The following is a 72089-nucleotide window of genomic DNA, read 5'->3' as shown; positions in this document are numbered from 1 at the left end:
GAGATTTTGACTATGTTTCCCCATTCATTTATCTTGGTAGCTTTGTTGGAAATCAATTGCGCACAGGTGGGAAGGCTTCTTTCTGAACTCTCAATTCTATTTCAGTGGCGTATTGTGTCAGTACCACACTATCTTTACGGCAGCTTTGTGGTAAATTTTGAATGGAAAGTGTATTGTTTTGGCTATTCTGGGTCCTATGAAAGTCCATAAGAATAGTAGAATTGTCATAGCTATTTTTATAAAGAAGCCACTTGGGATTTGGTAGAGACTTAATTGAAACTGTGGGTCAATTTTGCAGTGTTGTCACTTAATGTTATCTTCCAATCCGTGAATATTGGATATCTTTCCATTTATTTCAATTTTCTTCAATGTCTTTCAACAATATTTTAAGTTCTTAGATTATAATTTTTGCACATTTGTTAAATTCATTCCTAAGTATTTTATTCTCTTGCTGTCTTTGTGAAATGTTTTTATTAATCTCATTTTATTTTTGGATTGCTCTTTGTTACTGTGTAGATAAATAATTGACTTTTGTATGCGATCTTCTTATCTGCAACTCGGCTGGACTTAATTATTAGTTCTTATTTATCAGAATTTTCTGTATACAGGATCATGTTATCTGCAAACAGAGATAGATTCACTTTTTTCCTTTCCAATTTAGATGGTTTTTGTTTTTATTTTCTTGCCCAATTGCCCCTCATCAAAATCAAACTCCCAGTAAAATGTCAAAGAGAAGTGGCAGCAGTGGACATCCTAGCCTTATTCTGGATCATGAGGAAAATGCATTCAGGTTTTAGCATTAAGTTTCATGTTAGATTTGGGGTTTGTGTAGATGCTCTTTTTCAGGCTGAGGTATTTTCTTTCTATTCCCACCTAGTTGAGTGCTTTTATCACAGAAAGGTGTTGGATTTTATAAAATATTTTACCACATCTGTTGAGATTGTCATATGGTTTGGGTTCCTTAATTGTATCAGCATTGCATAGCTGATTCTTGAATATTAAGCTAACCTTGCATTCCTGAGATAAATCCTACTTGGTTATGGAATGTAACTCTTCTCATATATTGCTGGATTTGATTTGCTAGTATTTCCTTGGGAATTTTTGTCTGTATTCATGAAAGATATTTGTCTGTAACATTCTTTTCTTCTACAATCTTTCTCTAGTTTTGTTATCGGAGTACTACTTGCCTCATAGAATGAGCTGGAAAGTCTGTTAATTTTATATGGGTTACATTTAGCCATAAAATCAGACCTATATGAAATTATCTATCTAAAACTTGTTGAAATCACATTTTTGAACCAAGTAAATCATCATTAAAAAAGAATGCTTTCTTGGTAAGTAGAAGGTATATAGTGGTTAAGACATATATTTACTTTTTAAGAGTGAAGGTAGCAACATTTATATACATGTAAAAGGTTTGTTAATTGTTAATTGCAAAGTATTCCTATTAACAACTAAATGTCTGTATACTCATCAGTCTAGATGATTGATATATTAAGCACCTGTCACTACAATTGTGATTTGTCAATATAAATAAATATCCATCAAATTTGCTTCTGGTGTATATTGTGACAATGCTACTGAGGCATTTAAATTTGTGACTGTTATATATCTTTAAAAATTTTTCATATTTTGATATTTCATATTTTGTCTGTCACCTCTTATGTTATCTATTATTGTCCCTCCTTATTGCTTGCATTTTTTCTAAAATTCTCTTCTGTCTAATACAATTGTAGTGGCCTATCTTTTTAAATAAATATTTGTTAATTTTCTCTAAACCTTTGTTTTAATATTTCAGTGTAATTATTCCCAGGTAAAAGCATATCTTCTCAATCCAGTGTTAGAGTATTTAATATTTTAACACATAAGTTTGAAGCATTTACATCTAATATGATTACTCTTTTATCTACATAACTAATATCTGATTAGCTAGCTTTTTATTTACCCAAGATTTTCTGCCTCTGCCTTCGCCACCTCTCTTTCAGCCTTTGTTGTTCAATCCCTCTCCCTAACCTGAACCTTTTTTTCTAATTGTATTAATTTATTTTTCTTGCACAAATTTATTTTTTCCTGCTTTTGACATTAATTACCATATTTTTACACTTTCTGTAGTTATTCATTTTTTTGAAAAAATATTCATTTTTCCTGCTTTTGACATTAGCTACCATATTTCTACACTTTCTGTAGCTAATCAAAAGGACCCAGTTAGTTGACATTTTTTTCCTAAAAAGGTAAAATGTATTTCTAGCCCCTACAAAAAAACCCACACAAATTCCTACATACCACTTTAATTTTGATATTGGTTTTTGTCCTTGCTACAAAATAAAAAGAATAGGTTTTATACTTCTTTTCCTTTGGCTTTCACTAAGTCTTTAATATTTGCTTAATCTTTGTGAGTTGAAAAATGTATTTTTATTAAATGACAACTTATGTGGAATAATATCCAGTGTAGAATTTATTTTCATATTCTGCCTTTTAGCCCTTCTATACATTTTTTCCTTCTGGTGTATCTTGTAATTTAATATGAAAGTTATCTACTCTGAGCTCAATTTTTATTAACTTACCTTTCATGTATGGTCATCAGATATAACATGGAATTCTCAGTTGCATTTTCATTTTAAATAAACAATAAATAGCATTTTAGTATAATTATATTCTCAATATTGCAAGGAAGAGACTCATACCAAAAATAAATTATATGTTGCTTGTCAGCAAAGTATCAAATTTCAAAATGAAATGTGACATTTACATTTATCTATTTTCCCCCACACCTGGCAAACTTACTTTCAGATCTACTTAGAAAATTACTTATTCTTCCTATATTTGTGCTGAATCTACTATACAAGAAACAAAGAAACAAAAATTTGTTTGACTTTTTGCTATATGGTTCATTTTTCAATGAGGTATAATTCTCTATTTAAAAAAATTATTTTTGTCCTCCTACCCACCTGTTTTGCTTTTAGATTCCATTTATTCATCTCAGAGAACACCAAAGCCTACTTATTGTGAAGAATCTTTTAATTCAACTTTTTATCCTTGAGTGTCCCTCTTAGTGTGTCTTTTTTGGCTATTTCTTAGGGCATGGAACGCCCACCAATCAATTAGTTTCTGCTTTTGAGGTAGTTATATCTTGTAGGTAATATGAAAAATCTGACCTCAGTCTTGAATATCACATAGGATGGAGGTTGAGATATGAACTTTCCCCTCATGGCTTTGAATAAAAACCTCATTCTGTGTTAGATCCTAGTATCTGTGGTCAATGGCTTTCTGTATTGGCTCAAATATTCCAGCTAAATGTCTAAACAACACTTTCTTTAACAAATTATTTAGGCAGGAAGCCCAACCCCACTAGACTCAGAAATGGTCTCTTTCCTGGGAATATATCCACATTTAATCCTCAGTTGACTATTTCAATGAACTATCAAGTTTATCCCAAATTAATAATATTGGAGTTCAAATCTCACAGATGTTTTCTTTCTTGACAGCCATTTTTATTTTTTTTTAAAAAGAATATTATATTATACTTTTAATCTTTGGCTTTCATAAGAGTTGGTTTGGCAACTGCTCATGTTGCCCCGGAGAACTAGAAATAAGTGCTTGATTTCAATTAAATTATTTGTTACTTAACAAATAAAACCTATGAGAAGCCATTATTACTATATCCCTTCTGCAGTTGAAAAAGAACATATTTTTGGTAATATTTTCTGGAAGCACTGCCAACTTTATTTTTTTTTTCCAAAGTGTATGGCAGGTATTTCATCTGTTCTTCATTGACCTATATTATTTATATGCTATAAATCATTGACTTTTTCACATATATTGTAAAACTTCTTTGAGATTAATTTTGGTGAAAAGTTTATTCTATAAAATCACTTTATTATAGGTAAATCATATCATTTCATTCTCTGCAATCATACCTCCCCAAGTTTTGCTTTATGAGATTTGGTTTGCTTGGTACTTTAAAGCCTTCCTCAAACTTTGACTTCCTAGGACTTCCAGGTACGATGCAACACCCCAGTGTTTCCTCTGAACAACTAAAACACCACAGACATAATGACAAGAAACAAAGACAGACTCTGAAAGGTCTTGTCTAGGGATTTCAGGACTTGAAGAGTGATAGTATGATAAAGATACTGGGTTTTCTTTTTGCCTTCCGTGTATCCCACATAATGGACTATATAAGCTTCCAATTCTGAATCTCCAATAGGCACTGACAAAAAGAGCTTCAAGAAAATCCTGTTCTCTCCCAGCCAAAGGACCAGGAGAGGATAATCTAACTACAAACAACCACACAAAACTGTTCTATGGAGAATAACCAAACTACTCCAGACGAACACCACAGAAAAAAACCACTACTTCAGTTTCTCTGCAGCCATGTACAGAGACAAGCTTCTCCCAGGTCAGTGATGCTCTGATTCCCTCTGAAGTCAGAGTAGGCAGCTAATCATCTATTTCCCACCCAGCTAAAACAGAGGACAGCATTCCAATTCCAATTCCCTAACCAGTGTCAGCAGAGTCCAATAGCAAGCTGAGCACCCAGGTCTACCCAACGACAATAGTGGTTAAAGAGCCAGATCTAAGTAGAGATGATTGCACTGTGCTTCTTGACTGCTCTCTCCACTACCCTACCCTATTCTGTCAGTGGGCTCCACTGGGGAGTTAAGCATCTACCACCACCCAACCCCCTATCCTCTGAACAGTTGAAATGAATCTAAACGAGTCAGCAATCTGTTATTTCCCTATGCTAAGGTCAGGAGGACCCCAAATTAGCAATAGTATCATCCACAACTGCTCCAAAAAATATGATATGCTCTGATATACATTAAAACAAAACAGGTGTGGGCTCTGTATGCTGGAACGTATAAAACACTGGTGAAAGAAATCAAAGTAGTAATAAAGAAGGATACATCGTGTTAATGGATTGGAAGACTCAATATGTTGTGTTAATCTCCCCCAGCTTGATCTATATATTTGATGCCATTCCTATCAAAATCTTAAAAAGAGTTTTTTTAGATAAAGCAAACTTACACCCTTGGATAGCTAAGACAATTTTGAAAAAGAAGTATATAATGGGAGGAATCTATCAACAATGTTTTAAAGACTTATTACACAGCTGCCGGGCGCGGTGGCTCACGCCTGTAATCCCAGCACTTTGGGAGGCTGAGGCGGGCGGATCACGAGGTCAGGAGATCGAAACCATCCTGGTTAACATGATGAAACCCCGTCTCTATTAAAAATACAAAAAAATTGGCCGGGCGTGATGGAGGGCGCCTGTAGTCCCAGCTACTCGGGAGGCTGAAGCAGGAGAATGGCGTGAACCCGGGAGGAGGAGCTTTCAGGGAGCCGAGATCGTGCCACGGCACTCCAGCCTGAGTGACAGAGCGAGACTCTGTCTCAAAAAAAAAAAAAAAAAAAAAGACTTATTACACAGCCAAAGTAATCATGACAGTGTGGTATTTGCCTAGGGATAGATTCCTAAAAAAATGTAGAAGAGAAAGCCCAGAAATAGAGTCACACTGGTTTGGATATGATGCAATATGTCACAAAGCTGGCAAACACATATCAGTGGAGGAAAAATAGCCTTTTAACAAATGGTGCTAGGGCAGGTGGACATCCATAGGTTAAGGAAAAATAGCCTTAACATAAACCTCACCCTACAGAAATTAATGCAAAATGGCTCATGAACTTCAATGCAATCTGAAATTCTAACACTTTTTAGGAAACTTTAAAAAATAATAAAGAAAATTCAACCCTCTTAGGTGTGGCAAAGAGTTATTGGATTTGATACCAAAAATACAAGCCATGAAAAAAATCTGATAAATTAGATCAAATCAAAACTTAAAACTTCTGCTCTGTGAAATAACTTATGAAGAAACTAAAAAGCCAATCTGCAGATGGAAGAAAGCATTCATGAAATGCATATCCAATTACTACACCTAGGTAAAAATTAATTAGCTAATGAACAAAGGGTACAAAGACATTTCATTAAGAAGGATATAAACATGGGGAATAAATGCACAAAAGTCACTTATTAGCTACATCACTGCATCTATTAAAACATCTAAAATTTTAACAAGCAGTGACAACGCCAAATGCTGGTGAAGATGTAGAAATAACAAGCCACTCATGCGTTGCTTGGTGGCATGTAAAATGGTAGGGTCAGTCCAAAACTGTTTGCCATGCAGCTGTCAGACAACCTTGCAACTGAGTGCAGTTATCCTAGAGAAAATAAAACTTATGCAAAAAAACTGCAATGAAGGTATAAGGCAACTCAACTAAAAACATCCCTTGTGTTCTTCAATTGTGAATGTTCAAACAAGCTGTGGTACATTTATACCATGGGTTGCTACTCAGCAATAAAAATGAAATAGACTATTAGCATGTATAGTTGGAAGAATCCCAGGGAGTTAAACTGAGTGAGGAGTCTTGGCAGGGAAGTTTTCCTCCTGTTTCTGCCACACTATGCAACATAGGGAGATGGAAACAGATCCACTGACAAGTAAAATGACATGAATGTTCATACTCCTTTTGCCGTATTCCTTCACATTTAACATGGACCTGGGTGCTGCAGCTTCTCAACTGGTATCTGGAGCTCCCACAGAGGTATTGTGGTCCAAATATTGTTATTAATTCACTGACTCTGTGAAGGCATGAAGGCCTGACACTTCCTAGTACGCCATCTCGTTGACATCCCTCTCCAGTACATAATACTGAGACCATTCTTTCATTCATCACTTACTATGCTTACTTAAAAAAATAGTTGCATAATATCTAAGAAATGACAGAGTAATCGGAAAGAATTGTGGTGACAGGTAAATAATATATCCGTTTTTTAAAAAAGATTTGATGCTATCCCTGAAATGTCATGCACAGTTATAGATGAGAAAGCAAACCTAACGGATGCTAGAAATAGGATGACTGCTTCACAATCTCTTGTAAGTTATAACTCCTTCATGAATACCCCTCTTTTGTGATAGAATACCTTTTTTCCCGTTTTTAAAACTAAAACACAAACCATTATCATCCGTAAAACAATTATGACTAAGACAAATAAGATATATGACTGACAGATTTCAAGTAAATGTAAATATTATATAAAGATGTTAGAGTTAAGTCTTCAAGTCCGATGTTATCTGATGCTCAAGTTTAAGACTAATAATATTAAGCAATATCTTCATGTTTAAGAGTCACAGATTAGACTTTCAACCCACAATTTAAAAATAAAATGTAATTTTCTATGATAGATTGACCTTAACTGAAAAAATGTATATATCAAAGCTGTTAAGCAACTTTACTTGCTTTCCTTCTAGAAAGCTCTATTATGACAGTACAGTCAAACTTAAGAAAAATATCAATAGAAAGAATACTTAAAATAATTCTAACAGATTATATTAAGAGTACTATAGTAGATAAACAAAGCATCTCAAAAATCAGGAGCCTAATTATAAGGAGTATTTTTATTGGTTACTGTGTTTTAAGTACCTGGAAACAGCTGCAACTTTGTACACAAAGTGAATTTACTTTCCAGGTATATTGGCAATAAACAGGTACAACTGATGAGAATTTTTGTTTCATTTGTTGAACAGTAATACTCAGCAAGATTTAGAAGGTAAAAAAATAAACACAGCAGAAATTTTTTTTACCTTATTTTTTCTCTCTTTCTTGATGCTAATACAAGAGACACTGGTAGGGAGTTTCACTGATATGTTCTGCTTCAGAATTTAGAATTTCAAAAGATTTTGTTACAAGAATAATCAGAAGAATTAGATTCTAACTCTGTAGGCAGCAGGTATCTAGGAAACCCAGTGCTTCGATTTTGTATAAGTGGAATTTACACTACACCTTTAAATTTTTTGGACTTCAATATAATTATTTAATGTGAATTTCAGTTCAAACGAACTATACTATAGCTGTTACATGCAGTTAGAGTTTAGTTTTATAACACACTTGTTCTGGGCATTTGTTTTTATTATTTTTTGCCACCTAATAAGAAATTTTAAAATCATTATTAAAAACTTTAATACACTTTGGGAGGCCGAGGCGGGCGGATCACGAGGTCAGGAGATCGAGACCACGGTGAAACCCCGTCTCTACTAAAAATACAAAAAATTAGCCGGGCGTGGTGGCGGTAGTCCCAGCTACTCGGAGAAGCTGAGGCAGGAGAATGGCGTGAACCTGGGAGGCGGAGCTTGCAGTGAGCCGAGATTGCGCCACTGCACTCCAGCCTGGGTGACAGAGCAAGACTCCGTCTCAAGAAAAAAAAAAAAAAACTTTAACAAATACATGACATTCTTACTGTATCTACAAATTAATTTATCAAATGGCTGTGATAGGTGCCACAAAGATATAATAGATCTTATAAAATGACAAAAACTGAAAATGGCAATTTTGTATGTAAATTTCAGACTTTTTTCTTTAATCAAATCTTTGAAAAATGAAATTGATTATTGAAATAATAAAATATTGTGGTTATATAATTTTAAAAATGCATGTAGCACAGAGGCTGAGAGGGGAGAATGGTATATGTTATTTTAGTGTTTTAATATTGGCCATAGAGAAGTGTAATATCTCTTCAAGGTAGGTTGTGGTAAATTTGAGATGTACACTACAAACCTCAAAGCAAGAACCAAAGTAACAGTAACAGCTAAGAACCCAACAAAGGCCATAATAGGAAATTAAAAAAAATACTTAAATAATAGAAAAGAAGACAGATAAGAGAAAATGGAACAAATAACACATGGAGAAAAGAGAAAGCTACAGCAATGAGCACATTAACTGTAAATGGCTTATATACCACAAGTAAAATGTAAAGCCTATAAGAGAAATAAAAATAGTAAAATCCAGTTATATGTTGTCTGCTGGAAACACACATTTGACATAAAGACACAATTACTAGGGAAGAGATGGAATAAAGCTGTGCACTACTAACCCTAGTGATAAGAAAGGTGGAATGGCTATATTAATATCAGACAAAGTACAGCAAAAAATGGAAAATATCAATTGATGCTCAAGTTGTTCTGGTTAGGAGTACAAACTCTGGAACCAGATTTTCTGAGTTACAATACTGTCACTTCTTTCTATTTTTTCTTTTAACTATAAAATAAATGTCCACATTGCTAACAAGCATATCAACCAGCTTATTACGCTTGCTTCTTTGTTTTTGGTTGTGGTGGGCATTTATTTGTTTATTTTTTAAGACATGGTCTGCCCTTGTCATCCAGGTTGGAGTGCAGTGGCGTGACCTAGACTCACTGAAGCCTCAACCTCCAGGACTCAAGTGATCCTCCTGCCTTAGCCTCCCAAGTAGTTGGGACCACAGGTGCATGCCACCATGTACAGCTAATTTTTGTGTTTTTTGAGGAGATGGGGTTTGACCATCTTCCTGGTCTAAAACTCATGAGCTAAAGTGATCCACCTGCCTCAGCCTTCCAGTGTTGGGATTACAACATGAACTACCACACTGCCAGAATCCTGTCATTTCCTTGAATTGCAAAATTAAAACCTCATAAGCTACAGTTTCCACATCTGTATAATAATGACATCATTAGAATCTTCTTGGGGAGATAGCAGTGTAGAGAAAATAATACATCGGCAGCAGGCAGAAGAGTTTGTGGTACATAGTGAAGTTTGGAAAGGTGTTCCTATTGATATCATTATAATCATGACCACCATCATCATTTCTTAGAAACACAGAATTGACAGGACTCACTGATTAAGAGTATTTGACAGTGAAATATGAAAGAAGAGATTGCCTTGGTCAATTCTTGAGTATCCATCTGGTAGAGCTTGGAAAAGTGGTGGAAGCAGAATTTTGGGGAAAAACATTTAAAATGAACTTAAACACCTTACTTTTGAGCTGTGTGATGTACATAACTGGTGATGAACAGGGTAACCTTTCAAAACACTTTAAAATATATCTGATTGCCAATTTGCAGTATCACAAGAGTAGTAAACATTTACTGTGAAACATTCAGAAAATACAAATTACCAAAAGAATAGAGTTTACCTATTGCTTAGTTTTATCCAGCAATAGAGAGATCAATAATAATAAATCTGACACCAATTCAAAATATGAAACTTTAGGGTACTCAAGTACTAAAAGGTTTTTTTTTAATGTAAAAATTCAAACTCACAGGTAACAGAGTGTCCAAAGTAGAACATTAGAAATTAGAGATTCCTGATGTAACAACAGGTCCAGGTGATGATAATTCAAGGCTGCTGAAATAAGTGAATGAAATCTTGAAGGGATCTTAATGATGAGAACTAATTCTTGCTTCTTGGAGTGATGAGACAAATAGTCCAAAAATTAGAAAAACAAAACAAAACAAAACAACAACAACAAAATAATTTGTTGCTTGCAAATAGGCCCTAGAAGCAATATGAAAGGAAACATTCTTCAAATGAACAGATGAGAAAAATCGCATCTGACCTAATTAATTCAATGTCACAAAAAGAGAGACAATGTGTTATTTAAAGGGATGAGATAGAAAAAACACTCTTGTAAATAGAAGAGTACAATGAAGTACCCATTTCCACCTACGAGGAACAGGCATGTATGAAAATACGGGAATCATGTGCAGATGATATAATTACTTATCTAGAGGCACCATAAAAATGTTTTTTCCCCAAATAATGTCCATTAGGGATAAAATTTTAAGAAAGAAAGGATGTTACTTTTAAAGACAGTTGTTAAATACCTAGTAAGGTATTTAACAAATAGAGTAAGTGAGTAAGAAAAGCAGAAAGAAAGTAAGTTGCAGCTACCAGAACCCACAAAAAGAAAAAACAGGGAAAAAGAAGGAATGGAGGGAGAGAGCACAAATGGAAAGAAAAAGAGTGGGAAGGAGGAAGGAGAGTAGAGAGAGAAATTACAGAAGTAGGCGAGGGGTATAAAGGAAAGCATGGAAAGACAACTGCAGAGACATCAGAGTTTCTGGGCCTCGGGATAGGGGAAAAATACATCCAACATTATAAGAAATATATCCCACTCTCTCCCCAGCAATCCATACATCGAATATGATATTAATGCAGATTGCACCTTTCTGGCTGCCCCAACCACTTCCTTCTCCTTTGGACTCACAGAAGGACCTCTACAGTTTTTATTTCTGGAAAACACTTAAGAAAATATGCACATATAAAAAGGGCCACAGAGTTTAGAAGTGGGTCTTCCAGAGTCTAAAAATTCAAGGTAGAAAGTGAAAGTAAAGTCACTGAACAATGGAATTTAGGCATGTGTTTGTAATTAAGTGAACTTGTTTCTTGTACTCACATAGCCAGTGCCTCACTGCATCTGAATAACAAAGATATGGTAGATTTCTGCCCCTTTGAGATTTCACTTAAATACGAAGCACTTTCTCCTTCTGATGTTTAAGAACATGCTGAAATTTGTAATATATTAGTAACAACCACTGTCCCACCCAAATGCTAAGCAGCTGCTTCTCTTCTCTGAAAATCAGAATCAAGAGAGGGAGTTTCTAGGCTCAAGACTCGGGAAAAGCCACCCCTGATATCCAGAGATTTATGTTAAGATCTCCAGCTGAGACAGGCAGAGGTCAAGGTAGCTGATTTGAGATGGTCGAGGGCTGCTCCTACTTACCTTTCCTATTTGCCACCCTCACAGTTTTGAAACTTGTTCAAAAAGTAAATGCTTTTGTTTACCTCTTCAACAGCACCATTTCTGGTCTCGTTTTCAATACTACATCCTTTGCTTTTCAGGTAAAATTGCTTATTTTCTTGCCTTTTTATGACTAAAGTAGGTTTGCAGTCTGGAGTCAGGTGACTGCACTAGCTGAGCCATCTTCCCCTGAAAACACCAAGGCATTCTTCCTCCCTACACAGTCACACATCTTAGCTCCCCAAAACGCTCAGCCACAATTTGACTTAGATTGTCCTACATTTAAGGTGATATTTTTCTGATTCTCCCATTAACTCCCTCTTTTCTTCACACTCATGGCCCATTTTTTGCTGCTGTCAGTAGCCATTCATCCCCTCCCATCACAGAAGAAGTCTGTACTCCCTTCAGACAGAGCAACAAGAAAATTCCCCAGAAAGCAAACAATTAAACGAATTTTAATTTTGCATTTTTTAAATGAAAATACTGTCAAAATTGATGAACCACATCTGGTAGGAACACCTGTTTTATTTTCACAAAGAGTTTTCTGATCCGCACATTTTTGTTACTTACTGCTAATATGGAAAATTTTGAACTAAATAAACAAAATACACCCCCAAAACTTAAACTATGTTAAACCAAGACAAGCTTCTAACAATGACACCTCTTTCCAGTATGAGAGAACTGCCTCCTACAGTATAAGAAATATCAAAATCATTATTTCTTTATTCCACACATATTCAACACTTACCAAAGCCAAGGCATTTAGAATTTTAATATGCCACCTCTCAACCATGAACATATAAAAATTCTTACTGTAAATGGGGCATGATTATTTTTCAAAGAGAAGAAATATTTTATTCAATTCTAAGATTAATTCACAAGTTTGACTCCTGTTTTATAATGATAACTTTACATTGCAGGACACAAAGATTATTCCTTAAGTAATATTTTTTTAATAGATATTTGGCTCTTGGAACCAAATAATAAAATTTTCTGCTTAGACACACATACAAATTTACTTTACTTAAAACACTTTCTTGTTATTATTACATTTTTAAATCTCCCACTCTCTGGGATCTCCTTATAAGTAGGTCACTTGCTTTTAAAATCTTACATAATTAACATGTCAGATATTTACAGACATATCAAATGAAAGTATTATTTATTCTATGATATAAATAAAAAATGTTTTGAATAGATACATACATGAAAAACTTTTTATTCTGAAATCTAATCAATTTTATTCATATTTGATTTTATTATAATTTTTAAAGGTATGTTTCACATAATATAAAATTATATTATTCAACATTATATTATATTATTAAAACATTTCTATCATCAAACAGGAAACCCCATATCTACTTAACAGTTCTTTCTATTCCTCAGCCCCTGACAGCGATTAACCTACCTTTTATCTATATGGCCGTGTCTTTTTACCATATATGTTTTACACTGCATCGGTTTTCAATCCAACATACCAAGCTGAGAGAGTTTTTAAAATCATTTATTTTTATTTTTTTGCACCGTCCAATTACCAGGCCCTATGCTCCTCCCACCAATCTAGTCAGACTGTGTGTGTCAAGGAGAAAATTATGTTTATTTCAGGGATTGAGGATATTACTTATTTCCTTATTTATTTATTTATTTATTTACTTATTTATTTATTTATTATTTTCTTAAGATGGAGTCTTGCTCTGTTGCCCAGGCTGGAGTGCAGTGGCGCAATCTCAGCTCACTGCACTCTCCGCCTCCTGGGTTCAAGTGATTCTTCTGCCTCAGCCTCCTGAGTACCTGGGACTACAGGCACATGGACCACACCTGGCTAATTTTTGTATTTTTAGTAGAGACAGGGTGTCACCATGTTGGTCAGGCTGGTCTTGAACTCATGACCTCGTGATCCGCCTGTACCGGCCTCCCAAAGTGCTGGGATTGCAGGCGTGAGCCACCATGCCCGGCCCTCCTTATTAATTTAAAAGACTCTGCAGGCATGAAACTTTTGCAGAATAAACTGTGTAAGTAATCATTCTATATTTTATTTTTACCAGACACATTTCTGAGACTGGCAAGTAAACACTCTTGGCCAAATTTTTACGTTTGTTGCTAGGTGACCAAAGTCCTTTTGTGATGCCATTGCTACTCAGGTTGGAAACCACTGTGGTGATCTAGATTACTTTACCTGAGTAGACTACTGAAGCAGCATTTGAAGCTGCAGTCTTGAAACGCATGCAGGCTGGAAAAGTAGCTAAAGAATTACTTATTTGAGATGGCACATGCTTCTGCAGAAACTCAAGATGTTTCTCCTAAAGATGAATCAACTGGTTCAGAAGCCTCCTCTGGGTATCCATTGTGTGAACACATAATCCCTGGGGATTCAGACTTAAGGTCAATGACTGAATAAACGATTTTCAGGTTTTGCCACAAGGATCCTTGATAAAAAGGCCACATTACACTTTATGTCTCTGAGCCAGATAAAGATAATGATTTTCCTTCTCTGACCTTTCCCAGTAAACTTTGGAAAATAGTTGAAAGTGACCAATTCAAGTCTAATTCATGGGATAAGAATGAAACTTGCATAGTGATTAATGAAGAACTCTTCAAGAAAGAAAACTTGGAAATAAAGGCTCCTTACAGAATATTTCAAACTGACAGTATGAAAAGCTTAATTTGACAGCTCAGCCTTTATGGATTTCGTAAAATTCAACAGAATTTTCACAGATCTGCTTCTCTAGCCAACTTTCTGGCAGAAGAAAAAGACATTTCTGTTTTAAGCAAGGTATTCAAAAGATTTCAGTTAGCACTTTGAGTATATATGTAATTTCATTTTATATATCAGTAACTATGTTAATACATGCAGTAAGATCAGATTTTAAAAATTATATCAAATATTAAGGTAAAAATTACTTAATTTTTTTGAAATTATTGAGTGCAGTTTGAGCATTAAACTTTCAGGTTTTAAGAAATGTTGCTAACAACATTCAGTCTTACCAGTGAACTCCAAATAAAGATACCAAAGCCACTTAGTGAAATGTTACTGTTAAATGTACAACATGTTTTCACTTGAGGGCTTCAAAACTTGAGTGTTTTTTTTTTCTCAACAAGTGTGTTCTTAAAATAGTAAACAATGTTCATTCATTATTTGATGATATTAACTTTGTGTGATAAAATAGAAATCTGAGATTGTATGTGTTATGTTTTTTATTGTTACTTGTCTCTTGGTTTAAAATGGCACTGAATTACCTTCTCCTTGGTTTTAGTTAAAGTTGTATTATCATCCAAATTTCAAACGTGGCTGTCCCCAACTTTTAATAAGTACGAAAAGAAGAATTAGGATTAAAAATGCTTCTCTTGTATCTACTTCTCTGAATATTTCAAGAAACACTTTAGAGCAGGGGCTAACACAGATAAACATAATTCTGTCTTAGCTGCTGAAGCTAGTGAAGAAAGTTCATTTTCAACATCTACAAATTTAAATATGACTCTAACAAGGAAATCTTATGTCAGCCAGGGAATTGCTGGTTCACCTGACCCAATTAGAAGTGGTTTCCCTCCTCTTCCATTTCAACCTCAGTTGGACAATCAGAACAAATTACAACAAATCAACATGCTATTTTAAATCAATTGATGAACATTCATATGCACTCTCATAGCACCGACATGTAAGCAAATGGCCACATTGTGAATTTTGTTACAACCACAGCTTCTCAATACTACATCATATCTCCCTCCTTTGGGGCTGATAGTGAAACCATCTACTTTTTCCAACCAGATATCCTGAGGTATTAGCCAATGAGCCTCCTCATTCTAACCTGCTACCAGCAGGCAACCTGTGGTTGTAAATGACTGCGATAGCTGAAACATCAGTTGCCTTTCGTTACAGGCCAGCTCTTCAACCATCTTTACTGGAAAAAATATCACTCTAGTTACAACTGATCTTCCACCAAAAGAGTACCAGATTATGCATGACAACAGAGACTGAAATTTATGTTGATAAGAACATTAAAAATTCCTGCAATTCTCTTACTGAACAATAAAATTACATGTTGACCTTTATGGTTGCTTTTCCTTTATCTCTAAAAATATGGTTAGGAGTAAAATGGGGCTTTGTTTTAGTGGCAGGCTACTGTACCGCATTAAAAAAAATATACGGGCTTTTTTATCATTTGATGGGAAATTTGACATGGCCCTTTGTAAGCTAGTTTATTTCATTATCTAAAGAGGAAGAAATAATAGAGTGTTTTAGTCCATTTGCTGCTGCAACTACACAATACCACTGACTGGGTAATTTGTAAGATGACTTATTTTGCTCATTATTCTGAAGGCTGGAAAGTCCAAGGGGCTGCATCTGGTGAGACCTTCTTTCTATGTTGCAACATGGCAGGAGGGCATCCTACGATAAAGGGCATGTGATAAACAGAAAATCAGGGCCAAACTCACCCTTTGCTCCAAAGCCCACTCGCACAATAACTAACCTGTTCGCCAGATAATGCTGTCAATCTGGCCATGAGGGTGCACACTCATGATTTTGTGGTTTCTAAGTCCACAGTCAACATTGGCTAATTCACATACATATGTTTATATATCAAAACCATGGCAGCAGGCAAGGGAAAAAGAAGGAATTGGAGTTAGAAAAGAGTAATAACTGACTTCTCAAGTAGTCTGGCATAAATCAAATGAGGGCCTAAATTAGGATGGCACAAAAAGAACAGATGTGCACACACACACACACACACACAGAAAATCTAGAGAAACGTTAACACACACTATATGCTTCAGTATTTTCTCACTTTTTCTCAGTTATTTTAAACCATGTCCACAGGATGTTAAGATATATACCACATTTTAGTTCTCAAAACTGTATTTTCAGAAGGTGCTGTGATATACACGGTTAAATGCTGAACATGAAGAATGTTAAAAAGAAAAAAAAATTGGGACAAACATGGTGGCTCACGACTGTAATCCCAGCACTTTATGAGGCCGAAGCAGGTAGATCGCCTGAGGTCAGGAGCTTGAGACCAGCCAGGTCAACATGGTGAAACCGCATCTCTTCTAAAAATACAAAAATTAGCCAAGCATAATGGTGGGCACCTTTAATTCAAGCTAGTCTGGAGACTGAAGCCAGAGAATGGCTTGAACCCAGGAGGCAGAGGTTGCAGTAAGCCAAGACAAAAATTTCCCCCAAAAGCCCAGTTTTTATAGCCAAAGGCTAGGAAAGGAACATTTTACTAAGACAAAGATAATTTTTATAATAACCATCCTACTTTAGCCAAACTACACAGCACAAAACAAAGGAAAATAAAAAACCTAGCCAGGACAACAAAGTCCAAGTCAGAACATCCATTGTACCAGGTAGTAATGAAGCATCCCGATCCCCTGCTGGAGTGGAATTGGAGAAGGCAGAGTAAAGAGCTAGAGTTTTCAACCCCGCCATATAGTAACAAGACACCCTTCCCCTCCTAGACGGGGAGGTACAAGTAAGGCCTAGGGTGAAGCTAGAATCTGGATATTTATTTGTCAGTAATGAGGAGGCCTGCCTTTTGTGTCAAAGAGAAAAAGGGAAATTGGAATTGTGCCCCTACTTGACAAGCAAACCCTTTCCTCTGTTAGGTTGATTTCAGACAAAGCCAGCTACACATGAAAAATAGAATGTCATAATAAGATCCAGAGTCTCCTAGTAGTCTCCCAAATGTGTAACTTGAAAATAAAAATCTCTCATCTTGGCAAGAAATAGAAAGCCCTGCACATCAATGAAATAACATGATAAATATCAACACAGAAATTTCAGTGCTATTGTTACAGGATCACTGAGATGTTGATTTTTCTGGCAGGAAACCTCTGTGGCCATGGCGCCTTTGCATAAGTTCTTGTCCTGCATGCAGGAAGAATGAGGTACACAGAAAAGCAAAGGGTGAAGAAGAAGAAGAGTTCTATTTAGCGTTAAAAGAGCTCAGAGGAGTGGATAGCTCCTCTCTATAGGCACTGTGCTTCTTACCTGCCCTCCCCACTATCCTACGTTATCCTGTCACCAGGCTCCAGTGGGGAGTTAAGCATCTACCACCACCCAACCTCCTAGGCACTGGAGCATTCAGTTCTCAGCAGAAAGGGGGACCTGGAGAGGGTGTCTTCTCTCTGCAGGCAAGTTCTTTAAATGTCTCTGCAGGTCTCTGAAGCTCTCTGCTGCAGCTGCTGCTCTTAGCAGAGAAGGTACTGCTCTCTGCAGCTGGTCCTCCCATTGTCCCCAGCTATCAGCAGGAAAAGTACTCTTTTCTGTAGCAGATTGGCTTTTTAGTCTCTTCATAAGTTCTTTCACAAAGCGAAGTTTTAAATTTAGATTTGATCCAGTTTATCAGTTTTCCTTTTATGTCTTATACCTTTGGTATAAAATGTCATAACTCTTTGCTACACCTAAGAGGCTTGAATTTTCTTTATGATTTTTTTCTAAAATGTTTCATAAAAAGTGTTATAATTTTATATTACATTCAAGTTCGTAAGCATTTTGAGTTAATTTCTGTAGTGTGAGGTTTATGTTAAGGCTTTTTTTCTTTAGCCTATTGATGTTCAGGTGCCCTAGCACCATTTGTTGAAAGGCTATTTTTCCTCCACTGATTTGTGTCTGCCAGCTTTGTGATGTATCAATTGGTAATAGCCATACCAGTGTGGCTCTATATCTGGGCCTTCTCTTTGGATCCATTTTTATATGAATCTATCCCTATGCCAATACCACACTGTCATGATTACTTTAGCTGTGTGTAAGTCCTTGAAATGCTGATGGATTCCTCCCACTCTATACTTCTTTTTCAAAATTGTCTTAGCTATCCAAGGATGTAAGTTTGCTTTGTCTGCAAAAATTCTTGCTGAGATTTTGATAGGAATTGCATCAAATATATAGACCAAGCTAGGGAAAACTAACACAACATATTCAGTCTTCCCATCTATGAACATAGTGTATCTCCCTTTATTTCTGCTTTGATTTCTTTCACCAGTGTTTTGTATGTTTCAGCATACTTTACATATATGTTTCAGCATTACACTTTACTCTTCGTTCTTCACCAGAACTTTTCTTTAAAGGGTAGGTCACAGTAGTGTTCATTAGAGAGGCAATAATTTTGACTTACTAAAACTAGTGTCACTGGTTATCACTTCAACTATCACGCTTTCTTTTTAGGTCTAGTTCTGATTTTCCCCTGCTTCTTCTAAAATTTCTTTTTCATCTTCTGCTTTGACTCGCGGTCTTTGCCTGAAATAACTAGGTGTGTGCTTACTACTCCTTCCTTTATTTGCAGCAGAGATTGCCAGATCCCATATCTGTTTTGTTTTGTTTTAATGTACAACAAAGCATTTCATGTTCTTTGGAGCAGTTGTAGATGGTACTGTTGCTAAACTGGGATACTGCTGAGCTGTGGCGTGGGGAAATAGCAGATTGCTGACTAGTTTAGGTTCACTTCAACTGTTCAGTGCCTAGGAGGTTGGGTGGTGGTAGATGCTTAACTCCCCACTGGAGCCTGGTGACAGGATAACATAGGATAGTGGGGAGGGCAGGTAAGAAGCACAGTGCAATGAACCCTACTTAGATCTGGCTCTTTAAAAACTGTTGTCGTTGGGTTGACCTGGAGGCTTAGCTTGCTACTGGACTCTGCTGACACTGGTTAAGGAATTGGAATGCTGTCCTCTGTTCATGCCAGGTGGGTAATAAAAGATTAGATGCCTACTCTGCCTTTAGAGGGAATCAGAGCATCACTGATCTGGGAGAAGCTTGTCTCTCTACATGGCTCCACAGAAACCGCTGTAGTAGTTTTTTCTGTGGTGTTTGTCTGGAATAGCTTGGTTGTCTGGAATAGCTTGGTTATTCCCATAGAAGGGTTTTGAGCGGTTGTGTGTGGTTAGGTCATCCTCTCCTGTTCCTTTGGCTGGGAGAGAACAGGATTTCCTTGAAGTCTGTGCCTAATTGAGATTCTGTATTGGACGCTTCTACAGTCCATCACCTGGGATACATTGAAGGCAATAAGAAAATCCAGTAAATTTACCATAGTATCACTCTTCAATTCCTAAAGACCCTAGACAAGCTGTCTTCCTCTTTGTACCTTTCAGAGTCTGTCTTTGTTTCTTGTTGTTATGTCTGTGGTGTTTTAGCTGTTCTGAGGAAACACTGGGGTATTGCATTGTAACTGGAAGTCCTAGGAAGGCTTTTAAAGTACCATGCAAACCAAATCCCATAAAGCAAAATGTGGGAAGATATGATTACAGAGAATAAAATAATATGATATATCTACAGTGAAGCGACTTTATAAAATAAAGTCTTCACTAAAATTAAAAAATCTCAAAGAAGTCTTTATAATATATGTGAAAAAGCCAATGATTTTTAGCACATAAATAATATAGGTCAATGAAGACCTGATGAAATATCTGCCATACACTTGGGAGAAAAAGAATGTCAGCACTGCTTCCAGAAAATATAACCAAAAACGTGTTCTTTTTCAACTGCATCAGAGATATAGTAATAACACCTTTCTCATAGGTTTTATTTGTTCAGTAACACATGATTTAATAGAAACCAAGCACTCATTTCTAGGTCTCTGTTGCAAAGTGAACAATTGCAAAAGCAACTCTTATGAAAGCCAGAGATTACGAAAGAAAATTCTTTTTTAAAAAATCAAGCTGGGTATCAAGAAAGAAAACAGCTCTGAGGTTTGGACTCCAATACTATTAATTTGAGATTAAACTTGGCAGTTCATTGAAATAGTTAATTGAGAAGTAAATTTGGATATATTCCCAAGAAAGAGACCATTTCTGTGTCCAATGGGGCTGGGCTACCTGCCTAAATAATTGGTGAAAGAAAGGGTTGTTTAGACATTTAGCTGAAATATTTGTGTCAATATGGAAAGTCATTGCCCATGGATACTAGGATCTAACACAGAATGAAGTTTTCATTCAAAGCCATGAGAAGAAAGATTCATATCACAACCTCTGACCTGTGTGATATTCAAGACTGAGGTTAGATTTTTCATATTACCTATATTATATAACTACCTGAAAAGCAGAAACTGGTATAACATACTAGATTGAACAATTAAGTTCTTAAAAACCTGGAAAGATTAACATAAAACTGCCCCCCCAAGAATAAATTTACATTTAAGAACTTAAGATTGCTTACCACCTCAAAGGCAACATTACTAATTCATGGATGGACATTCCATGCCCTAAGAGATAGCCAAGGAAGACACACTTAAGGGTCACACTCAAGGATAAAAAGTGGAATCAAAAAGGCATCATAATAAGTAGTTTAGGTGTTCTCTGAGACGAATAAATGGGATCTAAAGGCAAAACAGGTGGGTAGGAGGACAAAAATACATTTTTTAAATAGACAATTATACGTCATTGAAAAATGAACCATATACTAAAGGAACTCAATTTTTGTTTGTTTGTTTCTTATATAGTAGATTCAGCACAAATATAGAAAGAATGAGTAATTTCCTAAGTAGATCTGAAAGTAAGTTTGCCAGGTGTAGGGGGAAAATTCAAGAATTTAAATATCACATTTCAATTTGAAATTTGATAATTTGTTGACAAAAAAACAAAGAATTTATTTTGACTATAAACCTGTCCCATGCAATATTTAGAATAGTGCTAAATTACTAGAATATTGAAAATTATATTAAAGGCTATTTGTTGCTTATTTAAAATGATAATGTTACTGGTAATCCTGTATTATATCTGGTGACTATACATAAAAGAGAAGTTAGGAAAGATGAACTCAACACTTTTATATATTCATAAGAAACACTAGAAGACAAAAATGTATAAAAAGGGCAACATGCAAATTATGAAAATAATCTCTACCCAGGATATTATTCCACATAAGTTATCATTTAATAACATTTTTCAACTCACGAAGATTATGCCAATATTAAAGACTTATGAAAAGGCCATGGAAAACAAGTATAAAAGTTTTTTTTTTTTTAGCAAACAGAAAAATAAATCTCAAAATGAAAGAGGTATGCAAGAATTTTTTCTAAGAGGGCTAGAAATATGTTTTAGCTTGTTTAAAAAAAGTCAACTAACTGGGTCCTTCTGATTAACTACAGAAAGTAGAGAAATATGGTGATTAATGTCAAAAGCAGGAAAAGAAATAAATATGAGTAAGAAAAGTAAATCAATAAAATTAGAAAAATAGGTGGCAGGTGGGGAGACAGAGAGAAAAACAAAAGCAGATAGACAGGAGGCAAAGGCAGAGACAAAAAAATCTAGGTTAAATAAAAAACTGTCTAAGCAGGTATAAGTTATGTAGATGAAAGAGTAACCATATTAGATGTAAACTGTTTAAACTTATGTTTAAACATTAGATTAGATTGGTAAAAATTTTCTTCTGCCTAGGAATAATCACACTGAAATATTGAAAATAAAGGTTTAGAGAAAATTAACAAGTATTTATCAAAAAAGTTAGGCCACTCATATTGTATTGGGCAAAAGAGAATTTTAGAAAAAATGCAAGGAATAAAGAGGGACAATTATAGATAAAAGGTGACAGACAAAATATGAAATATCAAAATATGAAAAAAATTTAAAGATAATATAACAGTCACAAATTTAAATGCCTCAGTATCATTGTCTCAATATATGCCTGAGGCAAATTTGATGGACATCCATTTATGTAGATAAATCCCAATTGTAGTGAGAGGTGTTTAATGTATCAGTCATCTAGACTGACGAGTATACAGACATTATTTAGTGGTTAATTAAAATACTTTGCAATGTTTGTGTACTAACTTTTCATCAGCCTTTTAATGTGAAGCCAACTAGTATAGCATGCTTTAATGATTTGACAGCTCTGCTAGTAGAGCAAGAATTAATACAGAGTAGCCCTCATCCTCTTTAAAGTCAAGTCCATCTAATATAACTAGCACCTCGCTTTGCCTTCTCACATGCTCACTAGCCATCGTGCTTACCCTTCCCTTCAAGATCCACTTTCTCATGATACAGTTTTCTAACTGGGCTTACTTGGATGCTAGCAAAATGCAGGCTTACCAGGATATCAAAGCAAAGAAAGAACAGGAACTGCAAGATATCCAGTCTCAGTACAAATAATAACTTAATTTTTACACATAAATATTTGCCACAGTGTTTCAGCCAATGCATTTACAGCTCTGACACATCATCAGACAACTGCTCTGCAGTACAGATGCCTATCCCACCAAACTAACGTAGACATTCAAACACCTCGCTTTATGTCTCAAGCTGCTGGGCTTTTTCGTTAGAGCAAATACCGGCAGTTTCATGTTAGTCATTTTAAAAGGCAACACTTTGACAAAATGATTGTTCATACTTTGGAAAGTTGTGGAAGGTTCATATTTATTGCTAGAGGATTTCTACCAAGACACTCTATGGAATGTGTTATACTCCTTGATAGGTATCTGTGACATGCCAGCATCAAAAGATGAGACCATAAATTCACATATATGCCATCTATCCTAAAGTAAGTATTATCTACATAGAAAATAAAATGAAATCGGTGTGAAGTTCCAATTCTGACAGCTGGCATTTGTTAAACTTTGGCTCAAAGATAATCTGATTCTCATACTGACTTTACAAATTATCTTTTCTTCCCAAGTCCAGGGCCAATTAACTTCCTGAGCCAGTAAGAAAATATTTTTCAATAATGCTAATATTAGCTACAATTCTGCTGACTCGACTACTAAAGAACTTGATTGTGACTCATTGACAAGCCTTCCAGAAACAATTTTATAATCTATTACTAAAGAATCTGGATTCTGACTCATTGAAAATCTTCCAAGTGCAATTTTATAATAGGTCTTATTTCAACAAAATACTGATCCAGTTTTCATTATCCTTGGGAAATACACGTCAGCTCTGTCTTAAGGAGTATTTGTTTTAAATTTCTAAGAATTTATATTATAACCAGAGACCCAAATATCTTTCTCAGAATTTTGTTCCATAAATGTTTTTCTTAATTAAGAAGTGTTACCTTATTAAAATGAGCACCATTTTAAACAATTTTTCAGTGGTCTGGGTAAAGAGTTTCATACTGACTCTCTAAAACCTAATTTCAAACTGACCACAGACTTCTAATCTTTTATTTTTATAGATTTGAAGACATAATTTAAATTAGGGTTGGTATTTCTTTTTGTCTTATCTAAATCTTAGTTTCCTGGAATAATAAAGTTTGATGTTCAGCAAGAAAACTGCTTGAGTTTAAGCCATTTTCAAAAGAAAGTTTACTTCTTCATTATTGTGTTCCAGACATTAAGTGACTATAGGTACCGGGTATTAGTGATCGTAAACTCTGTGTTGTTCATTATGAAATAATCTAACAGGTTAGTAGATTTACTAATATGAAATAATCCTAATAGGTTTCTGTGAACTTCCCAACATAACCACTTGCCAATGTATTTGCTTGTCAGAGTGTTCTTGTACTAGAAAGAATTAACTTTGTGTACAAAACTGGATTTCCCAACAGGAAAATCAACAACCCAGTGACAGTGAAGAATTCAACTGGCTTGTTGACAATCATCTGAATTCTATTGAAATATCAAAGACTTAATACCAAGACTTTAACAAATATTCACAAAATTTACTAAGCCCTCTCAATTAACTGTTCAAAATACTACACTTCCAGATTTGAAGACGACATTAACAAAAATAATCAATAGGCTATATACAAACATAAAGATTTCTCAAGCTGGAAAGAACCTTAGTGATGACAGGCTCTACATGCTTATTTTACGCTTACAAAGTGGCTACAAAGTGAGACAGTCTAAGTCAGGGCCATAGCCAGGACACCAGTTTCTGGACTCTTAATATTCTTTTATCTCTACTCTTTTACTAAAAATGAGGTTTTCTAAATCTGAGGCAATCAACAGAATGAGTAAATTTACAGAAAAATAACATCCTTGTACTCCATATAAAGGAAGAAACAAATTTTTAAAAATCACTTAAATTTCTTAAGTTAAAAATTCCTTTATGAGCTTAGCTCAAACTTTGAAATTATTAGTCATATTGAAATTTTTAAAAAGTAAACAGACAACTCTAGCCAGAACATGGGGTTAAGGCTTCACTGCCCTGTGCCCACCACTCCGGGAGGCTTAGGTGATTCTGTCACAGCCTCTGTCAGTCTGTGACCTGCTGGCATTGAATGATTTATATCTAAGACTCCAGGACACCCCTGAAGCCGAGAAATGATCTTGTCTATTGTTCTGGGTGGAAACATCCCTGTTTTTTAAATTAAATTTCTCGCATGATTCTACAGTGAGGCCAGGGTCAAGCATGAGGGCTTCCAGATACTTTAGTGAGATGAGCTCTTAACATTCAGGGAGGTGGCCATAGTATTCTCTCCAGAAGAGTGGAAATGCCTGGACCCCTCCCAGCAGAATTTCTATAGAAATGTGATGTTGGAGAACTACAGAAACCTTGCCTACCTGGGTGTTGCTATCTCTAACCAGACCTGATCACTGTCTGGAGCAAAGAAAAGAGCCCTACAATGTGAAGATACATGAGACAGTACCCAAACCCTCAAGTACGTGAGAGTGAAAGAAGGAGATCACACAGGCAAGGGGACCAAAGGTAAATAAGGAAGCCAGGACTTATAATGTAGTTTGGGAAGCTCTGCTCCAATGAAAAGGTTGAAGTTTTTCTTTTTCAGATTCAGAGAAAGGAAAAACTTCTGTCTCATGCTCTTAAATCTTTTAAGAATCATTTTTTTTCTTTAGTAGATCTCCCTTCAAGTCCACAGTGAGAGCCAGTTGCCACTTTGTCACTTATAAAGGGCTGCATGATCTGACTGCTCTTCCATTGCTTTTGGAGACACAGGAATATTTGTGTTTTTGAGGCGCTCTATATTAAAGTAGCTTTTTCAGATATTCTTTTTGCCTCATGTCTAAACTGTGTGAGGTGAGTAGTGGACATATTGGGATTTGGGTTCAGAAATCCCTGGAGCTCCAGGGACAGATGTTGCATCTTTCTGCATAATAATTTTTAATCCCATAGAGGTTGTAAATGTGATTCCACAAAAATTCTTACTCAGCAGTTTCATCAAAACAATAAACATTTTTCTAAATATGAAAAAAGTAATGTTTTCCTTCATAATTTTATCATTTTAGTATAAACTTAGATTTGTAATTTAAACTTATATGTGCATAATTTCAAATTGTATTTTAAAGAATGGGTGTCCAACCTTTTGACTTCCCCAGGCCACATTGGGCCACACATAAAATACACTAACACTCATGACAGCTGATGAGCTTAAATAAAACAAACAAACAAAAAAACAAAAAATAGGTTCGTGTAGTTTTCATGATATTTTTCACCACAGATAAGCAAAAAAGTCATCTCATTTAAAGGGTTGGTTGGTTGCACAACACTGGCTGAAAGTATCTACTCACCTTCTAGATTTCTTAAATGCCTTATGTCATTAATGAGCTTAGAACACTGCTAAACATATATTAAGCCATTATTATTTTATTTTTTAATAACTATTATGCTATAATTTTGTTTTATTTAGTAGAAAGCCCGCTGGGACTGTGTCCGTGAGATATAGCTATATATAAAAATATGTACAGTGATACATATACACACACCTACATAAATTGTATTTCTGTATAGCCAGTTGATAGGTTCTTGGAAGCTGTAACTGTAAGTGAAGCAACATATTGCTCAAGAAAACAAAATTTTGCCACAGTTTAATTGATAAAAACAAAAGATACCTGAATGGCATATAGCAACACTCTTTCATTTAAAAAAATGCAGTTTTCAAGAACCTATTTTGAACATCATGAGAAGACTAACTATGTGACTGTATTTGTGTCACGTGGATTTTCAGATAAATAAAAATTGTATAACTATATATTTAATGTGTACAATACAATAATTTGACACTTGTATACACTGTGAAATAAAATATAGTCGAGTTGATGAGCACATCTATTACCTCACATAGATAATCCTCTTTTGTAATAGGAACACTTAAGGTCTACTGTTGTGGCAGATTTTAAGCACACTTTACAGTATTACTAACTATAAACAATGCTATTTAGTGATCTAATAGTAATGTACATTAGCCTTCTTAGACTTGCTCAATTTATGACTATATTTGTACTTTTTGAAAAAAATCTCCTCATGTTCCCACCCTCGGGAACTAACAACTACCCTTCCATTCTCTGCTTCTATGAGTTTACATTTTTACATTCCCCATCTGAGAACATGTGGTTTCTTTGTCTTTCTGCATTTGGCTTATTTCATTTACATAAATGAAACAGGTCTATCTGTGTTGTAAATGGATGTTGTACGTTTCCTTCTCTCTTATGGCTGAACAGTATTCTCTGTGTGTGTGTATTTTGTCTATCGTAAACAATACTACAATGAACATGGGGGCTGAAGATATTTCTTCAATGTACAAATTTTATTTCTTTTGGTAGTAGTATGCCCAGAAGTGGTATTACTGGATTATATGATGCTTCTGTTTTTTTATTGGTTTTTATGATGACTTTATCAATTTATATCTCGCTGACAGCATACAGGATTTCCCTTGTATGTGTGTCTTTTTTTGTGGAATAGGATAATCTTTTGCCTATTTTTGAATGGGTTATCATCATTATTGCTTTGCTTTGAATTGCAGAAGTTTCTTATACAGTTAGGATATTGGCTGATTATACATGGCTTGCAAATATTTTTCTATCCTGTAGGGTTTAAGGAAAATTTGTTTTTTCCTTTCCTGTGCAGAAGCTGTTTACTTTGACGCAGTCCCACTTGTTTATATTTTCTTTTGATGCTGTGATTTTGGTGTCATATCTAAAAAGCTGTTGCCAAGACCAATATCAACAAGGTTTTCCAATATGTTTTCTTCAGGAGTTTTAAGGCTTTATGTCTTACATTTAAGTCGTTTATTTTGACTTAAGTTTGGGGTATGGTAAAAGAAAATAATCTAATTATATTCTTTTGCTTGTGGATATCCAGTTTCTCTGGCACCACGTATTGACAAGACTCTACTTTCTGTATTGTATATTCTTGGTGCCCTTGTCAAAGATTAGTTGACCTTGCATGCATGGATTGCTTCTGGGCTCTCTATTGTGTTCCATTGGTTTTTGTATCTGTTTTTATGCACATACCACATGCTTTTCAACACTACAACCTTTAAATAAAGTTTGAAATTAGAAAGTATGATGCTCCCAGCTTTGTTCTTTTTCAAGATTGCTCAGGTTATTTCAAGTTGTTTAAGGTTACACTTAAATTTTACAATTGTGTTTTCTATTACTGTGAAGCCACTAACATTTTGAATCGGTGGACCACTTTGGATAATATGGTACTTTGATAATATTAATTATTCTAATGGAACATATTTCTACTGATTTGGGTCTACTTTAATTTCTGTCATCAATATCTTATTGTATTTAAGGTACAAATTTTTATATCTTTTTGTATCGTCAAATTTATTTTTATTTATTTTATACTATTGTAAGTAAAAATTATTTCTTTTTTTTGTGAAAAGTTTGTTGTTACGGTATGGAAATGCAACAAATATTTGTATGTTGGGCCAGGTGTGGTGCCTTATTTAACTAATCCCACCGCTTTCAGAGTCCGAGGCAGGTAGAACACTTGAGCCCAGCAGTTTGAGATGAGCCTGGGCAAACGAAAAAGGCCCTGTCTCAAAAAACCGCACAAGTATTTGTATGTAGATTATTTATCTTGATATTTTTCTAAATGTATTTATTAGTTCAAACAGTTAAAAAGAAGTAAACAGACACACCCATGAAAATCTTCGTGATAGAAAAATGGGGTGATATAGCTGTACTTGTAGCTGTATCACAGAATAAAAATGTCCCAATTTGTAACTGCATTTCTTTTTATACCAATGGATATGTCTCAACAAAACTAAGCTTTCTGGATTTTCAACATATAAAAACTGGTACTTACATTGGAACTTATTTTCAAAAGATGATTCAAATTTCTCATTATCTTTAAAAGCCAGCTTGTCCATATCTGAAAATTCACTTTTGTCTTGAAGTTATGTTGTCCCTTGTAAAGAGTAGATTAGAAGGATAAAACTCATGAATGTGAAGTTTTAACAATGGAAAACCCAAGAGTACAAGTGGCAAAAAGCCTTTTGTTACTCAAGAACATGCTCCACACTGTTTTTTTTCTCTGTCTTATAAAGAATAGCTCGACCTCACCGAGACCATGAGGCATTGTTCTCAGCAATTAAGAACTGCTTACCCAGTTACTCCTTGTACTATTTCATGCTGTGAAGTAGGTACTACAGTTGTTAACAGAGAATAATGTTGGACTCTGAATGCTATTCCTATGAGTTTGGTTTCTCAATAAACATGAAACATTTGTGAAGAAAAATCCTGGACACTACCAGCATGAACCACCTGAGGTTGCAATATAGCACAACCTTGAGTGAGCAAAATAACCTAACTCAGCATATATATGTGTCTTATCCTTCCTTTTGGCATACAACAAATATAAAAAAAAAAAAATGCTGGCTGAGCGCGGTGGCTCACGTCTATAATCCCAGCACTTTGGGAGGCCAAGGAGGTGGATCATGAGGTCAGGAGATCAAAATCATCACGGCTAACATGATGAAACCCCATCTCTACTAAAAATACAAAAGTTAGCCAGGCATAGTAGTGCATGGCTGTAGTCTCAGCTACTCAGAAGTCTGATGCAGGAAAATCACACGAACCCAGGAGGCAAAGGCTGCAGGGAGCTGAGATTGCACCGCTCCACTCCATCCTGGCTGAAAGAGTGAGATTCAGCCTCAAAAAAAAAAAAAAAAAAAAAAAAAAAAAAAAAAAAAAAAAAAGAAGGAAAAAAAAAACACTTTAGGACCATGACTGGCACTTGTTGCAGAGAGCTATATTAACATGCAGATGTTGAGGCTCAAGCCCAGAACTACGGAGTCACTTCTCTCTGCTGTGGGGCCCAGGTATGGGGAGGAGTCTGTTCATGACTCAAATCATAGCCTGGTGGACCCACTGGCCTAGTTTCTAAAAGCATCCACTCCTTACAGTTTGAACAATCATACTCCAGAACCTGGTGCCACGTTTGAATTTATTTCAATGATATTCAAGTGAGAACCTTATTCAGGCAGGGCAAAGTGGCTCATGCCTGTAATCTCAGCACATTGGGAGGCAGAGGTGGGTAGATTAACTGAGGTGAAGAGTTTGAGACCAGCCTGGTCAACGTAGTGAAACCCTATTTCTAATAAATATACAAAAATTAGCTGGGTAGGGTGGCACACACCTGAAGTCTCAGCTACATGGGAGGCTGAGGTAAGAGAAATGCTTGAACTTGGGAGGCAGAGGTTGCACTGAGCCAAGATCATGCCACTGCACTCTAGCCTGTGCAACAGAGTAAAACTCTGCCCCACTCACACACAAAAAAGTAGCTTATCTGTTTATATTTCAATGCCAGAATATTTTTAAGTGACTTCTTAATGATGTGTAAAACGGTTCCAACTTTAGAAATAACCTCCACTCATGTGCTTACACAGATTTTGTTGATTTGTGTTTTATCTTAATACATTGAGTCTATTCACAGAACTATGAAAATGCTTATTAACATCATATTGCATGGTCTATATATCCAGTTTAGCAAGTAAGTATTATCTATTTATTTGCTAAAAGCCACCTTTTTCCCTCCAGGAAATTTAGATGGTTCTCAAAGATGAAACATCATTTTGAAGTCTGATTCCAAATTCTATACAGCCACATGGTCTGCAACAATTATCCCCCCACAAAAAATAAAAATAAAAAAAAAATCTGAGTAAAGCAAGTGAAGGCTGACAGAGTAAGTAACATGATTCAGCTGAAGCCAACCAATCGGAAAGTTGTACTTACCCCACCTTCTGTTCTGGAGGGCTGGAGAAAAGAGGAATGGAGAGGATTTGACTCAACTTAGTGGCTCATGGCTAGGGCATTCTGTCAGGACAAAGACTGAGGGAAGCAACCTGTGATCTGCCCAGACCTCAGGTGCAGAAGGGAACAAGGCAAGAATATTACTAATTGCATGAAGATACCAACGAGGTTTCTAAATAACTCTATTAGTGTGAAAATAAATTGTTATTCTTGCAAATAGCCAATTATGATGCCGAAGATCCACAAAATTAAGCAGCTAAATTAAATTGCAGTGGCAATAATAAAATGTATGCAACCAACAGGCAGCAAAAGAAAGGCAACTATCAGTGCCTAAACACTTCTGTGTGCCAATAACACACTAGACCTTGCCAGTCTGTCCTGCTGACCCTCACAGCAACCCTGTATCATGGGCAGGGGCTTACCTTCCAGATACATTTCCCTTTCAAGGCTTCTTTTTGCTTTTGGAAGGTACGTGGAGGAGAGGTGTCTGGAGGAAGTGCCTCTACATAACCTCGAGGCTGTACTGCCTGCCAGTGCTTCCAAGATGCCATTTCTTTCTCTTTAAGTGTTTTCAGTTGAGGCTGCTCAGAGAAACCTCTGTGCTCTGCAAAAATATGTCTTTCCAGGGAACGGGAACTAATGTTTTTAAAAGCTCCCAGCAAGTGCAGAGAGATGGTGGGTTCTTTGCTGGTAGAGGGCTCTTGGCAGAGTTTTTAATGACTCTCTGATGGCAACTTCCGAAAGCCTTTTCCAAGCTTTCAGCCTCTTGCTCAAGCTCTTTGACCCTTCCCTTAGTACTGGCTACAACACTAAGGTCAGAATCAGAAGAACTACCCTCCACCCATCCATTTGGATGATTTGGGATCCTTGATGCAACCATAACTGCTAGAACTACTTCCTGTTTAAAAGAATTTTTCAAGAAATCCTGATGTATATGACCATCGCAAGGCACCATGTTGCCACTTATTAATCCACTGACAGAACGATCGATCAGAGACTGCTTTGGATTGTAGTATACTTCATTCTCTAGGGTTGCAAAGTACAAAAAGCTAACTTGAAAAGTGAATGAACAAGCCAGAGAAGAAAATTAATATACTTGTGTATATTATTTTTTTGAAAAATGGAGAAGATAAATAATAAGGATAAACTTGCACATTAAATAGTTTCTGAAGCCATGGTAGTAATAACAACTAACAATTATTGAGAGCTTATTGTACCAGCTACAGCTTCATATATCTTTTGTAACATGGTGTAATTTCAGAAACTGTTGTGCACAATTTTCACATCCAAAAAGCTGTGAGAATCAAAAATTTGTTCATAACTTATTTGGTGGCAAACCTAATCAGACTTGAATTCATTTAGTTGAAAAGTTTGACTTGAACTGAGGTAAACCCTTTTATTATCTTTATTTATCCCAGCATGAATATTCATACAGTTGACTTGAAAATAATGCGTTTCACTAGAGCTGGCTGTTTAGAACTCCCATGCTGTGGATTTCATATGCTATGAAATCCGGCTTGAATTTAAAACAAGGAAGTAAGGGCCTTCATTCACAACAACACCGTGTCCAAGGAACTCTCACTGCTTCCACTTTATAGATGGGAAACTAAAGCTTACCGAACTGGGTCACATAGTTCGCAGGTCCAAGAGCTAATGGGCTTTCTTAATGCAAAGCCAGTGTGTGTGCCCCACTCTCTTGCAATGTCTTCCTATGACGCTACCAAAAAGAAGCTTGCCCTCAGCAATGCATGCACATGAAAGGGTTCTACACTCATTCAACTATTTTTATTAACATGAGAGTATGATTTCAGCTGTGAGAAATTTCACAAACAGAACTCAAAGGAAATGAGGAACAGAAAAAAGTAAAAACAAGTAAAGAGATAAAAAATAAGTAAAGTAGGCCGGGCGCGGTGGCTCAAGCCTGTAATCCCAGCACTTTGGGAGGCCGAGGCGGGCGGATCACGAGGTCAGGAGATCGAGACCACCCTGGCTAACACGGTGAAACCCCGTCTCTACTAAAAAAAATACAATAAATTAGCCGGGCGTGTTGGCAGGCGCCTGTAAGTCCCAGCTACTCGGAGAGGCTGAGGCAGGAGAATGGCGTGAACCCGGGAGGCGGAGCTTGCAGTGAGCCGAGATCGCGCCACTGCACTCCAGCCTGGGCGACAGAGCAAGACTCTGTCTCAAAAAAAAAAAAAAAAAAAAAAAAAAAAAAAAGTAAAGTAGTGGTAGAAGAGAGCAAAAGGCTGATGAGGAAAGAGTGCAAATGGGAACCAGAAAGGCTCAGAACAAGTATGAGAAATCAGTTGAACTGGTAATACATACACACTTTCTTTGAGCTTTAAAGCAACTGAAGAAGAAAGCATCTAAGCTTCATTATCATTATTATGAAGTAGGAAGGGGCAGAGATGTATCCATAGTGAAGACACAATAATAAAATGATACCAATAACCATTTCTCGGGTGTTTTTTAGGTCTCAGGCACTGGACTGAAACCCATCTCACTTCTATGCCACTATGAAAAGGAATGAGATCATGTCCTCTGCAGGGACATGGATGGAGCTAGAAGCCATCATCCTCAGCAAACTAATGCAGGAAGAGAAAACCAAACACTCCATGTTGTCATTTATAATTGGGAGCTGAAAAATGAGAACACATGGACACAACGAGGGGAACAACACACACTGGGGCCTGTCGGGGGTGGGGTCAGGGGAGGGAGAGCATCAGGATAAATAGCTAGTTCATGCTGGGCTTAATACCTAGGTGACAGGTTGACAGGTGCAGCAAACCACCATGGCACATGTTTACCTATGTAACAAACCTGCACATCCTGCACATGTACCTCAGAACTTAAAATAAAAATTAAAAAAACAAATTTGATGGCATGGGAAAATGGTGAAGACAGTGTTAGTTGGGAAAATCGTTTATGCCATTTTTCTCTTGCAAAAACTGGAATACATGGGCATATGTTGATGGGTTGGATGGTGTATTAGGCTATTCTTGCCTTGCCATAAATAAAATACCTGAGACTGGGTAATTTATAAAGAAAAGGGGTTGAATTGGCTCACAGTTCTGCAGGCTGTAAAGGAAGCATAACACAGGCATCTGCTCAGCCTCGGGGGAGGCCTCAGGAAGCTTCCAATCATGGCAGAAGGTGAAGAGGGAGCAGGCATGTCACATGGTGAAATCAAGAGCAAGAGAGGGGGGGGAGGGGCAACACACTTTTAAATGACCAGATCTCATGAGAAGTCACACGCTGTCATGAGGACACTACCAAGAGAGATGGTGTTAAACCATTCATGATAAACCCACCCCCAGGATCAAATCGCCTCCCACCAGGCCACACCTGCAACATTGGGGTTTACAATTCAAGATGGGATTTGGGTGGGGACACAGATCCAAACTATATCAGATGATCAAACTATATCAGATTGATCTAAAGATAAATATTTAAAAAGGATTGGAAGGAAATGCATATATATATATATGGAGAGAGAGAGAGAGACCTGGTCTCGCTCTGTCACCCAGGCTGGAGTACAGTGGCACTATCTTAGCTCACTGCAACCTCCGCCTCCCGGGTTCAAGCAATTCTCCTGCCTCAGCCTCCTGAGTAGCTGGGATTACAGCACAAGCCACAATGCCTGGCTAAATTTTTGTGTGTTTTTAGTAGAGACGGGGTTTCACCATGTTTGCCAGGCTGGTCTCAAACTCCTGATCTGCCCACCTCGGCCTCCCAAAGTTCCGGGATTACAGGCATGAGCCACGCCTGGCTGAAATGCACCAAGATATTAATGGTGGTCATTCCTGTATAGAATTGAAGGTGGTCTTTTTCTTTAAAATTATCCTTTGCTTCTAAAAATCCCAAGATGAATACATTTCACTTTATAATAAATAGTAAGGAAACTCCAGTAAGTTACGTTTCAATGTGGGGGTGGTGCTGGCAACTGTCTTCCCCCAGATGCAGGAGAACAGACTTTGTCCAACTCATGCTGAATGGTGTTTGGAATTTTTAGTAATGCTGCCTCTTGCTACCCTCTCCTTCCTTTCTCTTTCCTCTACTTTCTCCTTGCAGGGAACATCACAATTGAGTCCGTCCCTGGTCCAGTTGGCTTCATTCTGGGGCCAACGTTGGCACCAAAGAACATTTGGTGGGAGGACAAAGAGTCACAAAATTTTAGAGCTGGAAGGGGTCTCAGAAAGCATCTACTCCAACACAGTTATTTATCTTGATGTCAGCCGGAAAAACAAGAAATATACAACAGAACATCCCAGTCTGCCATAATAAGCCATTATGGGTCTCTCAACCATGAAGTTGTCTGAGTCATTTTTGAAGCTATCTGTATTTACAAGCCTGTTCCATTTCCATAAATCTGCTCCCCACTGTGTGAAACACAGGGTGGAGGGGCCATGGTTTGATAGCAGCATGTGTGAGAAACGCCCAGAGGCTGCTCTGGTGCTGCCTGTGAGCTCTGTGTGAGTCAGCGATGTGTGGTCGTGGTCCCCGACGAGAGTCACTTCTGCATGGTGGGCAGAAGCAGGGATTTCTGGCCAGCACTGAGCCAGCCTGGCTGTGGCTGGAGCAATGTGTTCGGCTGCTGATGGTGCAGTGCAAAAGGAACCGCCACAAGCTAGAGTCAGTCTCGGTTGCAGTGGCTGGCAGAACAAAGGATATGTAGCCTAAACGGGGGAAGACTGGAGGTGAATTTGGGGCTGTTTTCAAATATCTGACTATGTAGATAAGTTAGATTTCACTGCAGCACCACTGAGGGCGAACCCTGTCTAGTGGTCATTTGCAATTCAGTGAGGCAGGGGGATCACCTGAGGTCAGGAGTTCGAGACCAGCCTGGCCAACATGGTGAAAACCTGCCTTTACTAAAAATCCAAAAAATTAGCCAGGCGTGGTGGCAGGCACCTATAATCCCAGCTACTTGGGAGGCTGAGGCAGGAGAATCACTTGAACCTGGGAGGCAGAAGTTGTTGTGAAGCAAGACCACACCACTGCATTCCACCCTTGGCAAGAAGAGCAAAATTCTGCCTCAAAAAAAAAAAGAAAAAAGAAAAGAAAAGAAAGAAAAAGGAAAGAAAAGAAAACCTTCTAGCAATGCAAGCATTCACTGAATAGGCTATTTTAGGAGGTAGTGAGTTCCCTGTCAGTGGGGCAAATGGAGACCAAATAGCCAGTTTTCAGGGGTGTGATAGAGGATGGAAGGCAGCAGGAAGAGGGCTGGATTTAGCAAGTTAACGTCCCGCTTAACTCTCCCTTCCAGGTCTGAGACCCTGAGATTCCTTTTTTTTTTTTTTTTTGGAGGCAGAGGCTGGCTCTGTCACCCAGGCAGTAGTGCAGTGGCATGATCCCAGCTTACTGCAACCTCTGCCTCCTAGGTTCAAGTGATTCTCCTGCCTCAGGTTCCTGAGTAGCTGGTATTACAGGCATGTGTTACCATGACCCTGGCTAATTTTTTGTATTTTTAGTAGAGACGGAAGTCTCACCATATTGCCCAGGCTGGTCTCAAACTCCTGAGCTCAGGTAATCCACCCACCTTGGCCTCCCAAAGTGCTAGGATTACAGGTGTGAGCCACCGCACCAGGGCCCAGCTCTGAGATTCTCTCTTTCATTTTTTTTTTGTTAACACTTTGTCTCATCCACAACAAGATGTGTACACATGTTCACAGAAGTTTTATACCTAACAGACCCAAGCTAGAAACAACTGAAATACCTTCAACAGGTAAATGGATAAACTGTACCAAGGTCCATATGGAATATTATTTAGCAATGAAAAATATCCAACTCCTGATACATACCAAAGGGATGAATCTCAAAAACAAAGCGATGAAGGAATTAATACAGCCTCAAAAATGCACACACAAGGCTGTAGAACAAGCTAATCTAGAGTGACAGAGAGCAGATCAGTGGTTGCCCAAGGTGGAGGATGCAGCTGAATGACTTTAGGTACAAGAGGTGATAGATATAGTCCCTATCTTGATAGCAATGATGGTTACATGGGTGTCGTGAGTGTATACATTTGTCAAAATGTATGGAACTACACAATCACAATAGTTGCATTTAATTGTATGTAATTTACAAAAACAAAGCTGATTTTTTTAAGCATGCTTTGTACCCACAATGATTCATGGCCACTTTCATTCATTTGAAAAAACAAATTTTAAGCTATTTTATATTTTATTTTATTTATTTTATTTTATTTTATTTTATTTATTTTATTTTATTTATTTTATTTTGAGACAGGGTCCCACTCTGTTGCCAAGGCTGGAGTTCAGTGGCGTAATCGTAGCTCACTGCAGGCTTGACCTCTTGGGCTTGAGTGATCCTCCCACCTCAGTTTCCCAATAGCTGGGACCATAGGCATACACCACCATACCCAACTAATTTTTAAATTTTTCATAGAGACAAGGTCCCACTATGTTGCCCAGGCTGGTCTTGAACTCCTGGACTGAAACAATCCTCCCGCTTGGGCCTCTGGAAGTGCTGGGATTACAGGCATGTGCCACTGGGCCCAGCCTAAAGTGTTTTTCAAACATCCAAAGTTGCCTCCTTTTTCCAGGACTCTGTGATGTGGTGAGCTGGGCTTTATTCACCTTCTCCATACCTTTCGAGGATTTGGATGCACCTCTTGCACCTATCTTAGCCGTCTTTCTTCCATCCTGAAGAGACATACGTCTCTGTGGTGGCTCCTCCCTCCCCAAGGTCATCGTGGCTGACTTGGGACCTTTCCCAGCTCTGTGTGTCTGTCTTGAAACACAGTTCATCTTCTCTCCATTGGTGCATCCCATAAGTAATTATTGAGTACTGACTGTGTAGGACACATCACTTGCTTATGAGTAGCTCACGGTGCTCGACGCAAACATTGAACAGATCACTTTAATGCACTTTCCACAGGTCTGAGCAGAGTCGGGGTGATTCATTCTGAACAGTCATGGCCCCGTGCATGGTTGTGTGAGGTCTCCTAGAGAAGGGGGCCGTTGGGTTGGGATGTAAAGGGTGCTGGGAATTTGCAAGGTAGTGGTACTTGCTATCTTGCAAATTCTACCTTTAAATTCTACCCTTTAAATTCCAGCTCAAAGGAGGCCTTTAAGTTGGGATTTCAAGGGTGCTGGAAATTTGCAAGATAGAGGTACTTGCTGTGGAGGGAAAGACGATATTCAGAAGCACAGTTACACAAGTTAAGAGGATGGCCAGCAGCAGCGGCTCACACTTGTAATCCCAGCACTTTCGTGAGGCTGAGGCAGGAGGATCATTAGAGCTCAGGAGTTCGAGACCAGCCTGGCCAACATGATGAAACCCCATCTCTACTAAAAATACAAAAATTAGCCGGGCATGGTGGTGGGTGCTTGTGATCCCAGCTGCTCGGGAGGCTTAGACAGGAGAATCGCTTGAACCCAGGAGGCAGAGGCTGCAGTGAGCTGAGATCATGCCACTGTGCTCCAGCCTGGGCCACAGAGCAAGACTCCATCTAAAAAAAAAAAAGTTAAGAGGAGCCACCAGTACTGGGGTGCAGGGTTTGGGGAGGAAATGATGGAAGATGAGGCATTTCAAAAGCAATGGAATAATGAACTCTGTCCTCCAATGACCTGATGCCCTGCCTGCTAAGGTCCAGCATTCTGATCTCATCTCAGCTGACATGTTCCAGCAGGACTGCACAGCGTCTTCTCGCTCATTCCTTGGGTTACAGCTGACATCTCCAAGTTATTTTTCCCTGGCTGCATTTCCAGGGTTTGCCTCAGAGAAGCTTATTCGCCACTTCCCTGCTCACATGCTCAGCCCTGAACAGCTCCTAATGTTGGTCTCCACTGGCCTCACATCCCACCACCTGGGAAGGTCCAAGGTCACGTGTTGCGTCAGTGACTTCACTGGGCACATTTTCTTCCAGATCATTTGCAAAAACATCAAAAGTTCACTTGCAGTGCTCCACACCAGGGTCCCCACAGATGAAACTGCTCCTGCCAGAGTGGCCTCTTTATTATTCCCTGTCTCTAAGTCATTTTTAGATTCATTTAATAAGCCCACAATGCTCACTGCATAGCATCCTAACTAAAGGCTTTAACATAGATTTGAGGACCAGGTAGACTACAATGGCTTAAGCCTCTAAGTCTCAGCTTCTCCGGAGGCTGAGACAGGAGGATCACTTATGCCCATGAGGTTGAGGCTGCAGTGAGCTATGATCGTGCCACTGCACTCCAGCCTGGGCAACAGAGCGAGACCCTGTCTCTTAATTAATTAATAATTAATTAAATACAGAATGAAAAGACATCATTAATGCACAGTAATTTTCATTACTATTTTTCAGGGTGCTTTAGAAACAGCAGGACCCCAGGCCGACTGAGTCAAAATTTAGGGATGGTTTGAGAGTTTACTGTTCAACCAATACTGAAAACCAGTGCCTCACACCAATTCCCCCCAGACAGAACCACCCAGTGGGGAAGTGAGGTTGTTGGGGTTCCCAGCTCAGCGGCTCCTCAGCTGTGAGATCCAGGCCAGGTCTCTTTCCCTCCATGAGTCTCAGTATCCTCTACGGAATGAGGAGTACATTTTGTGCTTCACAGATGATGAGAATCTCTGCCTTGTCAAAGGCTATTGGATCGTAATAAGCTCTACAAATACATCATTGTTCTTTTATTTTGCGAATTTCTTTTCCTGAGAGCTTTTGAGATCGTTTCAGAAGTGGGACTCTATCTAGGTAATGTTTTCACCTTTCTTCTCATGGCATTTATCTTTCTCTGCATTGCCTGACTGTCATTTGTGTGTCGGCGTCTTCCTCCCCTAAGATGCTGGGTATACCTTAAGAGCAACCAGTGGCCCTTCATCTTAATTTTTTTGGGAGACAGCGTCTTGCTTGTTGCCCAGGCTGGAGTGCAGTGGTGCAATCATAGCTCACTGCAGCCTCAACCTCCTAGGCTCAGGCAATCCTCCCACCTCAGCCACTTCAGTAGCTGGGACCACAGGCGCACACCACCACGCCTGGCTAATTTTTCAATTTTTTGTAGAGACAGAGTCTCACTATGTTGCCCAGGCTGGTCTTGCACTCCTGGCCTCAAATGATCCTCCGCCCTTCATCTTTTATCCTTGGAGGTCAGCATGGTTCTCGGCTCTCTGGCTTCCCAAAATGTTTGGGAAATGAAAGAAAGATTGCTTGATGGGTAGTCGCTGAGTAAACGTAGGCTGCCCAAAAATATCCCTGCAAACACTTTTTGTATAACAATGGCATTGAAGGCTGAAGAGGCCAGAGAGGTCTTTATGAATTGTTAACCAGTGATGTCTCCGGGGAAATGGCTTGTTCCTTCTGAATGATGGCTCAATTAACAAGGGGTTATGGTTGTAGCAACAGGGACATTTCTTTCATTAAATAAACATTTATTGAATTTCTATGATGCGTCAGGCACAGTTTAAGGGTCAGAGAATCAGACAAGAATAAATCCCTGTCCTCAGAGAACTTACAGCTTGGAATATACACAGGGAAAAAATGAATTAGGATACAAACGATCCTTCTGAAGTCACAGCTCAACTAAGAGAGGATATATTACAAGACTTTAAAAAGATCCACCATTAATTACTGTGGATTTTCTAAACTTAAAATAAAATGGGAGAAAGCCAGCGAGTGTGGGTTAAGTATGTGATCAAGATTGATGAAGCATCTGTTAGGCCAAAAGGAAAGCCTTGTTGCCTTCTTAAGAAAATAATTAGAATAGACAGAAGCTGACCTATTCAATGAGACATTAGGTAACCAGAGAGCAGATAAACTAAACAAAGCCAGGCTGCAGATCCCAATGCCAGGAGCCTCCATAACAGGGTGGCTTGAACAGCTCCTTGGCAGCAAATGGAGATCTTGGCATAGCTGGCATCAGAGAACTGGTGGCAGGAGAACAACTGACAAGATGAGCTTCCAGGCCAAAAACTACCCAAGAAAAAGAGGAACATGGCCGGGCATGGTGGCTCATGCCTGTCATCCCAGCACTTTGGGAGGCCGAGGTGGGCAGATCACTTGAGGTCAGGAGTTCAAGACCAGCCTGGCCAACATGATGAAACCTTTTCTCTCCTAAAAATGCAAAAATGAGCCGGGCATAGTGGCATGAGCCTGTAGTCCCAGCTACTCAGAAAGCTGAGGCAGGATAATCGCTTGAACCCAGGAGGCAGAAGTTTCAGTGAGCCAAGATCGCAATACTGCACTCCAGCCTGGGTGACAGAGTAAGCCTGTCTCAAAAACAAAAACAAAAACAAAAACAAAACACAAACAAACAAACAAACCCCACAAAACCAAAAAACCAAAAGAAAGGAAAAAAAAAGAGGGACAGGCAAATGGAAGGAGAAATCCTGCTTGGAGAAGGATGACATAAATATCAGGGGAGCCCTTGCACCTGCCCCACTGAAGGATGTGCTAGGGGATCCCAGGACTGGACATCCTATCTCAAGTCCTAGAGGGAATTTGCTGCACTCCTCACCCACACCTCCGTCCTCCATGCACACTGCCAGGCACCGGTCGGGATGGCAGGGTGGAGAGAAACGTTAACTGGGAGCAGTGACGTGGCCAGGGGAGTCCCGGGATTGATGGAGACCATTGATTTCCCACCACCTGGCCATGGGCTGGACAAATTGCTCATTGAACAGAAAGTCAAGGCCAAGTGGCTTTGAAAGTCAGTGGCTCTTTAAAAAAAAAATTCAAATTTATGGAAAAGTGTAAACACTAGTACAACGAACACATATACCTTTCCCCTAATGTTAACAGTTTAACACTTAACGGTGTTGACAGAGCGAAGTGCTTAAGTGTTGGTTATCCCCTCCCTATCTCTCCACCCTCTCCCTCTCTCCCTTTTTCTCTGTCTCCCTCTCTCTCTCCCTTCTCTCCCTCCTCCCCCATCTTTCCCTCTCCTTCCTCTCTCTGTTCCCTGCTCCCTTTCCCTTTCTTTCTCCCTCCCTCTCTTTTTCCCTCTGCTCTGTCTCCGCTTCTCTCTCTTCCTCTCTCTCTTTCCCTCCCTCTCTCCCTCCTTCCTCTCTCTCCCCTTTCTTCTCTCTCCCTCCCTCTTTCCCTCCCTCTCTCTTTCCCACTCTCTCTTCTCCTCTCTCTCCCCCAACTCTGGGTATCTCTGTCTCCATCTGTCTCTCTCTCTCTCTCTTCCTCCCTTCCCCTCTCTCTCCCTCTCTCTCTCCTCTCTCTGTTTCTCTCTCCTCCTCCTCTCTCCCTCTCCCCCCTTTCCCTCTCCCCCCTCTCTCTTCCCCTCTCTTTCTCCCTTCTCAGTCTCTCCCTTTGTCTTCCATGAGATGTCTATTTTAGCAGCAGAGGCTGTCAGCCCAGACTTCAGAATAGATCCCAGATCTGACCACTCTCAGCACCACCTTAACACATGGCGCTGTCCTCACCTCCTCCCACCTGCACTGTTACCACCGTTCTCCTTGCTTTCATTCTGGTCCCTGTACAAGTCTGTTCTTCATGCAGTTTCCAGAAAAATTCTTCTAGAATGAGCTTGTCCAACCCATGGCCCACAGGCCACATGTGGCCCAGGGCAGCTTTGAATGCAGCCCAACACACATTCATAAACTTTCTTAAAACATTATGAGATTTTTAAGCCAGGCGTGTTGGCTCACGCCTGTAATCCCAGCACTTTGGGAGGCCCAGATGGGTGGATTGCTTGAGGTCAGGAGTTCAAGCCTGACCAACATGGTGAAACCCCATCTCTACTAAAAATACAAAAATTAGCCGGCTGTGGTGGTGCATACCTGTAATCCCAGCTACTCGGGAGGCTGAGGCAGGAGAATCGCTAGAACCTGGGAGGTGGAGGTTGCAGTCAGTCAAGAACACATCAGTGCACTCCAGCCTGGATGACAGAGTGAGATTCCATCTCAAAACAAACAAACAAACAAAACAACAACAACAAAAAACATTATGAGTTTTTTTTACATTTTTCATTTTTAGCTCATCAGCTATCATTAGTGTTAGTGCATTCTATGTATGGCCCAAGACAATTCTTCTTCCAATGTGGCCCACGGAAGACAAAAGATTGGACACCCTGTTCTAGAAGGTAACAAGATGATGTCATTCCCTGTTCTCAACCATCTAGTGGCCCCCAGAACACTTAGACCTGCTCTGTTCAAGACGATAACAACCGCAAGTGGCTGTTGAGCACTTGAAACATGGCTTGTATGCTTTTCAAAACAAATTCTATTTGAAGTTCTTTGAGAAATCTCCAAACGACTTTCTACAGTGGCTGAACTCATTTCCATCCCCACCAACCATCTGCTTACACCAACAGTGTGTAAGCATTCCCTTTTCTCTGCAGCCCCACCAGCATCTGTTGTTTATTGACCTTATTAATAGTAGCCATTCTGACTGATGTGAGATGGTATCTCACTGTGGTTTTGATTTGCATTTCTCTGAATAGTGATGATGGGAATGTTTTTCATATGATGATTGGCTCCTTGTATATCTTCTTTTGAAAAGAGTCTGAACTACCATTTGACCCAGCAAGCCAATTACTGGGTATATACCCAGAAAAACAGATAATTATACCAAAAAGATGCATGCACATATATGTTCATCACCACATTATTCACAATAGCAAAGACGTGGGATCAACCTAGGTCCCCATCAGTGGAAGACTGGATAAAGAAAGTGTGGTACATATACCATGGAATACTATGCAGCCATGAAAAAGAATTAAATCATGTCCTTTGCAGCAACACGGATGGAGCTGGAGGCTGTAATCCTAAGCAAATTAATGCAGGAACAGAAAAGCAAATACTGCTTATCATCACATATAAATGAGAGCCAAACATTGACCACTCATGGACATAAAGATGGGAACAGTAGGCACTGTGGACTACTAGAAGGAAGAGGAAGGATGTAGGAGCATTGAAAAACTACCATTGGGTACTATGCTTACTACCTGGGTGCAATATACCCGTGTACAAACCTGCGTGTGTACCCCCCCATCTAAAATAAAAGTTGAAATTTAAAAACAAAAAACAAAAAGCAAGTTCTATACAGACTCATCAAAGCAGAATGAAAGCAAGAATGTCCGTGTTGTCACCTTAAAATTTGACAAAGAAATACTTCCAATTCATATATAACAATCATGACAAATTGTCATCAATCTGAAAATAATAAATTATTACAAGACATATGAAGAAATAAAAAAGGAATGTGGCTGGGTGCAATTGAGGAAATATTTAATTTAGTTTTATTTTTCATTAATTTAAATTTAAAAATTGATGTCCAGTTTTATTATTTGAAACTGTTTAAGTATAATTGGAACAACCTGGGTATGTGAATCTACTTTTCACCATAAACTTAAGAAATCCAAATATTGCTTAAGTATTTCTGATAAAAATTTAGGCTGGGCATGGTGGCTCACACCTCTAATCCCAGCACTTTGGGAGGCCATGGCAGGCAGATCATGAGGTCAGGAGATCGAGACCATCCTGGCTAACACAGTGAAACCCCGTCTCTACTAAAAATACAAAAAATTAGCCGGGCATGGTGGTGGGCCCCTATAGTCCCAGCTACTCTGGAGGCTGAGGCAGGAGAATGGCGTGAACCTGGGAGGCGGAGCTTGCAGTGAGCCGAGATTGTGCCACTGCACTCCAGCCTGGGCAATAGAGCGAGACTTTGTCTCAAAAAAAAAAAAAAAAAAAAAAAAAAATTAATAGCTGAGTTAAAAAGTTTTCTTTTTTTCTTTGTTTATTTTTATTTTTATTTTTAGTTGAGAAGTTCTGTAAGTATAAAAATGTGCACCAGATTTTGGAAAAATTTTATTTTTAAAATAGTTAAAAATATCTTGTAATTTTTTTACATTGATCACATGTCGAAATGTTAACATTTTAGATATACTGGCTAAACAACATATTATTTAAATTATTTTACCTCTTGTTTTTCTTCTTCTTTTTTTTTTTTCTGAGACAGGGCTTGCTCTGTCACCCAGGCTAGATGGAGGGCAGTGACATGTTCATAGCTCACTGCAGCCTCAAACTCTTGGGCTCAAGCAATCCTCATACCTCAGCTGGAACTACAGGCATGCCCCACCACAACTGGCTAATTTTTTACATTTTATTAGGGAGGGGGTCTCACTACATTGCCCAGGCTGGTCTTGAACTCCTGGGCTCAAGCAATCCTCCTGCCTTGGTCCCCCAAAGTGCTGGGATTACGAGTGTGCCCTACCACACCAGGCCAATTTTTTTAATTTTTAGTAGGGAGGAGGTTTCACTATGTTGCTCAAGCTGGTCTTGAACTCCTAAACTTAAGCAATCCTTCTGCCTTGGCCTCCCAAAGTGCTAGGATTACAGCCATGAGCTGTAATTACAGTCCGCAGTGCCCTACGACTACAGCACCAGCTGTAGGCAACATAATTCAATTCAGGGCCCAGCCAGCGCTCTCTGAGCTTTCCATTTGACTTGCACGTGTTTTAATCTCCTGGGATCCGGATCAATTTCCTCCTGGCCTGGCTCAATGAGAAGACCACATTTCAGCCACTTTAACTGGCGAGGAAATTAGCTTGATGTGTATGTTTGAGGCATGTTGATTTGTGTCATGATTCCCACCCCTCAAAATCTTTGCCATGTTGGCTCCAGTTCCTGAAAAGAGTGTTATAAAAGCCCCAACCCCTCCTTTTGCCAGGGACTTGCATGTACCCATTTCCCACCAAGCAGGGAGGCCAAAGGCACCTCGAGCGCTGAGGGGTGGCCCAAGATGCTGCACTCAGGGTGCAGCTAAGAGTGCATTAAAAGTGGGGAGTGTTCGGGAGCTGCAGCTCTTTGTGGTCTCAGGTGGCCAGGAAATAGGGTACATGGGCAGGACCCACTGTCCCAGAAGCTAGGCCCTGTCCCTGGCCTTGGCCTGGACTTTCTTACTGCCCGCTTCCACGGGGTGTCTCACCTATGCCCTCCGCCCAGCGCCTCCCTAGGGACCCTGGCTGCCCACCTGAAGGGGGTGACGGCTGGGCTGCCTCCCCGACGTGCCATCTGCTCCCTCCTTTGGGCACAGCAACTCTGAAGAGCAATCAGCCCCAGCCCAGGTGGGATCACTGCAATATGCGGCCTTCAAACTCCAATAATCCTGGCAATGCCCTGATCTCCGCAGTTAGTGAGACTCGCTGGTTTAGCTGAACACTTAGCGTACGCCAGGCCCTCACTCAGGGCTTCATGTGCCCAAAGATCAAGGTGCTGGGTGCCCTTTCACAGATGGGGAAGCTGAGGCGTGGGGTCACAGAGCCTGGTGCCCCACTGTCCCCATCTCCAGACTCTGCCCCCAACACCCACTTTCTGTTCACTGTGGACCCAGGATCAGCTGTGACAGCTCCCGAGGAGGCCCCCAGCACTCTGCTGGGTAGATGGTGTTACCTCCTTAAACCTCCCGGTGATGTGGACATTCACACCTTTGGTTGAGGTGTCCTGGAGAGGAATGACTTGCCCGAATCCCACAGCATGTACACGGAAGGCCCGGGTTCGAATTGGACTCAGTCTGAGCTGTTGCCCGAGGTCTTCTGCAGTGTATAGCCTTACAGCTATGAAGGCATTTTCTGGGCCTGGGTTGGAGCCCACCCTCACGCCCTGGCCACTGCCTCCTGATGGCCTGTGTGCATTCTCAGGCTGAAATGGGGACCCCTGTGGAGAGGGGCTAAGGAGTCCAGGTCTGTGTGCCAACCTCTCCAGGCCACTGCAGGGAAGGAAGATTGTATGGTCCAGCCAGGGACCCCAGGCCATGGGTCTGATGCCAGATCTGCCAGCCGTAGTCACCCAGTAGGAGACGGCGCAACAGCCCTGGGGGACCCATCAGCACCAGAGTCCCTGGCTCCTGGGGCCAGCATGCTGGGGCTCAAACCCCTGCCTGATGACTGTGTGACCCCAGCAGCCTCTCTGAGTCTCGGCCTTCCCACCCTTAAAGCAAGAGGTTCAGACCAGATCAGTGGTTCTTGGTCGTTCATGGGTCCTGTGTGGTGTGGGGTAAGCAGGCCAGTTTCCAGGCGTCGATGCCATCAGTAGTCAGCCCTGGGGCTGTGACTCTTGGTGTCTGAGACTGAAACAGACACCCCGTGACTTTCAGGAGATCATCCTGACGGGTAGGATCGTGGTTGCAGGTTTGCTTAAAAAGAAATTGTTTATTTGGGCTGTTCTGATTCCTGCAAGCAGGAGCTCAGATGTGCCTGTGGCTCAGCTTAAGCCTGGCCACCCGGGCCCTGTCCTGGGGGTGTCCACGAAACGGGATGAATAGAATCTGGGTCATCCACACCAAGAAGTCCAAAGCTTATATCTTAGACCAGTGGTTCTCAACTGGAGCCAATTCTGCCCCCCGGGAGAAATTTGGCAATGTCTGGGCATACTTTTTGTTGTCATACCTCAGGGGATGCTGTGTGCTAAAAGCGTCTAGTGGGCAGAGGCCAGAGATGCTGCTGAACATCCTACCAGGCGCAGACGGTCCAGACTCACCACAGAGAATGATCCTGCCCTGAATGCCCATGGTGCAGCCACAGGAAGCCCCAGCTGAGTGCTCGGTGTTGGGCCCTTGCCTAGAAGGATGAGGTCCAAGTGGTGGCCTGGCTTTCGGTGGCCTTTGTGGCCTAACCCAGCCTCAGCCCTGGGTGCTGGGCACTCTGGCATCATGTGCTAGGTTAGTCCCACTGGCACTTGTAGAGGGTGGGCTTTATGCAGGGAACTCTGGAAGGCTCAGATCCAGCCTTGGGCATCCATCTTCTCCCCATGAGGGACTCAAGCAGGAAATCAAAAGATTCTTCATTCTGTGGTGGGTGGCACTGGGAAGGGCCCTCCCTCCTCCTCCCTCAAAGCTCAAACCTGGATCTCCCACCAGCAGCCATCAGTGCAGGGTGGAGGGCGGGGAGGGGGAGGGTCAAAGTGACCCTCATGGAAGGAGGAGGTAAAGGACTGCCCAGGGCACATTGCTTTTGCCCACCGGCAAACCCGGCTTAGCCAGGGTCCTGGAGTTGCCCCATCAGGGCAGTGCTGGTCGGTTGCCACAGGCTAGGAGTGATTGTACGTTGGGGTCAGGGAGGGCCAGGAGCATCCTTCTCCAGACTCAGGTCCTTGGCTTTCCTACCAAGGAAGGGGTTCATGTACAAGCACAGACCAGGCCTCACCTGGACCCCAGATCCTCATCTGCAGAGATGGGGGCTCGCACCTGCCTCAGCCTCACGCAGCACACCTGGCCCTCATCACCTCCTCTCTTGGCCCACTGCCAGGCTCAGGCAGCCTGGAGTTTTGGTTAAGGTGCAGCTGGACGTGCTGGGCAGCCTGACCTCAGCTCTCCTGGTCCTGGAGAGGACTTTTGTTAGAGACACACAGCATTTGTTTTAACATAGAAAATGTGACGTTAGTTTGTCTATGAGGCAGTCCTGAGCCTCCCTGTCAAATGCCTCACCTCCTGGGTTCATGACCCTCACAGAGGTCAGAAGTCACAGTGGGCCTACACTTTTCATTCCTAGTGAACCCATGCTAGCTCCTGGTGTTACAGAATCTTTTGGGTGTCATCTTTTTAGCTGGAAACCTCTGTGACCAGTGGCGTCTTTGCCTGAGTTTTTGTCCTGCATCCAGGAAGAATGAGGTACGCAGACAAGTAGAGGGTAAGTAAGACAAAGAGGAGCTTTATTGAGTGTTAGAACAGCTCAGAGGAGACCCACAGTGGGTAGCTCCTCTCTATAGGCAGGTTGTCCCATTGAGTGTTCAGCTCTCAGCAGAGAGGAAGCCCCAGAGAGGGTAGTGGCTCTCTGCAGGCAGGTTATTCTGACGTCTCCGCAGGTCTCTGAAGCTCTCAGCAGAGAGGGTAGCTCCTCTCTGCAGCTGATCAACTTGTCATCTGCTCAGCTCTGGCTGAGCCCAGAGTTTTTATGGGCCTTGGAGGGGAGAAAGTGCGTGCAGATTGGTCCATGGGTAGCCATGGGCAGGCCCAGAAAAGGCACCACAAATTTCCATTTAGGTTGGTGGGACTGGAAGCCCAGCCTCCAGCCTTCAGGCCCTCCCTGGCCCTAAAGGTGGAGCCTCACTGGGGACCTGTCCCCTTCCTCCCAGGGATGTGCCTGCCTCTTGCTGCCATTCATGGCACCAGGGCTTGGCCCTGACTTTGCTTTGAGATCAAAGCAGGCACTGACAGCAGGGAAAAGCTAGGCAGTGGGAACAGGCACTTTGAAGCCTGCAAGGGCAGTGGGGGCCTTCCCAGGTCCCTGAGTGCAGAAATTCCTGAGTCTGCAGCTACAGTTTTGGTGGCTGCTGCTGTGCCTGGGAGGGTAGGGCTCTTGCCTGCTCCTGTCCCCACAAGAGCACAGGGATGCTCAGATCTGCAGCCACAATTTGGGTGGCTGCAGCCCCACCTAGGAGGGTGGGGCTCCAGCCTGTTCCATGGAGTGTGCAGCCCTGGCCATGCCTCCCTGCTGCAGTCTGCATGATGGCAGTGGCAGGCCATCTTGGAGCAGCCACCGCCATCACTGGTGCTCACCCCTTCCTTCTGCTCCCTGGGCTCCTGGATATCCCTTAGCTTCTGCCCTGAATTGGGTCAAGCTCCTGGATTTGCCTTTTGGGGCTCCTCATTCTCCCTCCAGAAATGCCAGAGCTCTGTCTGCCCTTCTCTGGATGAGGGGTCCTGGTGGGCACACACAGGCTCCTGCTGGAAATCATCTGATGCCTGCAGCCTCCTCCCCAGGTGGCCCCTGCTCCCCATCCCCAGTGGGGGCTCTGTCCCTCCTGGGAGGGACTGCTTCTCCCCTAGGAGCCCTCCACCTCCCTTGGCAAGGGCTGGGAACCCCCTAGGGGCTCAGGGTGTACACTGAGAGGACTTGGGGTGTGGACCTTCCCACGGAAATTTCTGCAGTTTACACGTTTGCCAGAAGTATCATTTGCCAATTGTGCTTGATCTCTGGAGCCACCTGGGTGTTGATTAAACATTCAGATTCCTAGCCCCTTCCCTGAGATATTTCAGAGAAGTGGGCCTGGGGTGATGCTAAAAATTGGCTGGTCAGGCAAGCTGGGGACACTCCATCCAGGGTCTACCTCTGGTGCCCCCCTCTCTCAAAATCTTCAATAGCTCCCCAGTGACCATAAGTAACATCCTGCTCCTTAGCCTGGCACTCCGGCTGTCTGTGCATGTGCCCTTGCCTGCCCCTTTCCTCTGCTCCATAACCTGCTGGGCCTCCAGGAGCCATTGCTCACAGGGCTCCATCATTTCAACTTCTGCTCCCCATCGCCACATGGCCAAGCCCTCCTGTGCTTGTTTTATAGTGTGTATATATTACTACAAACTGAGCGGCTTACAACCACATCTATTTATTAGCTCACAGTTCTGTACTTAAGAACTCCAGCCTGACGTGGATGCCTGCACTGCTCAGGGTCTCCCAAGGCTGCAATCAAGGCATCCCAGGGCTGGATCTTATCTGGAGGCTTTGGGAGGGATCCTCTTCCAAGCTCATTTGGGCTTTTGGTAGAATTCAGTTCCTTGTGGCTGTAGGACTGAGGTGCCCATTTCCTGGTCAGCTGTCAGCCAGGGGCCACTCTCAGCTCAGAGAGCTCCTGCATTCCTCACCTCAAGGCCCCTCCTTCTCCGAAGCTAGCGATGGCAGGGCTTCTCATGCTTCACAGCCCTCTGAATGGCCCTGTGGCCACAAGTCAGTAAAAACTGTGCCTGGAAAGGGCTTTCGTGATGGGGCCAGGCTCACTGGGAAAAATCTCTTTTTGACAAACTCAAAGGCAACTGTATTAGTCAGGGTTCTCTAGAGGGACAGAACGAACAGGATATATGTATATAAGAAAGGTAGTTTATTAATGAGAATTGAGTCAGATGATCACAAGGTGAAGCCCCACAATAGGCCATCTACAAGTTGAGGAGCAAGAAAGCCAGTGGTGGATCAGTTGGAGTCTCAAAACCTCAAAAGTAGGGAAGCCAACAGTGCAGCCTTCAGTCTCCAGCCCGAGACCCCCTGGCAAACTGCTTGTGTAAGTTCAAGAGTCCAAAAGCTGAAGAACTTAGAGTCTGATCTTCAAGGGCAGGGAAGCATCCAGCACGGGAGATAGATGAAGGCTGGAAGACTCAGCAAGTCAGCTTCTTCCACTTTCTTCTGCCTGCTTTTTCTAGCTGCACTGGCAGCCCATTGGATGGTGCCCACGCACACTGTGGTGGGTCTTCCTGAGAGTGGGTGTTCCCCTCAGTCCACTGACTCAAATGTTAATCTCCTCTGGCAACACCCAGAAACAATACTTCGCATCCTTCAATCCAATCAGGTTGACACTTAACCATCACAGCAATTGATTAGCAATCTTAATTACATCTTTTGCCATGGACCACAACAAAACCATGGGTGTGACTTCTGTTCATACTCATGGTCCTGGGACTAGGGTAGGACATCTTGGGATGGTTTAGGATTCTGTCCACCATACCTTGATTCCATTCCAGGCCCCCTGCACCTGCCTTGGTCCTGCTGCAGTGTGCTCAGTGATATCATGGGCTCCTCATGACCTCATGTACTCTTGCCATAGGACTGGGGGTCCTGGCAGCAGATTGTGAACGCCCCATAGTCCCCACTCCAGGAGGCTGGGCCATGCAGTGGAAGGAGCTCAAGCTCTGAGCCTGACAAGCATGGGTTCAAATCCCAGCTCCACCAGCTGTGTGACTTCAAGCACTTCCTTCTCTACCTCAGTTTCCTCATCTGCACAATGAGTCCAGTATCACCATTTCACAAGACTGTGCCAGGCGCAACAAACAAGCACCTGCTCCTTATCTAGAGGAACCAATACACACTCAGTGTCACCCAAGCAGGAGTTGCTGGGGTTCAGGAGATGCTTGTCAGTCACACCAGTCATAACATGCAAGAAGGCAGCCAGGGCAGGGCAGCAAGAATGGGGTGACACTGGACATGCTGAGTTGGGCTCAAAGTCAAGTTCAAAAAAGTCCAGGTCAGGTCTCTGCCCTCTCCAGCCTGTAACAATGCTGGTTATGTATGCCAGCTGCTTCCTAGAAAATCATTCATTCATTCATTCAATAGTTGTTTAATTGAGCACTGACTATATGCCAGGTTCTGTCTTACACCTTGGGGATAGAGCAGTAACCAACGCAGGTGTTGCAATGACCCCTGTGGAGCTCATGTACTGGTGGGAGACAGACAGGAAAAAACAATGACATAGTGTCCTCTGTGTCACCAAGGGAACAGCAAGTGTTATGGTAGCAAATATCAGAGATTGTGTTTGTGGGGAGGAGTGTGGGCCCCCTCTGATATGGGACATTTAAACTGAGGCTGCATAAAACCAGAGGAGAGCCCTGTGCTGAAAGAGAGAGCACATACAAAAGTCCTGGGGCAGGAACCACCTTGGACTTGTTCAAGTAACAGAAGGAACAACATGGAGAATGGAGAGGAGACAAGAAGCGGGCTCATTTACATGATGAGACTGGGGAACAGGCAGGGGCCAGAAGATGCCATGCTGCAGGCCAGATCAGGACTTTGATTTTATTCAGAGAGCAATGGGGAGCCACAGAAGGTTTAAGCAGGAGAAGTGGCCTGATTCGGCTTGCATTTATCAAAGACTCCTCCGGCTGCCAGCTGGAAGATGCACTGCAGAAGGTCAGGAGAGGATGCAGAGGAGCAGTTGGGGCCTATTTCATCTTCTGGGTGGACTCAGACCAGTAGGTAGCAGTGGTGGAGGTGGGAGGGTAGGAGCAGAATCTGTTTTGGAATGAGGGCCAAAGGCCTTGTGAATGGATTCGGTGTGGGAAGCGGAAAGGATGAAGAAGTGAGGGCAGCTCCTCGAATTCCACCTTGAGAAACTGGCATGAGGCTTTGTAGTGGAGGAATCAAGCATCCAACTCTGGTGACAGTGACACAAACACACCCTGCAGGCAGCCCCTGGGGAGGAGGTTGGGTTACATGTGCACTCACAGGTGCGAGTGCTGGGCTCGGGCCCCAGGCCCTTATCTTGTGACCTCGGTGTCCTTACCTCCCCCGCCAGCCTGCCAGCCCCCAAAGGTGGGGACGTGTTCTCTCCACATCCCAGGACCTCACTCCAGACTGGAGCATCACGGGTGCTCAGGAATGCCTGTCCAGTGGGAGGACAAATGAACTCAGAGCACGAGGGTGCAGACAGGCCCTGCTTTGTAAGCTCGCGAGGACTCAGGGGGATCCAGCAGCTGGGACAGGCCTGGCACGGCAGCTGTTCACTAAATGGGAGCTGTTACTATTATTTAAATCACTTTTAATAGTCCCGTTCCCACACAAAACACATCCCAGTGTGACCAGTCCAGAAGCCCCTTGCCAGGGCACCAGAAAAACTGTTTGTACCCAGGAAAATACTGAAGATGAAGTCATCTTTCCTTTTATAATCTTAGATCTAGGGTGACCGACCATCCCTGTTCTCCCAGTACTGAGGGTTCCTGAGATGTGGAACTTCTAGTGCTAAAACTGGGAACATCTCAGGCAAACCACACTCAGACCTGACTCCATCATTACAGCCCACACTGGTCCACATGGAGCAGAGTGAAGGTAGGAGGGTGTGCTGTCTCCTCCCACAGCAAATCCATCCATCCATCCTGTATTAAACATCCATCCATCCATCCATCCTGTATTAAACATCCATCTGTCTGTCCATCCATCCATCCGTCCATCCATCCTCCCAGTATTACACATATTCATCCATCCATCTTTCACTCTCACCAAACCCTCACCTCTGTTCTACATGCTGGGAACATGGGGATAAGTCAGATGTGGCACTGGCCTTAAGATGTCTAGCCTGGAAGACACAGAGGAGGACCCTGGCCAAAGGCCAATGTGGTGTCATGGGCACACGGGCTGTCTAAATTGGAAACCTGACCCTGTTGCTCCCCTGTATGGAACCAGTTCATGGCTCACACCATGCTCAAGGTCCAGCCCAGGATCCTTGGGTGGGCGATCAAGGCTCTGCCTCCACTCCAGCCACACGGAACTTGTCTCTCCCCACAGGGGCCATGCTCTTCCGGATCTCAGCTTCTTGCAGGTCACCTCTGCCAGAAACCCTCCATGTTCAGAGAAGGCAGACCCAATAGAGGCAGCTGCTTAAAAAGAGAGTCCAGAGTCCTTGCTGCCCAGAGAAAAGAAAGAGGCCCCAGGGCACCTGTGAGTCCACCATGGGCCTGGCGGAGGGAGGTGTGGTGGGCTTCTCCCCTACACTCCTGTACTTCAAGGAGGCCTGGGCAGGGCACATGGATGCCTGCCCCAACGCCCTGTGCAATTAGGGACTGGTCCTGCTTATGGCCACCCCACAGTCAGCTCCTCTCTGCCTTCTCTGGGAACTGTGGGGCTGGTGGAGGGAGGTGGTCTGGCAGTGGGATCAGGCACCTGGCTTGTCCTCCTGGGCCACACCCTAAGCTCTGCCTGGCACAGGCCTGTAGGGTCAGGACATAGAACATGCACTGATTGAATGCCCGTGTGCGCTGGGCACTGTACTCGTTTTTAGTTTAATTGTTTTTTTTTTTGAGACGGAGTTTTGCTCTTGTTGCCCAGGCTGGAGTGCAATGGCGTGATCTCAGCTCACCGCAACCTCCGCCTCCCAGGTTCAAGTGATTCTCCTGCCTCAGCCTCCCAAGTAGCTAGGATTACAGGCATGTGCCACCACACCCAGCTAATTTTGTATTTTTAGTAGAGACTGGTCTCTACTAAAGACCATGTTTGTCAGGCTGGTCTTGAACTCCTGACCTCAGGTGATCTGCCCGCCTCGGCTTCCCAAAGTGCTGGGATTACAGGCATGAACCACCACGCCTGGCCAGGTTAATCTTTTTTTTTTTTTTTTTTGAGACGGAGTCTTGCTGTGTCGCGCAGGCTGGAGTGCAGTGGCTGGATCTCAGCTCACTGCAAGCTCCGCCTCCCGGGTTCACACCATTTTCCTGCCTCAGACTTCCGAGTAGCTGGGACTACAGGTGTCTGCCACCACGCCCGGCTAATATTTTGTATTTTTAGTAGCGACGGGGTTTCACTGTGTTAGCCAGGATGGTCTCGCACTCCTGACCTCGTGATCCGCTGCCTGGGCCTCCCAAAGTGTTGGGATTACAGGCGTGAGCCCCTGTGCCCAGCTGGTCAATCATTTTTGAGTTAACTCATTCCCCTGACAGAAGAACCCCATGGAGTGTGGGCTCATGATTACTATGCCTGGGCTGGGGACATTGACAGTTCTACCTGCGGTCACACATAAACATACGCCACACACAACACACACCACACACAAACACACACACCACACACATGCACACATCACACACACGCACACACACCATACACACCACACACAACACATACACAGCACACAAACTTACAACACACAAACACACAAACACAACACACAAACACACCACACAACACACACAAACACACACACCACATATGCACACACACACAACACCATACACACACACCACACAACACACACAACACAGAAACACACAGCACACACAGGTAAGAAGTAGCTGAGTTCCATGGAGCCCAAAGGTGACCATCAGGGCCCCAGGGTATCCTGACTTTGGAGACATCAGTCCTTGACAGGTCTCCATGCTGACTGGGAACCAGAGAGGCTTCCACTCCCAGCAGAAGCACAGGCTCCACCTCCGCCCACTCAATCACCCCCTACTCACAACAGGCGTGGGGACCCTTGGGCCTGGATCCCGGCCACCCTCACATTCGAGATGATCAGAGCCATGATCCCATATGGGGGGACAGTGGACCTGCCTGTGGTCATGCAGACCTCTGAGGCCTGGGAACAGCCTTCAGAGCCCCAGCTGGGTGGAGGCTCAGACACAGCCGCCCTGTTGCCCTGGGGACTCCTGCTGCCTGTGTGTGGTGTGTGTGTGTGGTGTGGTATGGGTGCATGGTGTATGAATGTGGCGTGTGTGCGTTGTGTTGTGTGTGGTGTTCGCGTGTTGTGTGTGGTGTGTTGTGTGTGTATTTGTGTTGTGTCTGTATGGTGTGTGTGTGCTGTGTATGTGTTGTGGGTGGTGTGTGGTGTGTTTATGTGTGTTATGTCTAATGTGTGTGTGATGTGTTATGTGCGTTGTGTGAGTTGTGTTTTCTGTGTTTGTGATGTGCGTGGTGTGTTGTGTGTGTTGTGTGTGATGTGTGTTTGTGCATGGTGTGTTGTGTGTATTGCATTGCATGTATCTGTTGTGTGTTGTGTTTGCGTGTGGTGTATGTGTGTTGTGTTGCATGTTGTGTGTATTGTGTTTTGTATGTGTTGTGTGTGTTATATGGTGGCTGTGTGTTGTGGGTTGTTTGTGTGTTGTGTGTGTAGTGTGTGGTGTGTGGTGCGTGTTGCGTTTGTGTGGTGTGTCGAGTGTTGTGTTTGTGTGATTTCTGGTGTGTGCTGTGTGTGTGGTAAGTGTGGTGTTTGTTCTGGGTTGTATTATGTGTGTTGTGTGTGTTGCATGTGGTGTGTGTGTGTTGTGTGTGGTGTGTAATCTGTGTATTGTGTGTTTGTGGTGTGTTTGTGTGTTGTGTGGTGTATGTTTCTGTGTTGTGTGTGTTGCGTGTGTTGTGTTGTGTGTTTGTGTGTGGCATGTGTTGTGTTTGTATGGTGTATGTGTGTTGTGTGTGCTGTTTCTGTGTTGTGTGTTGTATGTTTGTATGTTGTGTATGTGTTGTGTGTGGTGTATGTGTATTGTGTGTTGTGTGTGCGTGTGTGGTGTGTTGTGCTTGTGTTATGTGTGGTGTGTCTGTATGATGTGTATGTTGTGTATGTGTTGTGTGTGGTGTGTTATATGTGTTGTTTGTGTAGTGTTTGTGTGGTGTGATGTGTTTATGTGTGTTTTGTGTGATGTGTGTGATGTGTTATGTGCATTGTGTGGTGTGTGTGTTGTGTTGTGTGGTGTATGTGTGTTGTGTGTGTGGTGAGTGGTGTATGTGTGTTGTGTGCTACGTGTGTTGTGTGCGTGTGTATTGTGTGTTGTGTGTGGTGTATGTTTGTGTGGTGTGTGTTGTGTTTTTATGTGGTGTGTGGTGTGTGTTGTCTGTGGTGTGTCTGTGATGTGTGTGTGGTGTGTGTGGTGTGTGTGTGGTGTGTGTGGTGTGTGTGTGGTGTGTGTGTGGTGTGTGGTGTGTGTGGTGTATGTGTGTTGTGTGTGTTGTGTGTGGTGTATGTTGTTTGTGTGTGGTGTATGTGTTTGTGTGGTGTGTTTGTGTGTGGTGTATGTGTGTTGTTTGTGTGTGGTGTGTATTGTTTGTGTGTTGTGTGTGTGTGTTGTGTGTGGTGTGTGTGTGGTGTATGTGTGTTGTGTTTGTGTGTGGTGTATGTGTGTTTGTGTGTGGTCTATGTGTGCTGTGTGCGCGTGGGCTGTGAGCTTCTCCCACCCCACATTTCCCCAACCTTGGAGCCATTCAAAGACCCTCGGAGACCACGGTGGAGAAACCTGACCCCGTGGTGGGAGCGACTAGCTGGGGTGGGAGCGACTCGCTGGGTTGCGAGCAGCCGGGACCCCGCTCAGCCCCGCCCTTCTCCGCGCCCTTCTCCGCGCGCCGCCTCTCCCCGCGGCCGACAGGGGACAGAACCACGCCGCAGTCCCTCTGCGCTCTCAGGCGCGGCTCCGCCTCCCTCTCTCCCGGGGAAACCAAGGCACTGAGACGCAGCCGAGGCTGCGAACGAACCCGGGCATCCCGCCCACCGACCGTAACCCCCTCCTCTCCCGGATGAACCCCGCCCGGCCGGTCCCAGAGCCGACCCCACCTCGGGCCGGAAGAAGATCGGGTGGAGGCTGGCGCGGCTGGGTCGGGGGTCAAGCGCCCAGACCCGCAGCAGGGACGCCGCCGGTGCAGTCCATGTGGTTCCAGCTCCGCCACAGCCCGACAGCTCCTGGCGATCCGCCCCATTAAAGGGCACCGAGACTGAGGCTGGCGGCAGTGGGGACGGGGTCCCGGGCCCCGGGAAGGGATGGAGTTCCTGCCTCATGGCCCTGGGGCCTGGCGTGGCTCCGCCGCCCGACACCTCCAGCCCCTGCGCGCCTGAGTCCCAGCGCCCTCAGTGCCGCCGCCGGGTGGCAGCATCCGCCCGCGCCCGAGATGCGCCCGCTCCCGCCACTGGCTGCGAGGGCCAGGCCAGACCCTCCTGCTCCCCACGTCCAGCTTCCAGGCCGTGAAATGGGGGTGGCTGCCCTAGAGTGGGGCTCTGGGGAGCAGAGGCCACCCAGGGGTGGAGCTGCTATTGCCATTTCACTTCTTCCTGTGCCTCGGTTCCCCTGTCTGTACTGATCGCCAACGTCCGTTTTATCTGGGAAGCCTCCCTATCGGCGCACGGGGCTCGGCGGCACCAGGGGCCTCAGATCGAGGGGCCCAGGAATGAACTGCACTGGGGTCGTGGCAAAGGTTCAGGGATTTGGAGGGATTAAGAAGGGATCGGGGCAGGGGGTCTGGCGGGACTGCGGGGGCAGGGGAGGCAGGCTCTGAGCTCGAGGTCCCTACCCAGGCTTGGCCAGGTGGGAGAGGGCAGCCGGATGCACACACAGACTCTCGCCTTGGTGGCCGCAGTCCCTGCTGGTCCTCGGGGACTGAGCTCTTCCCTGTCCCGTCCGCCTGCAACACGGGGAGCCATCCAGGGCTGAGAAAGCACAGAGCAGGCAGGGAGCCTGGCCCGGACAGCGATCTGGCTGTGGGTCTGGGTCCTGCCCCCTGAGGACAGACGAGGCTTGGCGCAGTAGGGTCTGCGGGACTCTGGCGCTCGTTCGCTCTGGGCTGAATCAGGCTAGATGGGCTTTGGGTGTGCGCGGCACCGAGTCAATCTGATTTCGGGCACTCCTCAGGGAAACAGAACACAGCTGGGCGCTGCAGAGGAGGCCACGAAAACCATGGCGCAGGTGCAGGGACTCTGGGGGCCAGGAGCCTCCCCTAGTGCCGGGGAAGCCCCTCAACCTCCTTCCACAGGCCTCCATCACGGCACTTGGCCAATGGGTTCTGCAGGAGGTCACGCATGCCATCTCCCTGCGTGTGGCCAGGTTAGCCCGTCTGTCATCTTTCAGGTCCCAAAGCTGGGCTAGCGCAGGTGGCAGCAGTGCTGGGACCTGGGGTTGTGGGAATCTCCCGTTGAGGTTTGCTGGAGTGGCAGCGATGCCTGGACTAAAAGGATGGCCCCAGAATACCCCATGCGGATTTTTGGGGGTCAGGAAAGTGCACTCGGAGAGGCAAAGGGAGTGGGTGGTCTCTCCCTCCCCCACCGGAAACTGAAAGCCAAGTGGCCACCGCAACCTGTACCAGTAGTTTCCCGCCCCCACCTGTACCCCCGCCCCTACCCCCGCCTGCGTGGAGGAGCGCAGGTGTCTCTTCCGAGCCGCACCCTCCCTGCACCCCCACCACCCATCACCCAAGCCCTCTTCCCCCGCCTAGTCGTCGGAGGGCAATCAGAAGGGAGCTGGCCTGGGGAGGGGGTCCGGAGGGTAGATGCGTTTGTGTGTCACGGGGGAGGGAGGAGAAAAGGGAGAGGAGAGCCAGGGAGCGAGGGAGAGAGCGCGCGGCGAGCGAGGAGGGCGGGCGGGAGGCGGATCCTCCTACCTGGGGCGCCCTCGCTCGCTCCCGGCTCGCTTGCCGGGGAGGCGAATCACCTGGGGAGGCCGACAAGTGCGGACACATTGGCCGCCGCGGCGCTCGGCGAGGCGCGCACGGCCTCAGGCGGCTGCGCCTACTGCAGGCTGCACCCCCCTGCCAGCCGCGCTCCGGCCCCCGGCCCGCGCTTGCAGGGGCCCACGGTCGCTCAACCGGGCTTCGAGGTCGCGGCCTGGGTCAATTCCCCGAGCTCACGCGGCGGCGGCGGCGGCGGCATCCCAGGCTCACCATGGTGGCAGCGCTCGCCGAGTGCCCGCGCGTCGCCGGCCGCCCGAGCCGCAGCGCCGGCTGAGCGCAGTCTGCCCGCAGCCCCCTGGCCCCTGCCCGGCCCTGCCGGGCCCGCGCGTCCCCTCTGGCCGCAGCTGTCTATGGCGCAGCTCCCCTCCCTGGATCATGCACGGAAACTTTCGCAAGTGGATTTTCTACGTGTTTCTCTGCTTTGGCGTCCTGTACGTGAAGCTCGGGTGAGTACCCCGTAGGCGGGGGGCGGGGGGGGGCAGGCAGGGGCCAAGACAGCACGAAGGAGCTGCCTCCAGGGCGTCCCCGTGGCGACATGGGGACTGGAGGGGGCCACGGCAGCTCTCTGGGCTCTGGGGCTGGCCCGTGTGTCAGACGCTTGCCCCACGCCAGCAGAGACGCAGCCCAACCCCCTGAGCTCCCGAGGGGCGCCGAGCCCAGCGCGGGAGGAGAGAGAGCGGGGCGCGCGGGCGGTCCGGCTGGGCTCGCGGGTAGCGGCGAGCGTGCCCGGCGCGTACTTTCACCTGTTTGGGCTCCAGGCCCGGGGGGTGGGACGCGCCTTCCCTCCCCCGGGCTGCGCTGGGCGCCGAGCCCAGGCCGAGCGCTCGCAGCCTGGAGGGTGCGCCGGGGTGGGGTCGGGGGGCGACCGGCGCCTGCGGAGGCCCGGGAGGGCGGGGGGCGCGCACCCGGCCGCAAGCGCGCAGGCCGGGGCACCTGCCGCGGCCCTTCGTCTCTATCCATCACCCAGACCTGTTGAAATTACCTTGACAACTTGTCCGGCTGGCTCGGGATAGGCCGTGGGGCTGGCCGGGCCGCCTCCGGCTCGGTCTGGGGCCAGCGCCCCGCCCGCACGGGGCCCTGGGCCCGGCCCCCTCTCGCCGCGCTCCCCCTGGCCGCGCTAGCTGCTCTCTGCGGTAGCTGCTCCGAGTCGTATTTCCACATTCCTGAACCCAGCCGAGTCCTTACCTGTTGAGCCGCGATCTCCTTTAGACAGAATCTGTCTTGGCCTCGCTCGAAGTGGGGGTGGAGAAACGGCGTGACGGAGAGGGGGTGCGGTGCACCTCGCCTGGGGCGCCCACCGCCCGCTGCTGGCCCCGCGCTCCTCGCACCTGCGGGGACCCGCGCCCTGCCGCGCCCTGCGCGCCCACTGTGCGCCACCGGCTGCCCCGAGGCAAGCCCGGTCCAGGCCACGGGCAAGGCGTGAACAGACCCGCGGGAGGGGCAGGTCCAGGTACCACTGGTGGGAGACGCGGCTTCCCAGGCGGAGAGGTGGAAGCAGGCGCCTGGAATCGTCTCTCCATCACCCTCCATGCCGTCTCTACCCCGCCATTTTACAGGTGGAGAAACTGAGGCCCAAGGCCTGCAGAGACAAGGCCAGTGGCTTCAGAGGCAGGACTGGAAGCCCCCAACCTAGCCTGAGCCCTGCAGGTCTGGGTGGGCGTGCCTGCGGCTGCCGGTAGCCCCATTTATCATAGGTCTGTGGGTAGGCTGTGTCCCTGCGTGTTTGTTTATGGAGGTGAGGGGTGCGGGGCATTGAGCCTGCTAGGCTGGGGGTGGAGTGGGCAGGCTGCTCTTTTCCTGCATCTTCAGCAGTCCTGCAGTGACTCCCGCTGGGCCCCTCAAAGTGATGGCAACCCTTAATGAGGCTTTGTCCCTGCAGCCTGATTCTCAGCGGTGAGGCCTTCCCCCTCCTGGCACCCCTAGAGTTAGGCGCTTTTACTCTCCCGGATTCAAGGATTAGGAAACTGGGCACAGGACCTAAGTCACTGTCCTCAGAATTCAGTGACAGAGCTGGGGCTGCAGTTGGCTGTGGCCACCCCCACTGCGGGCTGCTGTTCCTAGCCTCCATTCTTCTGCATCAGTCATCGGAAAGCAGCCCTTCCTCCCACGAGTGAGCGGGTGGAGAGCTCTAGGAACCCCCGTAGACAGCAGAAGGAGCTGAGGGTCCACCCCAGCCCCACTCCTGGGGCTGCTTCCAGGGCTTGAGGTCTGTGTGCTCTTCCCAAGCCTCCTGGTCCCTTCTGTAAACAGGGATTACAGCTCTGGCCATCCTGAACAGGATGGTGGCCAGTGTCTGAGAGAGGTCTGAGTAAGCAAGACCCCACTGGGCCTCCCTGTAGCCCAGCCTGAGCCCCGGGCACCTGTGTCAGCCTCCCTCTGGGAGGGGGTAAGAGCGAAGCAGTGGCTGAGCTTCCTTCTGTGTGGCCCTGGCTCTGCCCTCAGGCCCCACCCAGGACCCCTGGAGGGGAAACTCCTCCCCCTGGTGTGCCAATCTAAAACACACACTCCCCACCCAACTCCTGGATTTCCTAAATGTGACCTCCAAACACCCTGTGGAATGGCAAGCAGGAAAGCCAGAGATCTACCCTGGGATCTGCTAAGAGGAGAGTCAATCCCTCCCTCGAGGCTCAGCCCCTGCCCGCCAGGACTGGAGAGAAGGGCCCTGCTTTCTTCGCAAGCCATCTTGGCTAAACGCAGCGGTAGAAGGGGGAAGCTTGGCCCAGGTGTGTCCTCAGGGGTTAAATGACCTGGAAGCCCATTGCATTAAGGAGGAGGTTGGGGAGTCTGGGACCAATGGGCTGTCTGTTCTGTCCTCCTGTCACTCCTAGCCTGTGGCCTTGAGTGAGCCTTTTAACCTCTCAGCCTCCCTTTCTTCATCCAAAAAATGGGGTCACAACACCCCCTTCACTGCGTGCTGCCTGTGTTAGTCCTGGGGGCCTTTGCCCTGCGGGTGGTGGAGATATGTGTCCCAATGAACACCTGTAGATACCAGGAGACTCTTATTGTTAATGACTATGATGTCACTGAGGCTGACACCCTGGGGACTCCTCCAGATGGTGTATTCCAGGGCGTCTGCATCCCAGGAGTTGGGATTTTCAGGGTCATAAAGTTCTGACCAAAGATCAGAGGTTGTATGCATGGATAGGATATTACGTGATCACTCCCCTGCATGCTGGCTGTGTTTACACAGGGGGGCCACCTGGGCACGTGCAGCCATCACACACATGTGCCCCTAAGCCTGGTGCAACTCACATGTGCAACCCCTGGAGGACTCCAGTACCAGCTGGAAACAGAACTCAGCCCTCACAATCCCCTTAGGGGTCAGGGCCCTAAGAACAGATGCACCTGGGATTTGGAGCAATTTGAAAACCTGATGGCTTCAGGGAGTCACAGTTTCTCACCCAGGGCCCTTTTTGGACTGAGTGGCCTTCAGCTCCAGCCTTGGAGGAGGCCAAAGCAGAACTCAGAGGAGCCCGTCTGGAGTCTGTACACTCTCTGCTCACTGGAACTGGAGTCACTGCAGTTCTAGGACCAGCCCTGCCGCAAGCCTGTCCATGCCTTTGGGGCCAGAAGCAGAGGGTCCCGAGAGCCCCGGACTGGGAGGGATGAAGGTGGAGGAAGTGGCTGCTTCCTTCTGGGTGATGAGCCTCCACACCAGGTCTAGAAGTTAGAAAATCCTCTTCCTCAGGACGACGGTCCAGACCGCCCAGCCCTCCCTTGTCTTGCCATCTTCCTGCTTTGTGCTGTGATTCAGATGTAAAGGGATGGTCATGTGGAACCAGAATTGGCTAACGACAGGAGGTGGGACACTAGACCTGTGTTTCCGGGCTTAAACAAAAAATAAAACCAACTTGAGGAGGGAGAACGTCTTTGTAGGTCTACTCTCAAAACCCATCCCCGCCAACCCCTCAAAGGGGAGCAAAAGAAGCGGGATGGGGAAGCCAGAGTGGGGAAGCCTCTGTGTGAGGAGAGCAGCACCTGCTGGCAATGCCTTCCCACTGGCAGCCTCTCCAAAGAGGTGCCCAGGCAGGGTCGTGCAAGCTCAGCACGAGCACAAGGCTGGGCCTGGTTAAGCCATGGCAGTGCCTGTGTGCCACCCACAGCCAGCCTCACTAAACCCAGGGCCCACGGGGGCAGAGGCTCAGTACACTCAGTGCATCTGTGCACACACACCTGTCCTCACAGACTGCCCACGCTCCCGCAGGTACACACAGGCACATGTAGGCACATGCATGCACACACGCGCATACGTTGCCGAGCACAGTCCCCAAGAGGAGCACACACCTCCGCGCAGTTCCCCCGCGGAGCCGCCCCCACGTGCACCTTCCGGAGCCAGGCCAAAGCTGTGTGGCTCCCTAAAGGTGGGGATACGGGTGTCCCAGCCAAGGCAACTTAGGCAAGCCCTGGAGGCAAGCCCAAGACCGCACGCTCCGGTCAGCATCCCCTTTAAAAAAACCCGCCGGGGGAGGAGGCGGATGTAGGGGCGGCCCGTCCAATGGCAGCTGCGCGCCTCGGGAGACTTGGAGAAGTGAGCCAGAACGAGCGACAGAGCCCGTTCGCACCGACAGACGGACGGAGGTCCAGACTGCAGCCAAGACGCGCCCGCTGCCCCCCGTCCGGGTCCCCGCCCCGCACTCCAGCCCCAGCTCCCGCCGCTGCCCCAGACCCAGCGCCATGCGCGGCCCTAGCGGCGGGGCACGGGCGACAGCGCCCGGGCCCACGAGACCCGGCCCCAGCGCCCAGCGCCGCAGCCCTGCATCGGGGAGCTCCACGGGGACCCCGGCCTCAGCTGCCCCAGGCGCTCTGCCCGCGGAGCCTGCTCAGCACCGCCAGGCGCGCCGGCCCACCATGCCCCTACTGTCGCCGCGCGGCGCACTCGTCTCCGTCTATTGCCCGCAGATCTTTCTCCTCCTGTCCAGCGGCAGCTACCTGTGAGTGTCGCGGGCGGCGGGTGGGCTCCCCCCGGGCCTCCAGCGCTGGAACAGGGTGGGCAGGGAACACGGCAGCGAGGCCCCTGGCGGGGCACCGGGTGACGGTCTCACGCGGGAGCCGGGGGACTTTAGGTAGCCTCGCCAGCCTAAGCTGCCGAGGTGGAGTACTTCGCGGGCAGCTACGGCAGTGAGAAGTCCTGGCCCTGGGGTCAAAGAAAGGATGGCCCGAGAGCTGCTCAACTGACTGCCGGAGTAGAGCAGGCTGTGCACGCCCAGCGCGAGGGCCCGCGGGCACGCAAGCGGCGCCGAGATTCCCTGCGCGTCCCAGCAGAGTCCTGGACCAGCGGGGGACCCCTCCCCATATTAACCCACTCAGCGCGCAAGACCATGCCACACTTGGAAGAGTCGCACGCACACACCCGCTCCCTCGTGCAAACACCGGCAAGCACGTGCACGCCGCGCTTCACCGGACAGCGCCCGGACTGTACCCCGAAGTCGCTGCGGCTTCTTGCGCCTTCCTGCCGCGCCGGGTGGCCTGATCCCTGCCCGTGCCGAGTCCTCACCTGGGAGCGAGGAGGACGCGCATTGCACGCTGGCGGCCGCGTTCTCCCAGGTGTCTCGGCAGAGGGAGAGCGCGGAGCGTGGGCGCGCATGTGTGCGTCCGGCAGGGCAGAGCCCACGGGGCTCTGAGAAGCTCCGGGCAGGGCCGAGTCCAGCCCAGTGAGCCCAGGGGGCGCGCAGTGGTGGCTTCGCCGGATTCCTAATGGGACGCATATGCTCTGGCCTCTGACTTAAAAAGAAGTTTGATTTATGGAACCGCCCTTTGGGGGAATTTAAGCTGGATGCTACTGATTAAACCTCAGAGCCTGCTCTCCCTCCCCTTCTCTTCCCTTCCCCCTCCCCCTCCTTTACATGCAGGCCACGTCCGGGGTCGCCTGACGCGGCCAGAGGGGGCAGCCGCTGTCTTCCCGCTCCCTGCGCCACCCCCTCCCCCCCATGCGGTCGCAGTCCTAATACATCGCCGCACCCTCACCCCCATTTAATAAAGACGCAGCCAATTTCTCCTCTTGCTCCTAGGAAATTACTATCCTACCAGTTTTCCTTCTATAAATAGTCGTGCATCTTGAAACAAAAGTTCGCAACGGCAGCCAGATGCTGCGAGGCCCGCGGTTTCCCGGGCTGTGGGACGTGATTACAATGTCCGGGCACAGAGAGTGCCCCAGGCCCGGCGGGCAGCCCCGGCTGTGGAGGCATCGCCTGAGTGGGGCGGGGTAGCAGGGCGCATGCGGGTGGGGACCGCCTGAGCAGTGGGGACCCAGGCTAATAAAGTGCCAGGGTCCCTGGGTCCTGCTTCTGGTGTCCTTCCCAGGAACTGGATCAACCAGGGGACCTTGGAATTTCAGCATCTGGCGGTTGGAGGCCAGGAAGCCTCCCCCTCCCCAGAATCCTGGCATTTCAGCCTTAGGCCTTGCTAGAGAATTGGCGGCTCCGGTGCTTGGGAAATCAGTTTTGGAGCCGGCTGGCTGAGGTTCCGTGTTCATGGAGAGGTGTCCTGCTTCCACCTCCAGTAAAAGTGCTGAGATTATAGATGTGAGCCACCACACCCAGCCCCATCTCTATTTTTATTTAAAATATATGTGTGTATATATAAATGCAAAAATAGATGTGACTTGCCACTGGTCTGTGGGACTCAAAACAATCCACGTGTCTGGAAGTGTCTGTTGCTGCTATTGTGGAAGTTTCTTTACGACTTGTCTGTTGCTTGGTGCTGGGCTACAAGAATGTAAGCATTTTTTTTTTTGAGATGGAGTTTCACTCTTGTTGCCCAGGCTGGAGTCCAATGGCGCGATCTCAGCTCACTGCAACCTCCGCCTCCTGGGTTCAAGCAATTCTCCTGCTTCAGTTTCGCAAGTAGCTGGCATTACAGGCATGTGCCGCCACCACACCCAGCTAATTTTTATTAGCAGAGACAGGGTTTCACCATGTTGGTCAGGCTGGTCTTGAACTCCTGACCTCAGATGATCCGCCCGCCTCAGTCTCCCAAAGTGCTGGGATTACAGGTGTGAGCCACTGCATCCGGCCAAGAATGCAAGCATTTTAAAGGAAGAGTCTCTTGGAGAAACTTAGGAATTTTATAGCCATTTTTAAGGATTCAACTGGGTCATGTTCTGAATTCCACATTAAAGCAAATGAGAATATTCACATGTTGTGGACATGGCCAACTGCCATTCGGCACAGGCTTCCAACCATGTCATTTTAGCCTAAAAGAGACTCTACAAATGTCAGTCATATGAAAATGAGAACGTTTGAGGGACTTTCTGTTGTATTTTTTCCCTTCCATATTTGAGAGAAACACAGGTACTGCAGAAGTGGTTCAGCAGACTGAATTAGGGCAATTCCATTTCAAATCTGACTTGTGTGTCCATGTGATTTTTTTCATAATCAGTGAAGCTTCACAGTGTGATTTTGTTTTATTTTATTTTATGTATTTATTTATTTAGAGAGGGAGTCTCGTGCTGATGCCCAGGCCAGAGTGCAGTGGCACAGTCTTGGCTCACTGCAACCTCCGTCTCCTGGATTCAAGCGATTCTCCTGCTTCAGCCTCCTGAGTACCTGGGATTACAGGCATCCACCACCACACCCAGCTAATTTTTATATTTTTAGTAGAGACAGGGTTTCACCATTTTGGCCAGGCTGTTCTCGAACTCCTGACCTCAAGTGATCCACCTTCCTCGGCTTCCCAAAGTGTTGGGATTACAGGCGTGAGCCACCGCAGCCGGCCGATTTTGTTTTATTTTAAGGAAATAGGGCCAGGCACAGTGGCTCACACCTTTAGTCCCAGCTACTTGGGAGGCTGAGGTGGCTTGCTTGAGCCCAAGAGGTCGAGGCTGCAGTCAGCTATGATTGAGCCACTGCACTCCATCCTGGAAAACAGAATGATACCTTGTCTCATAAAAAAAAAAAATTTTGAATCAGTGAAAGAAAATGAAATAACATCTGTTCTTCAGTAAAGTTTAATAGTTTTCTGCTTAATTATATTAATTTTATCCCTAGAAATGTACTTTTGTTGCTATTGTGAAAGGTATTCTTTGTTAGGTTTTTTTTGTTTGTTTGTTTTTGAGACAGAGTCTCACTGTGTCACCCAGGCTGGAGTACAGTGGTGCAGTCTTGGCTCACTGCAACCTCTGCCCCCCAGGTCCAAGTGATTCTCCTGCCTCAGCCTCCTGGGTAGCTGGGATTAGAGGCATCTGCCACCATACCCACCTAATTTTTTGTATTTTTAGTAGAGACAGGGTTTCAACTTGCTGGCCAGGGTGGTCTCAAACTCCTGACCTCAAATGATCTGCCTACCTCAGCCTTGAAAACTGCTGGGATTACAGATGTGAGCCACCACACCTGGCTGTCTGTTAAGTTTTTCTAATTGGTTATTGCTTGTATAAGAAAGGAAGAATATTGACTTTTCTTTTTTACTATTGACTTTCATGTATTAACTTCTTTGCCACTTTATTGAATTCTTATTAATTTAGTAATGTTTCAGTGGATGCTACTAGGTTTTATAAACATGCTGTTGTGTTGCAAAAAATTATTTTGATTGTTTCTTTCTAATATTTTATGTCTCTTATTTTTCTTAATGTGTGGGCTAGAGAATGTTTGGAATTAGGCTAAGTAATAACAGTGATGGTAGAAATTCTCGTTTTGTCCCTAATGTTTACAGTGGGTTTCAGTTAGGATTTTTTTTTTTTTTTTTGAGACGAAGTCTCGCTCTCTCATCCAAGCTGGAGTGCAATGGCTCAATCTCAGCTCACTGCAACCTCCGCCTCCTGGGCTCAAGCTGTTCTCCTGCCTCAGCCTCCTGAGTAGCTGGGATTATAGGCACCTGCCAGCATGCCTGGCTAATTTTTGTATTTTTAGTAGAGACGGGGTTTCACCACATTGGCCAGGCTGGTCTCGAACTCCTGGCCTCAAGCAATCCACCTGCCTCGGCCTTCCAAAGTGCTGAGATTACAGGTGTGAGCCACCGTGCCTGGCCAGTTAGATAATTTTTTTATCCCACTAAGTACATTAATCTACCCTAGTTTACTCAGTTTCAAATTCAGGATCACATATATAATTTAATCAAAATCCTCTTTGACTTTTATGAGGTGAACATAAGATTGGAGTGCAGTGATGTGATCATGGCTCACTGCAGCCTCAACCTCCTGGGCTCAAGTGATCCTCCTCCTGCCTCAGCACGCCTGGCTAATTTTTTATTATTTGTAGAGATGAGGTTTCACTATGTTGTCCATGCTGGTCTCAAACTCCTGGTCTCAAGTGATTCTCCCACCTTGGCCTCCCAAAGTGCTGGGATCACAGGCATGAGTCACTACACCTGACCCCTTTTAACCACCATGCCCAGCTATTTTATTTTTTTATTTTTTTAATTTTTAATGGAGACGGGGTTTCACCATGTTGGCCAGGCTGGTCTGGAACACCTGACCTCAAGTGATCTACCTACCTCAGCCTCCCAAAGCGCTGGGATTACAGGTGTGAGCCACCATACCCAGCCTACGGCTAAGTTTAAAGAAAAGAGGCATAGTCAGCTGGGTGCAGTGGCTCATGCCTGTAATCCCAACACTTTGGGAAGCTGAGGTGGGAGGATCACCTGAGGCCAGGAGTCCGAGACCAGCCTAGGCAACATAGGAAGACTCTGTCTTTACGAAAAATAACAATATTGGCTGAGTGTGATGGTGCACACCTATAGTCCCCTCTACTGGAGAAGCTGAAGTGGGAGGATGACTTGAGCCCAGGAGTTCAAGGCTGCAGTGAGCTATGATTGCACCATTGCACTCCACCCTGGACGACAGAGCAAGACCCTCATCTCTTAGAAAAAGAAGGCACAGCAAAGTTGTATATTTAGTACAAATCCATTTTTGTAAGACAAGTGTTTGTGTGTCTATACGTTGAACACGCAAAAACAGGAGAAGCTTTAATGTAGAAGTTGTGTAAAGAGGTTACACAGTCACTTGGGAAGACATAATTGAGCAATCTATGTGCTCACCTTTCTTGCAGCTTGGGGGGGCCAGCACTTGTAGGGGTGGGGATGGGGCGACAGGGCAAAACCCCATCTCTGTTAAAAAATACAAAAATGAAATTAGCTTGTGGCATGTGCCTGTGGTCCCAGCTACTTGGGAGGCTGAAGTAGGAGGATTGCTTGAGCCCGGAGAAGATGAGGCTGCAGTGAGCCGCGATCACACCACTGCACTCCAGCCTAGGCAACCAAGTGAGACCCTGCCTCAAAGATAAAATAAAATAAAATGCCTTTATAACATGGTTAAGGGTCTTCTTGGCAAAGGAAACCTGTATCTGGGGACTGTTATGACAGTCCTACCCTCAGGGTCTGTGCTGGGAAACTTGTCCGGGTCCTGAGGGAGGCCTAGAATTGCAAGTCTGAGCCCCTGAATATCTGCGGTGTTTGCAGTATAGTTGAATGTATAGGCCATAGACTGGTCTCAAACTCCTGGGCTCAAGTGATTTACCTGCCTGGTCTTCACAAAGTGCTGGGATTACAGATGTGAGCCATGATGCGCAGACACAAAGAAATTTTTAAGCAAAAAATTAACTTCAACTCTCACTTTTACTGAAGCAACACAACATTTAAAAACATAGGCATGGGGTGCAGTGGCTCACACCTGTAATCCCAGCACTCTGGGAGGCTGAGGCAGATGGATTGCTTGAGCTCAGGAGTTTGAGACCAGCCTGGGCAATGTGGTGAAACTCCATCTCTACTAAAAATACAAAAATTAGCTGGGCGTGGTGGCACATGCCTGTAATCCCAGCTACTTGGGAGGCTGAGGCACGAGAATCACTTGAGCCTGGGAGGTGGAGGTTGCAGTGACCCGAGATCGCAACATTGCACTCTAGCCTGGGCAATGGGAGTGAAACCCTGTTTTTAAAAAAAAAAAAAAAAAAAAATCTATGGCCGGGCACAGTGGCTGACATCTGTAATCCCAGCACTTTGGGAGGGCGAGATGGGTGGATCACCTGAGGTCAGAAGTACAACAATTAGCCAGACGTTGTGGTAGGTGCCTGTAATCCCAGCTCTTTGAGAGGCTGAGGAAGGAGAATTGCGTGAACCTGGGAGGCAGAGGTTGCAGTGAGCCGAGATTGTGCCACTGCGCTCCAGCCTGGGCTACAGAGCAAGACTCCATATAAAAAAAACTACATAAATTAAGAAAATAAATTCCCCCACTTTGAAAATCACTATAAGTTTTTCTTTATTCTGCCTTTTTAGAAACAGGTTCACAATTGACATATTACTGTTATGCACATATATGGTTTTCAATCACATTTTATAGTATCTGACCTCATTTTTCTTTAAGGATTTTATCCTGGAACATTACAGTGAAGATGGCTATTTATATGAAGATGAAATCGCGGATCTTATGGATCTGAGACAAGTAAGTTTTTGTGTGCAGCAGAGAGGGGAGGGTAGCTTTTCCAAGTCTTCAGGGAACCCCATTATTGCATGCTTGTGGTCTTAACAGAATTGGGAGCAGATTGAGGTGATGGTTGTGGGGTGCTGGAATCATCCATTCCACTTGCTGCATAAGAAAACTGTAGAAGGAGGCCGGGCACAGTGGTTCACGCCTATGTAATCCCAGCACTTTGGGAGGCAGAGGCGGGTGGATCACCTGAGGTCAAGAGTTCCAGACCATCCTGGCCAACATGGTGAAACCCTGTCTCTACTAAAAATTCAAAAATTAGCTGGGCGTGGTGGTGCATGCTGGTTAATTCCAGCACTTTGGGAGGCTGGAGCAGGTGGATCACCTGAGGTCAGAAATTTGAGACCAGACTGGCTAACATCGCAAAACCCTGTTTCTACTAAAAATACAAAAACAAGCCGGACGTGGTGCTACATGCCTGTAATCCCAGCTACTCAGGAGGCTGAGGCAGGAGAATCACTTGAACCTGGTAGGTGGAAGTTACAGTGAGCCAAGATCGCACCACTGCACTCCAGCTTGGGTGACAGAGCGAGACTCCGTCTCAAAAAAAAAAAAAAAAAAAAAAAGGAAAACCATAGAAGGGGAGAGACCTGCCTCCTGGCAGGGCTGGGACTGGGTTCCAGGATTTCTGACTTCCTCCCAGGTTCTTTCCACCCCTCCTAGAGTTTATGATGCCAGCAGTGAGGTCATCATACTGCAGAAATAGTTATAGGCACCTGCTGGTATGTGCCTGTAACTATTTAGCCCTTCTGGGAAGGGCTGTCAGCTGTGTCCTCCTCTGCTCATGCCCTCTGGGGTTCTTTTCCTCGCAGGCTTGTCGGATGCCCAGCTGGGATGAGGCCAGGGTGGAACTGCTGATGACATACTTCATCCAGCTGGGCTTTGTCGAGAGTCAGTTCTTCCCGCCCACGTGGCAGATGGGACTCCTGTTCACCTGGTAGGTGCTTGAGGTCTGCGCTGGCGCTTCACGTGTTATAGTAGCCACAGTTTCGGAGCCTCAGCATCACAGACATCCCTCTGTGGGCACCTCAGCCCCTTTTCCTATCTTGCATTTATCTGGGGTGCACCCCTGTACACCTCAGCCCCCCTTCCTATCTTGCATTTATCCAGGGAAGTCTAGAAAGATGTCAATACGTTGGTATTTATTTATGAAGGTGATCCGAGGGGAGATGGCTCCAACAGACTGTGGCCTCTTGCCTCTCAGAACAAGCGAGCCAAGGAGAAGAGACATTTTTCTTGCTTGTTATATCAGTGGGGAAGCACATGGCTCTGAAGTGGAATTAGCCAGAAGCAAGATTCTTGTCTCAGATTGGACTGGGGCATACATGTGTATGTGTGAGTGAGTGAGTGAGTGAGAGAGAGAGAGAGAGAGAGAGAGAGAGAGAGAGAGAATCAGGTCTTGTCCAGTGAGACAGAAGCACCAAACAGAAATAGAGAAGGTTTCTTTTGAAGTGGGGTCTCACTGTGTTGCCCAGGCTAGTCTTGAATTCCTGGGCTCAGGTGATATTTCTGCCTCAGCCTCCTGAGTAGCTGGGACTATAGGCATGAGCTACACCCTCAGCTTAGATCAGATTTAGAAAATGGAAGTAGAGCATTTGATTCTTCTCCACAATTGGCATTTTCAGACAAGATCAGGCACGTCAGGT

General features: G+C 44.7%; 2 pseudogenes; both read left to right on the top strand.

The window, feature by feature from the left end:
- Positions 1–13698: 13698 nt before the first annotated feature.
- LOC100588143 lies at positions 13699–15714 on the top strand (annotated as a pseudogene).
- A 5204-nt stretch (positions 15715–20918) lies between these two features.
- On the top strand, positions 20919–34192 carry LOC115838247 (annotated as a pseudogene).
- The last annotated feature ends 37897 nt before the right edge of the window (positions 34193–72089 follow it).

This window comes from Nomascus leucogenys, chromosome 14 (assembly GCF_006542625.1).
Source record: "Nomascus leucogenys isolate Asia chromosome 14, Asia_NLE_v1, whole genome shotgun sequence".
NCBI lineage: Eukaryota > Metazoa > Chordata > Mammalia > Primates > Hylobatidae > Nomascus > Nomascus leucogenys.
The sequence above is the reverse complement of the archived record's forward strand: the minus strand, read 5'-3'. Positions and strand labels throughout refer to the sequence as shown.